The sequence below is a fragment of the Cajanus cajan genome, chromosome 5, assembly GCF_000230855.2.
Source record: "Cajanus cajan strain Asha chromosome 5, NIPB_CcT2T_4, whole genome shotgun sequence".
Classification (NCBI taxonomy): Eukaryota; Viridiplantae; Streptophyta; class Magnoliopsida; order Fabales; family Fabaceae; genus Cajanus; species Cajanus cajan.
In genome coordinates, this window is record NC_138521.1 from 4,298,573 (window position 1) to 4,370,661 (window position 72,089).

The 72,089-nt window shown below is 31.3% G+C and overlaps 4 protein-coding genes across 6 annotated transcripts; 1 reads left to right on the top strand and 3 right to left on the bottom strand.

Moving 5' to 3' along the window:
- Positions 1-12,332: 12,332 nt before the first annotated feature.
- On the top strand, positions 12,333-19,318 carry LOC109807691 (beta-galactosidase 1). The gene is made up of 19 exons (XM_020370274.3): positions 12,333-12,867; positions 12,950-13,045; positions 13,179-13,291; positions 13,398-13,464; positions 13,586-13,678; positions 13,834-13,977; positions 14,370-14,458; positions 14,568-14,673; positions 14,758-14,845; positions 15,154-15,272; positions 15,366-15,530; positions 15,875-16,053; positions 16,177-16,286; positions 16,835-16,944; positions 17,132-17,242; positions 17,329-17,439; positions 17,659-17,864; positions 17,937-18,273; positions 18,780-19,318. Exons 1-19 carry the CDS (start codon positions 12,688-12,690, stop codon positions 18,888-18,890), a joined length of 2,535 nt encoding a protein of 844 aa, XP_020225863.1. The 5' UTR covers positions 12,333-12,687; the 3' UTR covers positions 18,891-19,318.
- Positions 19,319-22,615: 3,297 nt separating this feature from the next.
- On the bottom strand, positions 22,616-35,351 carry LOC109806876 (uncharacterized). Of its 2 annotated transcripts, XM_083074768.1 has the most exons (6): positions 34,548-35,351; positions 32,290-33,015; positions 31,138-31,989; positions 29,514-30,218; positions 28,380-29,231; positions 22,616-22,872 (listed from the first exon to the last, which is right to left on the bottom strand). In XM_083074768.1, exons 1-6 carry the CDS (start codon positions 35,205-35,207, stop codon positions 22,837-22,839), a joined length of 3,831 nt encoding a protein of 1,276 aa, XP_082930894.1. In that variant the 5' UTR covers positions 35,208-35,351; the 3' UTR covers positions 22,616-22,836. The 2 variants fall into 2 exon arrangements, with proteins under 2 accessions (XP_082930894.1, XP_020224999.2); XM_020369410.3 differs by lacking the exon at positions 22,616-22,872 and having other exon boundaries at positions 28,402-28,570; positions 34,548-35,207.
- On the bottom strand, positions 35,213-46,147 carry LOC109807690 (uncharacterized). The gene is made up of 9 exons (XM_029273314.2): positions 45,680-46,147; positions 44,831-45,592; positions 43,367-44,095; positions 42,294-43,124; positions 41,780-41,893; positions 38,648-39,328; positions 37,524-38,375; positions 35,678-36,403; positions 35,213-35,398 (listed from the first exon to the last, which is right to left on the bottom strand). Exons 1-9 carry the CDS (start codon positions 45,995-45,997, stop codon positions 35,213-35,215), a joined length of 5,199 nt encoding a protein of 1,732 aa, XP_029129147.1. The 5' UTR covers positions 45,998-46,147.
- Positions 46,129-53,987, bottom strand: LOC109806874 (uncharacterized). 2 transcript variants are annotated; one of them, XM_083074767.1, is made up of 6 exons: positions 52,952-53,987; positions 50,320-52,416; positions 49,815-50,069; positions 48,437-49,138; positions 47,450-48,265; positions 46,129-46,359 (listed from the first exon to the last, which is right to left on the bottom strand). In XM_083074767.1, exons 2-6 carry the CDS (start codon positions 52,384-52,386, stop codon positions 46,129-46,131), a joined length of 4,071 nt encoding a protein of 1,356 aa, XP_082930893.1. In that variant the 5' UTR covers positions 52,387-52,416; positions 52,952-53,987. The 2 variants fall into 2 exon arrangements, with proteins under 2 accessions (XP_082930893.1, XP_082930892.1); XM_083074766.1 differs by having other exon boundaries at positions 50,320-53,987.
- Positions 53,988-72,089: the final 18,102 nt, after the last annotated feature.

The following is a 72,089-nucleotide window of genomic DNA, read 5'->3' on the forward strand; positions in this document are numbered from 1 at the left end:
TTTATTATACTTAAAAGCTTTATGTTACTTAAAAATTGAAATCAAATATAATTTATAAATATCATTTTACTTTAACTCCCAAAATATCTTATTAAAGATAAATCTGTGATGATCTAATAAATAACAAAATCGATAATATTTTAGATGTATCACTAATAATGCTATCGAACTTATGATCAAATAATATCATACTAATCTTAAAAAATAACCTTAATTTAATTTATGATGACTTTTTATATAATAAAAAAAAAGACACAAGATGACAGATATTTCAAAAGAGGGTGAATGTAATTTGAAAGGTTATCATCAGTCTACTTATGCTACTCCTGCTCCTTAATCCTTAGACACATATTTCAAAATTAAATATAGAAACTAATTATATATATATATATATATAAATTATTAAATTAGTTTTTATATAGTGTGTTTTTAATATAATCTCTATATTGTAACGACCTGTCGTGGTCCCTACACTTAATGGAATCGCACCAAAATTTGTAAACTAAAATAAATAAAATTGGATAACTCATAAATACAAAACATGGAAATATATATAAATAATTAAGTTTTTAATTAATAGTATTTACACAGTTATCCAAAACTACTATCTCCTAATGTTGGTCAAGCACAAAATTGTTACCCAAGATGGTAACTCTGACACTAGGAAACCAAAAATCCCACTTCTAGCAACAGACTCAGCCAACAGCTCCAACCTAGCTCTGATATGCTCCCATACACAGTATGATCATAGCAGTCCATCCACATGGAAACAGAAGGGTAAGCTAGAATTCAATAATCAACCATATGAGTATAGGGAAAAATACTATACTACACATTCATTCCATCATCATCACAAACAACCATACAATTCAACATAAAAACACAATTCATTCATACAACTTAGAAGCAACTTTAAACTTTAATACAATAACAACAACCACAACAATATACAACTTAATATTTAATGCGTCGTGATGCATGTATAACTGGGAGATCTCCAATAACTGAAGTTGAGCAGTCTAGGTGGCATAAACCCTACCGAATCCAACGTTTGACCTATCTCAACCAGGTCAGGTATAGTACAACGTTAGGAACTCCGAAGAGAACCAGGTATAGACAACAATAGGCGATTTCTCAGGTGTGCCACTTAGACTCGGAGGTCCAGTACTACTGTCAGGACAGAAGGGTTTGGGTATGAGCCTACCACGGCCTTGGCTAGCCTCACCAATCCACATGTGGAGTTAGCCCACCCACTGTCCTCCAAGTACCACGCACCCTCCAGTACCTAGTCAAAGACTACATCTCTAGCTAGATACCTTACTCAAATTGGTCATTCAACCATGACATGGATCGACTATTTCCATGTCGCCCACACAGTACTAAGGGATTCAACTTTAAAACAACTTTTCACTTATCACCTTAGTACTATGTATCTCAACATAGGACATATATCTTCACCATATGTCCCCAACTTTTCAACTTTACAACAATAGGCATATTAACAACTTCACAACGATAAACAACTTACAACTTTACAGCAATAGACGACTTATAACTTTAAGCAACTTACAACAATAGGCAACTCATACAACTTTAAACAACTTTTACAACAATACACAACTTCAACTTATACATCTCAACTTATTAATAATTCAACAATAAACAACATAGAAACAACTTAGTTTCACAACGTATAACAACTTTAACAACATATCACATATTATCAACACACAACATATGAACATCTTAAGCCAACAACTACTCAATCCACAAACAACAACTTAACCATTTTCAAATAAAACAATGCATGAAGCTTCTCTAACTCTCCTAAAATTAAACAATCTACATTCTAGCTTCCCTCACCTGAAGATTGGCTCAGACTAGCCAAAAACTGAACAGAAGTAGAATTTCCCTTCGAATCTCAACTCGAAACTTCAATCCACCTAAAACAAGCCTACTAATCTGTATTTCAAGAAATGACAGAAGGCATTAGTGGTCTAGAGGAGAAAAGGAATCATACAGAGAAATTTGAGAGAGAAAGGAGCTCACAGACCTAGAGACCTTCTCTCTAAAACTTCTCTATAAAAACTCACATTCTCCTCATGGCCCACAACCCCTATTTATAGGCATTCCGGAGTGGCCAGAACGGCCTGTACCGAATCCGGAACGGTCCGTTCTGTACTGCTTCTTCATGTGTAAAAATTACATGCAGAACGGTCCGTTCTAAAATCAGAACGGCCCGTTCTTGAACTCATCCAGAACGGCCCGTTCTTGAACTCATCCAGAACGGCCCGTTCTCCATCCAAAACGGCCCGTACTCCCTTCCAGAACGGTCTGTACTCCCTTCCAGAACGGTCCGTTCTCAACTACAAATTACAGGTCAATTTAATAGCTTGGAACGGTCCGTTCCAGATTGAGAACGGCCCATTCTGGGCTATTAAATCACCTACATTAGATTTTCTAAAACAACTTGCTACGTCACATATATAATGACTAAATAAAAAAAATGTGATATATGTTAAATATTTTAAATTTAAAATGTACAAGAGATTTAAAGATATAAAAGACTAAATTAATAATATTTATATATAAAAGAAATATTTAATAAATATTTTAATGTGCAAGGACTAAAGTGAGAATTTAAGGAATTAAAAAATTAATTAAATGGTGTAAGAAAAAATGAATTAAATAGTTAATATAAAAGAGAAGAGTTTATTCACATGTAGTCTTAAAAAAACGTGCCAAGGAATTAAAATAAAATAGTATTGAAACAGTTGTAGGTGTTAAAAAAAAAGTAAAAGAAGTTAAGAAATGCGAATATCAAAATCTGAAAAAGTTGCAGTGACTTATGACTGACTAAAAGGAAGGTGGTCGTGTTGTGGATATGCTTCACGCAGCCCTATGAATTTGTTATCTGCAAAACTTGTCCTCTTCAATTATGGCGGGAACTACCATCCTTTTAAATTTCATGTTTTTCTTTTTTAATCATAATAGTAATAAAAATATTTAAAAGTGAGCACCCATTTTTGTCGAAAATCGTAAATATATGTGAAGTAAATAGTTTATTTTATATTTAAAGTTAATTTTAGATAATTTAATTAAAAATATAAATTATTATTATTATTTTGGTCGAAATTTTTTTATTTATTTATATAAATTAAGGTTGGTTTTGGGGGCAGTACATTAAATTTATAAAAAAAATCTTGAAAATTTGAAGCTTATGATTATTTTTTAAATATTTTTTTTTCTCTTTTAAAACTAATTTACTACATACAAACTAATTTTTGGTTGTTTCTAGACAAAATTAAATATTCCAAACTTGCTTTTCATCAAATTTATCACGAATCATGATTATAATAGTTTATAACAATAATTGATTATACATATAATTAAATATTAAAATAATTTATTTTTTAAAACTTCTTTAAACACACTCTTAGTGTTTTTAATAATATTTATTTAATAATTTTCTCAATATGTTGGCAAGAAAAAGTGTGTTTTCTTTTTTTAATAATTTAAAATAAAAAACACAAACATTTTGGGCCTAACGTTTTATCTCGGTTAATATATTTTTTTATCTATTAGAATTAAACTTTATATTAAGAAATTTGCTAGTTTGCAGGTTGAACCAACTAAGTAAGTGTCCGGTTTTAGGTCAATTGATCTAAACCTTACAAATACCTTAAATTTATAAACATTTTTTTCTCTATGAATTTGAAGCTTATGGTTGATTTTAGTTCAATTAATCTAAACCTTTTAAATATGAATACAATTTAAAAATATTATCAATAATTTTAATAATAATAAATATATATAATAAAAAAATAATAATATTATAAGATAAATTAAACTAACAATTATTAAAGTTTAATAAAAACACGTCAAATACTACAAGGAAGGTGATTAATTTGGTAATGATAAACCTATTTTTGTTAGCGACCGACTTTTTCACTTGATGTGTAGAAATAAATATTAGTTCGATCGCTATAATTGTTTAGTGACTAGGTATTTTGTGATCAACTTAACTTGTTTTTCATTGTAACTTTGTGGTTGTTATGTTGTTTAGTGACCGATTTGCTAAATTTAGCGACTAAAAATAGGGGCTGCTAAATGATGTTTTTATAGTGATTATTGTTGTTGTTATTTATTTATTTATTTATTTATTTATTTATTTATTTATTATTATTATTATTATTATTATTATTATTATTATTATTATTATTATTATTATTATTGGTTATAGCTAGGAGTGACAATGAACCGAATAAACTAAAAAATAGTTAAAAATTTGATTCAATAATTAACTCGTTAAATTTAGTTTATAAATCAAATGAGTTGAACTTTAGTTAATGATTAAGTTTAATAAATAAATGAGTTAAATTTAAGTTGTGTATAAAGGTTAACAATAAATAAAAGAAATAAACACTTTACAATTTCATGGTTATCAATTAGTTTATATATATATATATAAGGTGAAATAGTTTTAATTTATAGACTTTAATTATAATTATGTTTTCTTTATTGTCGTACTTATAGGTGTTCGTGGTGTGGTTTGATTCAATTTTTACCTTAAAAGTCATCCAAACTAACTAGGAAAACCAAGTGCAGTTCGATTAAAATGAATTATGAAATTCAAACCAATCTTTTGTGGTTTGGTTTGATTTGATTTGTGTGATTTAAAAATTTTGTCATTTAAAAATCAACTATAAATATGTAATATTGTGTTAGTTGTGTTAAGATCACATGTCAAAAATAAAACTAATAGTATATGAATATTAAAATATTTTGATCACTTAATACATTTAACAATAATTCTTATCATATAATTTTAGTACAAATATTTCTTTAATACAATTTTAGTTATCATATTAAATATTTGTTTTCTCATGTATATAGTTTGTCACTTCAAATTTTTTTCAAACCTAAGAAATAATTCATAATTTTCTATTTTAAAATTCAATTAAGTAGTTTACAAATTTATAAAAATTTTAAAATATTATAATGTATATTTAAAGAGAACATCTTTTACTAGTTTACAATTTAAAAATACCTTTTTATGTTACATGTCAATTTTGTATACATGCATTATGCATTTTTAAAAAATTACAACTAAGTGTGGTTTGGTTCTATTTGGAACGGTTCCAATTTGAAAATCGAACCAAACTGTGTGGTTTTAGAAATTTAAAAATCAAACCAAATCACAAATTTGTGACTTTTCATCAATTTTGATTTTTTTTTATTTGCAATTTTTTGTTTTGGTTGATTTGATTGTGAACACCCCTAGTTGTACTTTATAATCTTACAAAATTAATAGAATAAGTTATGTTTGTCTTTTAAAAACATAAACAATAATTTTATCCAAAATCTATTATTAAATTGAAATTTTGAAATGTATAAGATGCAAAAAAAAAAAAAAATTGATTCTTGATTCATGCGATACAAGCTACCAAGTTAACAATTTGAATTGAATTGCATCGAGCTTAAATCAAGTAAATTTTGATATGGATAAAAGGTTCACATTAAACTCGGATCACATTGCAAGTTGAGTCAAATATTATCGAGTCGAGCTCAGTTCTACTCGATTAACTTCGAGCCCTAATTACAATCTTACACATACTTGCTACAACTTATTTGGGACATGTTTAGTAAAATTAACTTATAATATGACTAGAAACTTATAAGTTAATTAAAATATTATGTTATAAGTTAGGGCTAAAGAACTACAAGTTTATAAATGAATTAATTGAATTGAAAGTATTTTGTAAAATTAACCGATAAGTTAGCCAGTGAATATAAAATAATATATTTATTTACAATGAGAGTCAAAAAATAACATATGAGTAAAATGATTTTTAAATTAAAAAAAGATAAAAATGATTTAAAGTAAAATAATATGGATAAAAAAACTTATAAACTATTTCAATTAAATAAATTATCAATTTTTAAAATAAACTTATATACCAAATAAATTTATTTGCAATGAAATTAACTGAAAATTTTATTAAACGAATTTTAAAATTTGTCAAATACCTCCCGAAATAGATAGCATAAACATATAAGCTGATAATATAAACTTGTATCGCACAACATTCTCCATTAGATGTCTTTATTCGTTTGTCAAGCCACTAAACATGGGCCACTGAGGTAAAAGCTTGTTTTGAAGCACAAACTGACGTTTCTCACCAACTAGGCCAATGCCAACATATGCTTTGTTTGGGAGACCACAAAGAATTAAGAAGAATAAATAACAGAATATGTGAGTATTGATGTGATAAAAAATAAGTAAAATATAATGCAAAATTTATAATTATTTAATAAAATAAAATTAAGTTAAAAATAAAGAAAAAAAATATTTTAAAAATGTGGTTTATATAGTTAAATTTTTATATAAAAAGATATTCTTTAAATTATTATGTTTTTATTTTTTACTAACTAACTACTTAGACATTAGTGTTAGGATAATCTTATCAATGCATATTTTGGTGAAAAATTTCACATAAATTCATCATTAAGAGATTGAAATTAAATTCACACTATAATTTTCTCACATATTTATTTAAATCATTTCTTCTAAACATACATTTTTTTAATTCCTTAATAATCTTTCCCTATCTTCATCATTTTCTACTAAATCACCTTTTCAATAATAATCAAGGATCTTTCTTGTGACATATGTAAATATATAAACTCAGTAAAAATTTGCATGACATAGCAATGCATGCACCACAAGTCACAATTTATACAATAGTGAAGAAAAATGATTATTTTATTACACAATTACTCACAAAATATTTTAAGCATGTTAATTAACATATTAGCCTATGTTGAGTTAGCATTACAAGCTCCTCCAACCTAGATATGAAAGCCTTTTGCTTAGGTGCATTTAAAAGCTATGATGGGTTATTTGGCACTAAGAGAAGCAATTCCTTGCAAGATATGTATCCTTTGATCTCATCACTTTAATGAGTTGTTTGTACACGCTTTACTCACCTTTTGTTTATAATACAAATTATTTGATCAAATAGTTCCACAACTTCCGAATATATTTCATGTTGATCTACTTCCGAACAAAAGGAAGTTTCCCACACCATTTAAAATTATTTCAATAATTGCCAAGAATCAACTTTTTTGGATTTAGTCCACAAAGGTTATTTTGTATTCCTTCAAATGAAGCAAATCTTATCCACATAATTTATTTTTTTGCTTAATTTGTTTTATTATTGACAACTAATTATATTCTTAGCATTTCAATCTCAAGCTTTTTTGGGAAAACTTTCTTCCTTCCTCGGACTTTATTGGTGTAAGGTGTAGAACTATAATATTCCTTTAGAGCATTGTGATTGTGTATCACAAATACTTTCCTAAACATTTCAATATCACACAATGTGAAATATGCCTAGATGCGTGTTTGAATTCACTTTGATTCACCCAAAATTATATTGTGATAATTGCTAATTTGATTTTAAATAAATATTTAATTATATATTAGTTTAACATTGAATAATTCATTATGAGTTAAAACTTAAAAATTAATTTTAAGCTAAAGTAATTTGAGGCTATAAAAATGATTTATACCGACTTTTACCATTAGCTTTTAATATAAATCATATCACTTCAAAAATCAATTTTATAAAAGATGATGCAACCAAGCACTTAATAATTTACTTTTGGATCACTGAAGCAACCCTCAAGGTACTTTCCATCTTAATACAATAATAATCAATTGTTATTATATGTACATACTAACAGCTATTGTTTGTTTTGTGTATTTTGAAAATTTTCAAAAAGAAAAACCAATTGATTGGTGGAAGGTGGGAAGTCAAATTAAAGATACCCTTGATGTCAAAATCCTCACACATGCATCAAATTAATCACAACATGGATGGCTTTAACATAGGGAATTTATTTGATATATCCATTAATTAATTAGTCTATATAGAGTTGTTGAGGAACATGAAAAATGAAGGGAGGTGAGGTTGCCACTTGGCAGGTTGGTGTTGACAATCATGCATGGAGTAGTAGTGAGTGAGTGGGAGAAAAATGCATGCATAGTTCATATTCATATTCATAACCTTTTTATTTTTTATTTTTTAATTTTCTTTGGTTTGCTTTGTAAGTGGACATGGAAGTTATAACGGAAATCCAATAATCATATGATGCTTATAGTTCATAAAGCACCTCGGTTGTTGTTTCTTTTCCCTTTCCCTTCCTCCTTCCGGCAAGTAAACCATCAATCCCCTTATGATTTCCGAAAGAGAAAGGTTGCTTCTTGCTTTTCCTTATCGGACTAGGTTGTTACATTTTGATAATGGTGACAAATAGACACATCAATTTTGTTTACGTTTCTGGAAATTTTGAGCATACAAGAAGATTTTGAAATTTGGAAAACAGTGTCATCCACACCAAAAAGGATAAGTTTAAAACATCAATGTTCTGTCTTCCATATTTACATATCAAATCATTTTAATAATGAAAAATTTTGAGTTTAGTTTTTTTCAATAGAAAAAAATTGAATGATTTTGGTTCCTAACATGTGTCTCAACACTAAAAAAAACACTTACAAATATATTATTATTTATAGATTATTCTTTAACAAAATTCTCACATCAATGATAAAATCAAACTATGTTCTTTTAAAGTAGGCTAAAATATCTTTTTGTCTCTATTTATTTTTAAAATGTAATTTTGTCTCATTACTTTTATATTGTTCAATTTGATCTTTTAATTTTTTTAAAGGTGTTTTATGTTGTTCTTTCATCTAAATTAATGTAAATAATGTTAATTAAATTAGATAAAAAAAATAACATTAATCATTTTTTAAAAATTTAAAAATTAAATTAAATATTTTAAAAATAGTGAGACTGAAATGAATAATAATTACTAAAATAGGTAAAAAAAAATTAAATAGGTGAAAGAAAATTCAAATTTATCTAGACAAAAAATGCTAGATAAATTATTATTTAATTTGATCTCTATATTTTTTAATGTTTAATTTGATTTTACTAATTTTAAATTATTTTATTTAATTATTTAATTTTAAAAAAATATTTAATGTTGTCCATCTAGTTGATGTCAATTTGAATAAGAAAAAATATTGAATATTATTTTTAAAAATTAGAGAATTAAATTAAACCATTTAAAAATAATAAGATCAAATTAAATCTAAAAAAAATTAAAAATATAACTTAACCCTTAAAAATATGAATCTGAATCAACTTTGTTAATATTTTAGTTTAGTTATACGATGTGTTATTCATCATGTTATTAACTTATTGTTCATTTATATGTGCAATGAAATAGAAAAATACTTGAATAATGGTTGAAAATAAAAAAAAAGTTTTTTTTAATAGAAATTAACTACTTAATACTATTATGGTATTTATTTTAATACAATAATAACAATAATGTTAGATCAAAATTAAATAGAAAAACCACATTAGTTTTTATTTTCAATGTATTTTTATTGTGGTTTACAATAAATAATTATTTATTAAATATTTAACTATTACTCTTTAAAACGCTGGTCAGCAAAAACCTATCAAAATAACTATTGAATTGCATCGAAAAATTTGGACTATTTGTACATGTTATAAATGAAATTTGCTATTATTGAATATTGATGGTGGAATTTGAGTTTAAAAGTAAAAAGGAAAAAAAAAGGCAGCTGAATTTACCATCGCCAAGAGTTATGGACTCTAATAATTGGAAGAAAAAAAAAACAGTTAAGAAAAGAAAGCTATCTTGAAGAATAAAGATATATATTTTTTGGTATATTATGTAAAAGCACTTTTTATAAAATACTTTTTGTTACGGATTAAAAATATTAAAAATATTAACTATGTTTATAAGATCATGGAATGTTAATTCTTGAGTAAGATTTTCAATTCAAATATTGGCAATAAAGCAAAAACACCTAAATTTTTTTTATCTCATAATTGATATACTTGTCTCAACTAGACTTAATGTAGCTTTCACATGTTGAAAGTTTCAAATATTTTTTTAAAATATTAAAAATAAAAATTGCATTTCTTTTAATAGTGTAATAAGTATCCTTAATGCATTCATTAATAAAGTTAAAATTTGAATATGAACTATTAATATATTTTGATATACATTTGCTAAGTCCCAACCAAATAGTTGCTGCAAATTTGAAATGACATAAATATTTGAGGTTTGTCGTAGTCATTGAATTGAAAATACCGTAAGAACTCAAAAAGTGCAATGAATGAGCACCCTTTTAATTATTGCAAGTCTTCTATTCCCTTCCAACTCTTCCTTATGCCAAACAGAACAAACAAGAATAATTGGGTATATTTGCTTTGATTGATTTAACAAAAATTATTGAGAATTTCTTTTTCATGAAATTAGCTAATTTTAAATGAAAATTATATTCAATTAGTATTAGTCAAATTAACTTGTAACAAAATAAACAAAAAATAAACCAATAAATTTGTACCTTTTCAGTTAACCTCATTTGATGCACTTAGAATTAATTTAATTGAGTTTGAGATAGTTGGAATTGTCTAAAAAATAATTCATATTAACTTCTTTATTGGATAAAATAAATTTTGAAATTTTGTTTACTTAGATTTATTTTTTTATTCCTCATTGTCAATTGTCTCTATGAGAGATATTTAAATTTTTTACTGTTCCAAATTGTTCTATGATTTTTTTTCTTTCTTGTTTTAGTTTCTTTAATTTTATAAATTGTAGTTAGTAAATATTGAATTTTGGTTATTGAGAATTATTAAGATTTCATTAATATATTTTTATTGTCAAATTTCACTGATCATGCCGAAAGAATCTTATTATATGTTATTTTCATTACAAATATATTTATTTTTATTCAAACCAGTATTACAAATATATTAAAATTTTCTTTATTATTCTAAATAAAAGATGTTTATATGAAAATAATATATAGATTTGTGTACCTATTTTAATAATTATACATTTAAAATTAACTTTTGATAATAAGTTTTTAAATAAAATTTAATATAAGAATACATTTATTTAAAATAATTTTACAAATTCATAATAATTTAAAATTAATTACCCCCAACATACATCCAAACACACTTTTACTTATTAGCTTCTTCTCACGTGAATGGATTTTTTTTATAAAAAAAAAGCATAATTAATAAACAAGTTAATTTGTTGTGTTGTGTGATTCAGTTTCTACGGTGCGCGTGAAAGTGGAATTGGGCGGAAAATCTTTTCGTCGTTACTCGTTTCGTTAAAGATGCCACAGAAAACGCGTTTTCAGTGACGGCATGAATGCCAAACACACCTTCAACAAAATGGGGTTTTCCATTATTTTACCACTTCGGATAATTGGATTTAGATTTGCATGGTTAATATCAGGATATGATTTTATTAGATAAATAAAATTTTATTAAAATATAAAATTAGAAACATCACAAATAGCCATGATAGATTTTTTTTTTTACTTTTTTCCTCGTTAATATTATTAAATGATTCCAAAAAAATGTTTAAAGTGATAAATTAATTAAGTTTTTATCTAATAAATTTTATTACATGAAAACTTATATCATAAAAGTCATTATAAAATTTATTGAAATTAGTTAAGAAAGTTATTTTCATAAAATTTTTAAATACTTACAAAAATAAATTAGAAGTAGTTTACAAAGATCATCTACAACGTATTTCCGAAAATATTGTTTGATCACATAAAAACTCAATTATTTATTAGTAAATTATAAATATAAACATATTATGGTAAAAATAAATGAAATGAGCGTGATTAAACCCAGCAAGTAATTTATAGATACAGAAAAAAAAAACTATTAAAAAACCTGAAGGTGGTTGGTAGTTGGTAAAGATAGCACTCATATCTCTTACAAAACTGTTTGAATTTTTCTTGGAGGAATTAGTTAATAAATAACATATAAATTTTTTTAATTAGAGTTTAGGGTCTTTTAGTGATTCTGATTTTTTTTAACCCTACTTAATATTTGAAATTTAACTCAATTTCGCATGACTCTTTCTTGTTATATGGATTTTATTTAAAGGCAAAATGATAATTTTAGTAATGATGTCATGTTCAAGTTGAGAATTAAATTAGTTTTATTTATTTATGAATATGATTCATAAAATATCTTAAAAGGAATATCTAAAAATTAACATGTATTTGTAAGATGTGAATTCAAATTAAGTAAGGTGATGAATAAACATAATTTAAAAAGATTAATGATAGTTAAAAAAGAATTTGAGTGGATGAAGTATGAACAAGGAATGGGTCCCAAAGTTCCATGAAAAGTAGGTCCCAAACTCCTCAGTCCTCAGTGTTTATAAAAGCAGCTGCAAAGCACCACCCTTTGGCTCCAACACAGAACCTTCACACAAAGCATCTCAATCCCCCAAAAGGGTGAAAACAGAACAAAAGAGAAAATAGTATCACTGTCTCTCACACTTTCAACCTCCCATTTTTTTTTTCTTCCTTTCACATTTTCCTCTTCAATCATTCTGCAAAAAGGTTGAGACTAAGCACAGAACAAAAGTGGTGGACAAGACAACCACACTCTTCTTCTCCGCCTCTTGCATTTCTCTCTCCACACGTTGAAGCATAGAATAGAATAAAGTGTGCAAAGGCCACTGCTTTACCAAGCTGAGGAACAACACAACAAGGGTGTTGTTTTTTATTATTATTATCCATTGCTTGTTGTCATGGGCTTAAACAAGCTCATGGAGTGGAATGTACCACTATTGTTTGTGGTGGTGTTTGCATGTTCATTGATTGGTCATGCTTCAGCTTCTGTGTCCTATGACCATAAGGCTATCACCATCAATGGACAAAGAAGGATACTGCTTTCTGGCTCCATTCACTACCCCAGAAGCACCCCTGAGGTACTTAACTCAAATGTGTTTCAGGGTTGGTTCTATTTAGACCTTTTATCAAATGGGCACCTTAAAGTTTCTTCCTTTTCAGATGTGGCCAGATCTTATTCAGAAGGCAAAGGAAGGAGGTTTGGATGTCATTCAAACTTATGTTTTCTGGAATGGACACGAACCTTCACCTGGCAAAGTAATTAACAATGTTTGCTTGCAGTGTTTGAAAAATGCATTTATTGTTGTTATTATTTTTTTTAATGAGTTTAAGACCTTAGGTGTTGGGAATAATCAATAATCAATGTTTTTCTTTCTCTTGGTTACTGTAGTATTATTTTGGGGGAAACTATGATCTGGTGAGGTTCATAAAGCTGGTGCAGCAAGCAGGCCTCTATGTTAACCTCAGAATTGGTCCTTACGTTTGTGCTGAATGGAACTTCGGGTAATGAAAGAAATGAATTTCCTATTTAGTATTTGCATAGGCAAAAATCCTTGTTGATATAGGAACTAGGAAGTTTCATAACAGCTTAACCTTATTCATTTTTCAGCGGTTTCCCTGTTTGGCTCAAGTACATTCCAGGTATCAGCTTTAGAACAGACAATGGACCGTTTAAGGTGAGATAACACTCAATCTTATACCTTTTAAGTATCATAAAAAAAGATCTCTTATATATATATATATATATCCGTTTTATGTTACTAATATCCTTTTTTCCTTAATGATGCCGTGTTGAAGTTTCAAATGCAAAAATTTACCAAGAAGATTGTCGATATGATGAAAGCAGAAAGGTTATTCGAGTCTCAGGGTGGTCCAATAATTCTATCCCAGGTAGATTATATATGCAGTTACCCTTTTGCTCAATCCAATCACTTGTTTTATATTTTCTTGTAGCGTTTTCAATTTGAAAAGAATTATAACCTTGTTACTCATTGAATAAATGTGGAGATAAGCACTAACCTTTTTATACCATTGTTTTTGTACAGATTGAAAATGAATATGGGCCTATGGAGTATGAAATTGGTGCCCCTGGTAGAGCATATACTCAATGGGCAGCACATATGGCTGTAGAACTTGGCACTGGTGTTCCATGGATCATGTGCAAGCAAGATGATGCTCCTGATCCTGTGGTAAGTTCAGCTTATTTGTACCTTTTATAGACTTGTTCAGTAATCTTTATAGCTCTGTCCTTGGTGGGGATACTAGACAGTATGTTTTGTCCATATTGCTATTAGAGGAAATGAATACTTATTCTTCATTTGCCATCATTGAGATCTTTGTTCAGTCCTTCCAATACTATTCTCTTTGTGAAGTCTGGGCAGTCTGGCTATTGACTATTATAACCATAGTGAAATTACTATGATTACATGCGGTGAAAATTTAAAACTTGGCATTCTTGTCAATTTTCATTGTTAGTGATGGAGAGAGAAATATATTGTTCTTTATACTCGATAAATGTTCTATTGCATGAGTCTGGTCAGAGTCAAAGTCTGGCTCCTGAATCTAATATAAAATTTTGCAGATTAACGCTTGCAATGGCTTTTACTGTGATTATTTCTCTCCAAATAAGGCATACAAACCAAAGATGTGGACAGAAGCTTGGACTGGCTGGTATAATTAATTTGTAGCTTGTATTTAGTGCCTAAGTGCCTTATATTACTTCTTAGGATTTTAGGTTTTGCCTGAATGCTCATTGCCTGTGTTCCTCTTTTAATTGTAGGTTTACTGAGTTTGGAGGTGCAGTTCCTCACAGGCCTGCTGAGGACTTGGCATTTTCAATTGCAAGGTTTATACAGAAAGGGGGATCATTTGTTAATTATTATATGGTAACTTCAACATTTGTTGATTTTAATGTGTGGATTTGATTCACCCTTTTTACGTCAATTAAGCCCTTCTTTTGTTCATTCCAGTACCATGGGGGAACAAATTTTGGTCGAACTGCTGGTGGTCCCTTTATTGCTACCAGCTATGATTACGATGCTCCTCTTGATGAATATGGTATGCACCAAGGATTTTATAATCTATCTTGCTCCAAATATGGTACATGTAATACTGATTATCAGTAGCTGACTGCTGCCAATGGTGGCTTGAGGTTGCCGACTTTATAATTTGGATTGTGATATAAATATGGCAATTCTGAAAGTCTCATTCGTTGGATTTCTTGCCTTGACAATGCTACATTCATTTATTTTGTGTAAACAACTTAAACATAGTTCATATGTATTTAAATGTCTGAGTAAAAGCAAAGATCTTATATGTTTTTCATGCTTGATTTTAAGTTATATATTATTTCTTTCTCTGTGCAGGACTGCCCAGACAGCCAAAGTGGGGCCATTTGAAGGATTTACATAGAGCAATAAAACTCTGTGAACCTGCTTTAGTATCTGGAGATCCTACTGTACAGCGGCTTGGAAACTATGAAGAGGTATAACTTGATTCAGTTATCTGGAAATTATCAATCATAATCTAAAATCTTTGTAACTAGACTAAACTTTTGACATTCATAACTAATGTACAGGCTCATGTCTTCAAGTCAAAGTCTGGAGCTTGTGCCGCATTCCTTGCAAACTATAACCCACAATCTTATGCAACAGTGACATTTGGAAATCAGCATTACAACTTGCCTCCTTGGTCTATAAGCATTCTTCCTAACTGCAGGCACACTGTTTATAACACTGCAAGGGTAAGACAAAAATCAAACAAACTTTTATTTCAGATGACTGGAGCTGGGTTAGTTATATTATATCTTAAAATGGAGATTTTATTACTGTAAAGCTTGATCAAGTATATGCTATTTAGTTGGACTGAATAATTTTCTTTATCAATTAATTACACATAGTTTTGTGACTTCTCTATTTTGTGAAATTAGACATACAAAAGGGAAATAATATTGTTCTTTGGAGTCTTATTTACCTTGCTCTTGTTTGGTCAAAGTATTATTTACATTGAAGAGAACACTTTTTTTTTCTTCAATAATTCTTTAACAGAAGATTTCAGCAATAATGAGAATTCCATCTCTCTTTACAGGTTGGTTCCCAGAGCACACAGATGAAGATGACTCGTGTTCCTATTCATGGGGGTCTCTCTTGGAAAGCGTATAATGAAGAGACAACCACCACTGGTGACAGTTCCTTCACGGTGACTGGCCTGTTGGAGCAGATTAATGCAACCAGAGATTTATCTGACTACTTGTGGTACTCCACAGAGTGAGTGTGACCTATACATCTTTTAACTCTATTCTCCTACAATCATGGTTATAACCTTATTGATATGTCTACTCGTTTTCATTTCTCCATGTTGAATTCTTATCTTGTTCCTTTTCTTGCCAGTGTTGTGATCAATCCCAATGAAGGATTTTTGAGAAATGGAAAGAATCCTGTTCTTACAGTTTTGTCTGCTGGTCATGCTTTGCATGTTTTTATCAACAATCAGCTGTCAGGTGAGTAGTATTGTATAGTGCTGGTTTACACAATTTCAGTAATGCTAGTTATTTCAACTACAAAAGACCATTTTTTCTGGAGTATTACAGATATTCATTTTCTATAATTGTATTTTTGTTGGTTTGATCCGAGAGGAAGAAGGGGGAATCCTTATATTATTTCAATGGATTAGACGACTTTTCTTTATATATCATGACCTGATCAATTAATTTATCCAATACTTGGTGTCAAATACCATAAATAACGAGTTTTCACAAAGAGATGAGGAAACCAGAGAAAGGAAAGGAAAATAATGCTTTGTGCAGTGTTCATTGAATTATAGACAAAATGATCTTCTGCTCCTTTCCTAGTGTTTAAGCTAACCGCCTAAATAATTCTGTAACTTAACTACATTTGACCAACTCTAACTACTTTGTCTTGTTTCCTTTTTTTCTTCTGTCATGGATCCTATCGAGAACACTATTTTACTTTGGAAGCTAGTATTTGTCCAATAGCTTAAGCATAATCGTTCATACATTGAACCTACTGAATATTTTCTTGTGATCAGGAACTGTATATGGAAGCTTAGAGTCCCCCAAGCTAACCTTTAGTGAAAGTGTGAGGCTCAGAGCTGGTGTTAACAAAATCTCCCTTCTAAGCGTTGCAGTTGGGCTTCCGGTTTGTTCTCTCTTTCTCTCTCTCATGTGCACTGCATGCAGGCACTGACATGTCTAAATGATATTGTCAGATCAAATGCACCTTTGTACTTCCAAATTAATCTGATTTTTCATAATGATGATCTCTGAGTCTGACTTATACTAAAATGACTATATTTACTCATCTGTTGCCTGTTATTGACATGCAGAATGTTGGTCCACATTTTGAAAGATGGAATGCTGGTGTTCTTGGCCCAATTACATTAAGTGGTCTCAATGAGGGGAAAAGGGACTTGACTTGGCAGAAGTGGTCATACAAGGTTCTTTTCAAACATTCACTGTGCTATCTCTTTCTCACCATTGCTTCGGCTTGCTTGAGATTCATTTGAATGCATATTTCATTTAGGTTGGTCTTAAAGGTGAAGCCTTGAATCTTCATTCTCTTAGTGGAAGTTCCTCTGTTGAGTGGCTTCAGGGGTACTTAGTTTCCAGAAGGCAGCCATTGACCTGGTACAAAGTGAGTATTGTGATGCCTCTACAACCTTTAAATGTTACAGAATCATGTTTATGCCTGCTTTAACATTTGTATAAATTTTCCTATTCTTCTTAATACACTACTGGAAGACTGGGTTACCATACATGGATAAGTTGGTATAAATGCAAGAAAAGAGACCCTTTTATGCTGCACTTGTTGAAAGGAAGGACTTAATATAACAATCTTTTTATACTATTACAGACTACCTTTGATGCCCCAGCTGGAGTTGCACCACTGGCTTTAGACATGGCCAGTATGGGAAAAGGTCAAGTGTGGATAAATGGACAAAGTCTGGGCCGCTACTGGCCTGCTTACAAAGCATCTGGTTCTTGTGGTTACTGTAACTATGCAGGAACATATAACGAAAAGAAATGCGCAAGTAACTGTGGCGAGGCTTCTCAAAGATGGTGAGAAATATCTAGCTTGTTCAAAGTTTGTTAAAATTCTTGACATTACTAATTACTGGTTGATAATTCCAGGTATCATGTTCCTCACTCATGGCTAAAGCCAACTGGAAATTTATTGGTCCTGTTTGAGGAAGTGGGCGGTGATCCAAACGGGGTCTTTTTGGTGAGAAGGGATATAGATAGTGTATGTGCTGATATTTATGAGTGGCAGCCAAATCTTGTAAGTTATGAGATGCAATCTTCTGGCAAAGTCAGAAGTCCTGTGAGACCAAAAGCACATTTGTCATGTGGTCCTGGACAAAAAATCTCATCAATCAAGTTTGCTAGCTTTGGCACTCCTGTAGGCTCTTGTGGAAACTACCGTGAAGGAAGTTGTCATGCTCACAAGTCATATGATGCTTTCCAAAAGGTATTTTACTTGTCCTATGTTTTTTGAGCTTAAATATGTTTAGTCCCTCAAATATGCAGCAAATTTGTCTTTAGTTCTTCAAATTTAGTTATTCCCTGTACTCAAATGTCGTTGGTGAGTTTGTTACAGAAAATTCATCTATTAATGTTTTTGTTAATGAAAACATTACATTAAATCTAGCTAATGTTGCACAATTGATTCAATTTGTTATTGTAAGTGATGTTGCTGGTGGTTGAGGGGCTAGAACAAACTTTTTTTAAAATTATAAGGACTAAAAAAAGTTATATTTTAAATTTAAGAGATCAAAAGCATATTTACTTCAAATTTGAGGAGTTAAAAACATATTTAAAGCCTATCTTTCTGGGTGGGTAGGGTGCTTATATAAGGAACATTATTAATGTTTTTAGTGACAACTTAGAGTTAAATTCTGCAGGTCAAACAATCAGTTTCATGTTTATGGTCTTCTTTACTGAATACATTATTGAAGAATGACTTTGTTATTGCAGAATTGTGTTGGTCAGAGCTGGTGCACAGTGACAGTGTCACCTGAAATTTTTGGAGGAGATCCATGTCCAAATGTCATGAAGAAACTCTCAGTGGAGGCTATCTGCACCTGATCATTTTCAACCTCTGAAAATAAATGGAATAAGGGTTCCATAGTGATTTTTTCTGCAATTGAATACAGGGTTTCATATTGATTTGGCTTTACCGAGGTGAAGTTGCAGCTGAACACAACACACCATATGGTTGAAAGCCTGTGGAGACTGCTGGGGTGATTGTGGATTTGTGTGTATATATTGGTGTTGTGCTTGTTATAGTTATACTAAGGTGGAGAAAGGTGAAAAGTTACCTAATGCACATTGAGACGACATTGATTGAGTCCATGTGCAAATTGGTTTTTGTTTGTGTGGAAGTCTCTTGCTTCCTTTAATGTTATATTATTTCCATGTAGCTGTAAGGTGAAAGCAATTTAGTGCTTTCTTATAAGAAAACTATCCAATGTAATAAGGATCAGCCATATTAATTCAATCATGTTTCGCTTTTACTTGTTCTTATTTAGAGAAAGTATTGCCAATACATATTTCTACTTAGTTAAAATTTATTAAAAATTATAAAATGAGTAGGATTTAATTAGATCATAACAAATTTTTTAAAAGAATGTATTAGAGGACATGTAAGCTTTTTTGTGTGTATTTCATGCCTTGATTTCCTCCTCATCTAATTTCGGAGTTCTAAACACTAGACCAATGAAATTATCTACTCTTAAAATTTCTTATGGAAGAACAAGATATTTTTGACATGGTATTGAACAGAGTTTAAAACTAAGATCCATTTAGTTATAATTTGCCGTTGTTGGCTTAATTTGGAAAAGTCTTTCTTTTGTTAAACTATCCAACTAGATGGTTAATTAAGTTCTCATATCTCAATAATTTTGACAGTAGCAAAGTAGCTTCATGTGTAGAGCGATTTTGTTTTCTTTTTTATGTGATCATCCATGATTACAATACGAATGATTATATATATATATATATATATATATAATTTTTTTAATTGATTCATTTCAATATAGCAAGGCTTATTATACTTGTCTTACATCGATAATTTGATATACGACATAATGTGTTTTAAGCATATATACTTAAAAAATAATATCTATAAGATTATTAAAAATGATATTAAAGTTTGAATTTAGAATTTTATGCATATTATTTTAATCTTTTATCATCGATTTTAGTAATTAACACATTTGTATTTTTTTTATTAATATATGTATTATAAAATTGTATATTTATGCTTAATATCGTAAACTTACTTTAAAATCTTTCTTGTGATAAGTAAGCTAAAGATAAGTTAAAATACTTAATTGTATCAAAATTGTTGCGGTGAAAATTCTTCATGTTGTAGGAAGTGGACATAACTCATTAAATTAATAAAAAAAAACTCATATTAAAGATTTAATCAATATAAATTTATGTGTATATTGACTTTCTAGTTTTTACACTTTATTACATATTCTCCTTTGAAAACTGTTTTTGTTTAGCATTTAGCACTCTTTTTTGGATAAAAATATAAATATGTTGATGATATTTAATCCCAAATTAGGAAAATTTAAGTAAACATAAGAAGGTTAGAAGAATAGTAAAGATTCGATGAAAATTCTCTCTCATTTTGTAGAAATAATTGGAAATCAGCATTCTGCAACCATGGTTATGGATTTACAGCCATAGTCGCTAGAATCTAGAGTGTAATCAAGAACCAACATAGAGTTGCAATCATAGCCGTGGATTCACAGCTTGAGCCATGGGATATTGGAGGGACAAAAAAGGTTCCAGAGGGTTGCAGCCATGACTGTGGATTCACAGCTCAAGCCATGGGATACTGGAGAGAAAGAAAAGGGTCCAGAGAGTCACAACCATGGCTGTCAGTCTATAGTTGTAGCGCTAGACTTACTTCACCATGAAGGAACTTCCATAGCCATAGTTGTGGCCATGTAGATTACTTGACCATGAAGGACCTTTCATAGTCATGGCTGTGGATCACAATTGTAGCGGTGGGATTAAAAATTAGATTTTCCCCTATTTTGGAGGCCAATATAAAATGGGAATTAAGAGAGAGAATGGGGAGATATGAAGCCGCAGAGAAGAACAGAGGAACAAAGCAAAATAGAGCCAAAGAAGAGATCTTGAGGCTGGATTGCTTGGGAACAAGGATCAACTTCATTTCTTCTTCTTTTCCGTTGTAATTTCTTCTTCTCCTTTGATTTTGTAATGGCCCTCACCATGAGTGGCTAGATCTTTTTGGATTGACTTTGGTGTAATTACTGACTCTTCTTCTTCTTGATTATGTATGCATTTCACTTTCATTACTTGTGTCTGATTCTTCTCTTAATGCTTATTTTGGTTTGATCACCCATTTTATGATTTTTGGTTTAGGATTAATCACCTTAGGACTCAATTTTGAGGGACCTGGTTGAGTTAATTAATGGACGTAGAAGTAATGAAACTGAAATCATATTTCTTTAAGGAAGATCTAAGGGTTAGCAAGTACTCTTGAATCCAATCCACTCTTTATACAATTGTTCTTCTAAACTTTATATTGTTGTTCTACTTTACTTCATATTGAACCAACTTTCAACCATATCAATGTTTTTCTATAAATCATTAGAATAGAAATTACTAATATCACAAATTTTTGAGGACGATACTAAACTACTACAAGGAAACTTGGTCCGCTTGCTAAAGATAGTGAGAAAATCTTTCACCAAAAACCTTTCTATAAACACTATAATAAAAAAAAAATTGTTTGTGAAAGTTTTCAAATTATTTATTACACAATTCAATCTCTTTTTTGAGTTTTTATATATTTACTTTAATTCTATCTTAATTAATTATACAAACATCACATAAATATTTGTGAAATAAAATTTATTATATTTAAGTATAATCAATCACAATATTATGTCTCTTCTAATCGTAAGTCTATTAGATTTGTTAGAGTCATTGTGTCTGAGATATTGTAGGCTTTGATGTTTGTTGGACCTTTATGATTTTGTTTTTGAAAAGACGTTTTAGTAGGTTAAGGGAGGAGAGTGTTTATAAACTATGATTGGTCTTGACTCAAGCTTAAAAATATCACATCACTTAGGAATTGAGACCAAGGAGTTAAGGGTAATTTATAAATACTCTTCCCTAAACCACCGAGACACCTTTTAAGAACAAAACCTTGACAGTCAAGCGAGTGCCAAATAGACAATACTTGGAACGCAATGATCCTAACAATATTAATAAATTTACAATTGGATACATTAACCTTAGAAGGAGAGACTAGATCACTTTTATCCCTTAGCCTCGACCATGGGCTTGTTCCCGTATGTTTACTAGTCTCACATCGCTTAGAAATAGAGACAAGGGATAGTTTATAAATACTCTCTCTTCTTAATCCACCAAGGCACAACGAAAAATACCTCGAACATAGTAATCCTAACGAGTCTAACAGACTTAGACAAATGATAATTTATAAATACTCTTCTTTCTTAACCTGCTCAAGCATCTTTCAAGGATAAAACCGACAGCCTAATGAGTATTAAAATGGATAATATCTCGAACACAAAATTGTGACAATCCAACAAATTCAAAGCAAACAATACTTCAAATATAATGATCCTAACAATATCAGTAAACTTACAATCAGAACATGCATAATTCTTTACTTGATTTTTAGCAACTTAATATATTATTTAAATTAACTAAAAATTTATTTTATAAATCTAATAAAATCAACTTTATTCAGAGATCACCCTTCAATAACTTAAACAATTCAGTAAAAATGCAGGTTAAATGTATGAAACACAAACACCCTTTGTTATAATTTAAAAACCATTCGCACGTCTGCTCCTGTATAAATACATGATCACTTTATTCATAAAACACCCTACCCTTGTATATATAACTCAAGAACCACACATATTTCCTATAGGTATATAGGAAAACTTTATTCATGAACACCACACTACAACAGAAAAGAAAAGCCCTCCATTTGTTGTCAGGATGCTATCTCCTTCACCTATAATTGGATTCCGACTCCTCCTATTCCTTGAACCTTGATTTTTTTTCCAAAAGAAAAATAAAATACGTTAATTAGTAGCAGAAAGTATAATCTTCAAACATGGAAAATGAGTCCAATCTATTCATTAGTGATGAGTAAAGGATTCAGAGCTATTAAACCATATTGTATAAGGCGTGAGAAAACGTGACACTATCAAACTTGGGCATTTTTATAATTTTGTAGATGGGCCAGTTCTGACAACTGTGACCTCCTGTGCATTATTGAATCGAATCTATTATAATTTCTAACCTTTTTTTTTTCTTTCTCAATTTCTCAAAATAAACTTGTCATGTTATCTTTTGAATTTAAATATATTTTTAGTCCCTTAAGTTTAAGGTAAAATTTGTTTGTCCCTTAAACTTAAAATTGATCTTTTAGTCCCTATAATTTCAAAAAATATTGATTTAATCCTTTAAGATCATCAACAACATAATTGATACAATTATATAATATTAATTAAGTTTAATATGATATTTTCACTAATAAGAACACTAATAAATGAATTTTGTATGATAGATTCAACAATAGGTAAATTTTTCTTTTAATATTAACTATTCAAATATGATCTATATATTTATAATTTTTATTTTTCACAAGATTTCTCATTTGATATGGTCTTTATATATTTGTGCATGTGTGTCCCACTTATATTATTTGAATTTATATGTAATATCTTATCATCTTAAAAATTAGGTTTAAATATGTTTAGCCCCTTCAAAATGAACATGTTTTGATTTTTGATTCCTATAAAAAATTTTCTCTGTTTTTTATCCCTTTAAAATTCGAAACTATAATCTTAGTCCTTATATTATGTGACTATTTTTTTTAACTATTTATGTATTCATTAGAATATTATGAGACTATTACTATTTTGTACATCTCTCAATTTGCTTCTATCCCTCTATTAGTTAACATCTAGCTTAAGAAATGTCTTGAGGACCTTTTCCAATACATGATCTTTGTCAGTCAATGTCTCGACAATAATCATCTACATACAATTGGACAACTTCTACCATCTTATTAAAGACCTTTATAATCATTCTTTGGTTTGTCGGCTAAGCATTTTTTAGCCAAAGTGCATTATTTTATAGTAGTACACTCCATTATTCGTCAAGAAGGTTGTTTTGACATTGTCCTTCGCGTACAAGGGAATTTGGTAATAACCAAAATACGCATCTATGAAAAATAAGATCTTGTAGTTCGAGAAATCGTCAACTAACTCATTAATTGGGACAACATTCACCAACCACACGAAATATTGAGTTTCTAAGATGAAATCAGCCTTCAGCAACTTAGCAATCTATTCCTAAGAATCTTTTTAATTTTATAACCAAATGGCATACTTTATTGCTATGGTCCCATATGTATCTTCTTTTGTGCCACTAGATTGAAGGTCAAATTCACCAAAAGTTAGTTGCAGTAAAATTCTGAATCAATGCCTAACAAGTCTGTCGTTGTCTAGGCAAACAAATCTTTGCTTTTCATGATCGAGTCCTCAAATTCAGTACCCACGTTTGTAATTTTTCTTTTGATTCTTCAACTTGAAAAGGCTGAGAGTCATCTACTATTACTAGATGAGGATTCTACAGGTTAACTTCATTCGTGTCCATACTTGGATCTAAATCTGCCCAGAGAACTTCAAGTTGAACTGATTTATTAGGCCTTATCCTTTAAATCTGCCGAGAGAACTTCAAGTTGAACTGATTTATTAGGCCTTATTCTTTTTCAATGTTTGTATGTCCTTTATCTTTAAGCTGAGATTGTATTGAGCTACTTGTTGGTCCCCTCTCACAGTCAACACCTACCTGAGATCTTACTCTGAGGAACTTCATAGTAAGATGTTTAGTGGAGTAATCACGCATCGTACTTTCTTGGAAATCTAGCACCAAAAACATAGATGGCATAAATCTTTTTGCCACCTCATTTCCTACAACGAGCAATGTTTACCAGGTTGCTCTCATACGGCTCAAGTTTCTCAATTCCAATTCCAATACGACTGAACTCTTCATCTACAAACATTCTCCCCACATCAACATTTTCTGTGATGATATTCCCATAATTAGATTATGTCATCAATTACATCTTTCAAATGAATGCACTTATTGGTTGTATGACCATAATCATCATGAAAAACAAAATACTTCTTTATATTCTTATGCTTCCTCCTCAAGGACCTGCAATAAATTAGTGAAATAGACATTATCATACATCCAAGATTGATTCATCACCAAGGGAGCATAGTTGTAAAACTTTCGCTTTTAATTCCCTCCTGTCAGTGTCCATCATAAGGAACATTGTTCTTTTCCCGATTCTAAAATCTATCTTGGCCTCAACCCTTGGTTTGGCCATAATGATGTGTGAGAATTGTTTGAGGGACTACCATACTTCTTGTAGATGTTGCTCCTGACTGACATATCTTGCAGCCCAAACTCAGAATTCCTCTACACTTTTGTACTTCATTTTGCCAAAGATAACGCAAAAGATGTGTTTTTTCTAATTGACTCTACCACAATACGGAGTGATATGACCTAGGTCAAATTTGGCAACAACTTTGCCTCTATGTAGATCCTTTCGAAGACTTAGAGCTATTAGACGGCCCTAGTCAATGTGTGAGAATCTTTGAGAGTTTATATGTCTGATAAAATGTAGAGCGAAAGCTGTCGTGCAACTATGAATTGACCTTTGAGGAAGGAATCAGAATCAATTAAGAGATTCTCCCTTCAACTTCCAAGGGAAAGTTCTACAAACAATTGCATCTGGTACTCCAATGAACAACATCTCGTTCAAGAATGCATTCAGATGCTTACTCGGATCTTTTTCTCCAGTGTAAGGTTAAATGAGGAAAGGAACTCGTCACTAATTTTCTATCTAGACAATAGCCAAGTGATTTGCAAAAGGATGTTGGAAGGGAACAAATCATGACCTAGTCATACAAGTCTCATACGAAGCACATGTCAGGCGAGGTCCAACATTCTTCATGAAGCATTTAGGACAATGTATGATCTAACTGCCTTGTCTATCCCTTTTGATAATTGATTGTATTTTGTATCCTTTTTCCATTTTTTCTCCTTTGTGCCTTTGGTTTAGGTCTTTAAGGGTTTCCGATCATTATCCATAATTAAGGATTTTGTATGGTATATTTAAGGCATGCGTTTCTGGATTGGATGATGATTTACACTTAGTGTTGGAGGTACATTAGTCGAGAATTGAACATATCTATTTATTTATCTATCTATTTATAATATAAAAGTATAGTTAAGCTGTATTATGACAGTATGTCATTTTAAAATAAACTTTGGGCATTGCCATGTCAGCAAAAATGCACCATCCACTTTGGAAAACCTAACCTCTCCTGCACCTCTCAAACAGATTGATAGTCCCGCCATAGTTGCTGCCACACTCCACCTCTTTCTCAATGACTACCTCCTCCTCAATATGATGCTCCTATATATCCTCCTCTCCTCCACCTCCTTTAACATCAACCTCTCCGTGCCAAGATTGTGTTCGATGAAGATAAGAGGTCATCCATTTCTATTTTGTTTTCTTTTTCCTCTTTTAGCCAGATTGACAACCCTACTATTGTCGTTGTCACGCTCCACTTCTTCCTCAACAATTACCTCGTCCACAATATGATGCCCCTATCCTACTCTTCTCCACTGCCTTCACTTGGCCAAATACAATGCTAACATCAACCTCTTTGTGATAGAACTGTGCTCGATAAGGATAAGAAGTCATTCATTTTTATTCTATTATTTTCTTTCTCTTTTGATTTTGCAAATGACTTATTCTTAAATGTATTATTAACTTGTTATATGGATGAGACAATGTTGTGTATGAGATTCTTGTTGGATAATTCAATCCTACACTTGAGATCTCTATGGATGGGTTAACACTGCATAAATCTCTTATGGATCTAAATTGTGATTGTTGATGGATAAGGTAACACTACGAACCCTAATGAATGAGAAAATATCGCGCTGCAGGATCTCGCATAACATTAAACAATAGACTTTGGGAGAATTATGAAGCTAAACTTCAAACTTTGGGAGAATCATGGAATTGAACTTTTTCTTCATCTTTACAAATTTCCTCCATTATTTTAATTTGTATGTTTTTTGTTATTTAGAAGAGTTTTAGAATTACTTTTTGAAACTATATTTTTATATTTATTTAATTTTTTTTTAGAATCTTAAAAATTTTTGTTATATAATTTTAATTGAACAAAATAAAAATAATTTGAATTTCATTGCATTTTGTTGTAATTGTTGGAAGTATTCATTCCTACTCATATTTCATTAAGTCCTTGTAGTTGATATTTAAATTATTACCTCTTATTTTTCTTCATTCTAATTATAAATCATATTTGATTTTTTTTAGTCTTTATTTAATATCTATTGTCATTTTCTTTTTAAAATTCTTTTAAACTTCTTTTTTCTTTGAGAAAAAATGTGCAATGCTAAAGAGATCAGATGAGACATTGCAAAACATGATGATAAAGAATTATAAAAAATAAAATGTCAAGTTATCAATAAATGATGATAAAGAATTATAAAAATAAAATGTCAAGTTATCAATAAATAAAATAAGTTATTTTTCCCATTATTTGCTAAATTAAATTATAATCAATATCTCTTAATTACAAATTTATCATCAATAATAACTTTTGATTAATTATGATTTAAAATTATTTTATAAATTACAAATTGTAACATTTCATTATGATTATTAATTATGACATGATTGTTTAAATTACAAATTATAATTGTTATAATTAATTACAATTTAAAATTATTTATTATTAATTACAATTTTTTGATCATGACTATCAATTTTTTTATTACATGATTCTATAAATTAATATTGTAACTAAAATATTCAATAAAATTTTTAATTTATTTTCTTCAATATTTGATACCCTATACATATATTTAAATTAATTAATAAATTTAAAATATTATTTAAATTTATACTTCTAAAATATATTTAAATTTGAAAAAATCATGCATAATATATCATCATACTTCAATTTCAAATAATTCTTCATTCATTATATAACAACTCTAAATTATATCATATATATATATATATAAATATAATTAAAAAATAATTTGTATAATTAATATAATTTTGATTAATAACTATATTTTTACCAATAAATTTAAAATTTTTCTACAATTCGTTAATTTTAATATTTAACATAATGTTTATTTTTAATTTTTAAATATTTTTAATATTCTCAAATTATAACATATATATTTATTCATACACCCATACATCGTATGGCTCAATATCTAGTTTATAACTAAAGTCATGTAAAAATACAATAAAATGAAAAACCAAATGTGTCTAACAAGCTTATTTGTTGATATGATATAAATGATATTTAGAGAACAAATTAGTCACAAGTACTAATAGATTTAATGTTATAAAAAAATTGTTTAAGACATTAAATTCATGCAAGTCTAATAGCCTTCATCAGTTGATTTAAATGAAGTTCTTACCTCTTGTTGGAACATCTCTCTTATAGTGGCATTAAGATCTTCGTGGAAGAACAAATCATCATTTGGATTAAGCGACATTTGAACTCCTACAAAAGATTTTGCATCTATGCCTCCTTGGGAAAAATATTTCATTCTGGGGCATTGCCATATATGCACTTTTATCAAAGACGATAATTGCAGAGTATCACCACCTGAATAAAAACATATCAGACTCGGTAAAGAATCAAGAACAATGGTGTTGAGCCACTCAAACTTAATGGCTTCTGAAGTTGAATCTTCGGGTTTAGCTATTATTTCTTTCACTGATTCACATTCCTTGATTGTTATCTCCTCAAGGTTCATTAGCTTTTTTGCCATGAATGATGTAAATAAATATTGCAATTGGGGACAGTTGGATATAGACAATTTTTTCAGACAAGAGAAAGATATTGTAGCAGTAGAATGTACTAATGTTGACAAATCAGGACATTCACAAACATATAATTCGTGGAGCTTCTCACTGATTGTGTTCAACCATGATGAGTCCTGTGGTTTGATGGATTGGAGCTCATGTACTTTGTATAGTGTCAATATTCTTAACTGTCCAAGCATCCTGTCCTCACCAATTTTGGGGTTTTCAACAAGGAATATATCAGGACTACTGCGATATTTTATGCTCATTTCTGTTAAATTGGGTGCCTTTCGCAGTATTTCAATTGGCAAGATAGGCTTCTCATTCTCATCAGTGTTAAGGAACAGGGAAATTTTATTTAAATATTTGAGGCCTCCAGTAAATTGCTCTGACCTAAACCTTAAGCTTAATGCCAAAATGTGTTGCCAATCAAGTTTCAATTCCTTCAGGTTGGAAATGACCTAACAATTAAAGGCAAAACAAATCATTTAGAAGATTGTTAGAGAACAATTTTAAATCCTTCTACAAAATCTTGCTGATCTTCCTATTTGTTTTGAATGGTAAATATTAATTTATTTATTTTTATGTTTTCAAGATATTATACATTCATTTTTTTTCCATTTAAGAATTTCTTTATAAAGTTCTAGAAGATTCCTAAGAAGATAAGTAAGAAGACAAAACATTACAGGAAAATTAGAAGATGAAAAGAGAAGAAAGTTGAGTGCAGATTCTATCATGCTTACCTTTAAAAATGACATAGAAGGCAGTCTGTTAATTGAGGTACTACCTTCACGCTTACCCTTTGAGTGTGCACTTTCAAATAACTTCAATTTATTACAATCCAACACAGATAAGTTATTTAACGCAGGACATTCCATAGTGAATGTTTGAGGGTAAAAGTGAGCAAGTTGTGGCAACTCATAAAGGTTCAACATCTTTAAATGAGGGAACACAAACTTTTCTGTTACATTTGTTGCTGTGCCTTCTTCCTTTTCAACAATTTCATGCAACTTATCACAAGATTCTATTTCAAGTTTCTCAAGCTCCCTAAGATTTTTTGCCAGCAAAGCAGGAAATAAAGTTTGCAGAATTTTACAACCGCTAACAACGACCTGTTGCAGATTTTGAAAAATGAGAACTCCTTGACTATTATTTTCCCATACATGCTTCAGCTCCGATAGCCCTTTTAAAGTCAATATCTTCAGGCGGGATGCTGTCTCTATTATCTCAGTGTCATTCATTTCAAAAATTCCCTCTACTTCGTCAGAATCTTGCACTTCCAACTCTTCCAAGTTCTTTAAGAAAGGAAGAATACTAGATGGAATTGCATACTGTAGAGCACACTTGTCCAGCTTCAAAATTACCAAACTTTCAAACACATAATTTTGAAGATCAACATCAATATGTAACTCAGAAATATATACCCCATATCCGGCTTTTAAAATCTCCTGTAAATATTACAATACATTTATCATCAGATATATCAAATTCATTGCTTACTTTGCGCGACTCTGTCTGCCTATAAACAATGTTAGAAATTTACAATCCTTTTCGTTCTAGCATCTTCAAATTGGAAGGAAAAACTAGAGTGAGTAATTATATAAATTGCAAGAAAGTTTAATCCAGGTTGCAAATTCTGATTGTCATTCAATTGATCTTTTATTTAAAGAAATTGAGATCTATTACATGGTTTCAAGAACACATTTCAGAAAAATCCCACTTGAACATAGCTGCTGATTTTAAAATGTACTAATTTTAAAATATTAGACAACTTTCAAAGAACATCCTTTTTAAATTTGGTCAACAAAGAGTAGACCAAATTCTACATTTATAAACAGAAATCATAAAAAGTACTATTCTTTTATCCATAGGAATAGAACACAACTACTGAATAAACTGAACTATACCCCTTGATAGAAAATAAGTATTATATAAATATGAAATAGAGAGAATTATATCATCTTAATAAATTTGTAATTGATTATGAATAGTTTCATAACATATTTTATTTGAATTTTTGTATTACAATTTTTCTCTACAAATAGATATCATGTGAATAAAATTAGATTAAGCTTTGAGAAAAATATACCTCTACAAAACATACAAGTACAAAATAACCCTAACACTTCATATATAATTTTTCAAAGAAAAGCTACAAAATTAATTCATAAGTTACGTACACAAAAATAAAAAGTTGTTAACACGGAAGAACTCACTAATATGATATAAATGATATTTAGAGAATAAATTATCAGTAAATAATAAATGCTAATAGATTTAATATATTATAAAACATTGTTGAAGACATTAAAATCATGCAATGCTAATAGAGGAGACTTCATCAATTGATTGAAACGAAGTTCTTACCTGTCGTTGGAACATCTCTCTTATAGTGGAATTAAGGTCTTGGCGGAAGAACAAATCATCATTTGGATCCAATGACTTCTGAACTCCCTGAAAGGATTTTGCATCTATGGCTCCTTTGGAAAAATTCTTCAAATTGGGGCATTGCCATAAATGCACTTTTATCAAAGACGATAATTGGAGGGTATCATTGCCCGAATAAAAATCTGTAAGACTTGGTAAAGAATTGAGAACAATGGTGTTGAGCCGCTCAAATTTAATAGCTTCTGATGTTGAAACTCCCTGTTTAGCAATTATTTCTTTCACTGATTCACATTCCTTGACTGAGATCTCCTCAAGGTTCATTAGCTTTTTTGCAGCTAATGATGTAAACAAAAATTGCAAATGAGAACATTTGGATATAGACACTTTTTTTAGACAAGAGAAAGATACTGTAGCAGTAGAATGTACTAATGTTGTCAAATCTGGACATTCAAAAACATTTAATTCTTGGAGCTTCTCACAGATTGTGTTTAACCATGATGAGTCCTGTGACTCGATGGATTGGAGACCAAGTACTTCGTATAGTGTCAATATTCTCAACTGTCCAAGCAGCTTGCTCTCACCAATTTTGGGGTTTTTAGCAAGGAATATCTCAAGACTATTGCTATATTTTATGCTCATTTCTGTTAAATTGGGTGCTTTTTGGAGTATTTCAATGGGCAAGATAGGCTTCTCATTCTCATCAGTGTCAAGAAACAGGGAAAAATTATTTAAATATTTGAGGCCTTCGGCAAATTGCCCTGACCTGAACCTTAAGCTTAATGCTGAAATTTGCTGCCAATCAAGTTCCAATTCCTTCAGGTTGGAAATGACCTAACAATTAACAGAAGAAAAAAAATGAAAAACTGTGAATTAGAGAATAATTTAAAATTTTAAAATCCTCCTTCAAGATCTTACTAATCTTCCTATTTGTTTTGAATGGTAAATGTTGATTTTGTTAATTTTTTTTAATATATTTTCAAAATATTAAATATATTTGTTTTTCATTTAATACATTTTGTATACAGTTTCAAGAAGATTCCTAAGAAGATAAGTTAGAAGACATAACATCATTACAGTTGAAATCGAAGATGAATAGAGAAGAAAGTTGAGTGCAGATTCTATCATGCTTACCTTTAAAAATGAGGTAGGAGGCAGTCTGTTAATTGAGGTACTACCTTCATGCTCTCCCGTGGAATGTGCTCTTTGAAATAACTCCAATTTATTACAATACAACACAGATAAGTTATTTAAGGCAGGACATTCCAGACTGAATGTTTGAGGGCAAAAGTAAGTAAGCTGTGGCAAGTCATAAAGGAGCAACATCTTTAAATGAGGGAACACAAACTTTTCTGTTACATTTGTTGCTATGCCTTCTTCCTTTTCAACAATTTCTTGCAATTTATCACAAAATTCTATTTCAAGTTTCTCAAGTTCCTTAAGGTTTCTTGCCAAGGAAGCAGGAATTAAAGTTTGCAGGTTTTCACAATCACTAACAACAATCTGTTGCAAATTTTGAAAGATGGGAACTCCTGGACTATTCTTTTCCCAAACATGTGTCAGCTCCGATAGCCCTTCTAATGTCAATATCTTCAGCTGGGATGCTGTATCCATTATCTCAATGTCATTCACTTCAAAAATTCCCTTTACTTTGTCAGAATACCGTACTTCCAACTCTCTTAAGTTCTTTAAACAAGGAAGAATACCAGATGGAATTGCATATGGTAGAGTACACTTGTCCAGCTTCAAAATTAACACATTGCTCAACCATTTACTTTGTGAAACAACCTTACCATGCCAGTATGCTCCAAGCTCATGATCATCAGAAAAACACTCCTTGTCCACAGATTTAAAAAATTCCTGTAAATTTTACAAAAAAGTTTATCATCAGATATATAAACAACGTTACATATTTGCAATGTTTTTCATTTTAGCATCTTGAAATTGAGAGGAAAAACTACAGCACATTATAAAATGGATTAGAGTGGAATCTAACTTGCAAATCAAGATCATCTTACGATAATTTATCTTTCATTTCTTGTAACTGAGGTCAATTTAACTTGGTTTCAAGACATTTTTCAAAAATTTCTAGCTAAAAAATTGTTAGGTTCTTGACAAGGTCCGAAAGAGAAAGGGAATTATTCGTCCCTGAGTTTATTGAATCTTTTGAAAGAAAATGATTACACAAAGGAGGCTACTCCTTTCACACTGGAATCAGTCCAGTTGTTCACTTACAATAGTAATTCCTTACCCCCTCAGCCTAAACAACCAAACTATTTAAAGAAGACTGAAAAACTAACTAACAGTAACCGTGAACCTAACTAATAGGTCAAAGGGTCAAATAGATTTAATTAATTCCTATTTGTACCCTTCTTCCTATAATACACTCTTAACCCTCTATTTATCTCCTGTGGTTCCTGATGTCTAACAAAAATACATTTTAATTTTAAAATATTATCGAATCAAAATAGCTTTCCCTTTAAATTTAAAACTAACTAAATGTGCTATGCTTTTCCTTTTGTTGCGTAATTATTAAACTATTTGGGTGATATTTCTAAAATCTTGGAAGAAGCCCTATAAGCATTAATCAGTCATGCAAGAAACCAGAATTTTTTCTTATTTTTCTTATTAGACTTATGTCTCTGTGCTCTTAGCAGTGGATCCTATGCATATATCCTTTTAGACTTCAGTGCGGGATTTTAACCACAGGTCTTAAACATCTTTCTAGACTTTGGTTCTAATGATTTTTAACCACAGGTTTTATGCGTCTTGTTGACTTGAGTTCCTAACTTCCTATGCCTGTAGCTATGAAGACCCAATGCTGGCAAAAGCACTTGGCCTTCGCTTAGGTTAGTGTTTTGCAATGCATGGACCTGTAATTTTGCCATTTGGAAGTACAAGCAAACTTCCTGAGTACTGCATAGAAGGAGAAGACGACTTCAACTAATCACAGTGAGATTTGAAGAGTGTAGGAAACCCCTCCATGTAATCATCTACTGTATATTGACTCTAGTTCATAAAATGTCAATCATCATTCACAAAAAAGAAAAAAAAATCTTGTAATGATTGGCTAACTATCTATTCCTTTAACAGGAAGGTGAATAAATTTGATATATTGAGTGGCCTAATCTAATCCAATAGAAAAGTTCATGGTTAACTAGTTTTAATAATATCAAAATCAAAGATATTAGAAACAAATGTTGATATGAAAATATTGTAAAAGGAAAAATCGTATGTATTAAGCTAATTTTTAAGTATGATATAAAAGATATTTAGAGAGTAAATATTAGTAAATACTAATAAATTTAATATACAATGCAAAAAGCTGTTGAAGACATTCAATTCACGCAAGCCTACAAGACTTGTTCAATTGATTCAAATGAAGTTCTTACATGTTGTTGGAACATTTCTCTTATAGTGGCATTAAGATCTTTGTGGAAGAACAAATCATCACTTGTATCCAGCGACATCTGAACTCCCAAAAAGGATTTTGCATCTATGGCTCCTTGGGAAAAATACTTCAAATTGGGGCATTGCCATATATGCACTTTTATCAAAGATGGTAATTGCAGAGTATCACTGTCTGAATAAAAACATATAAGACTTGGTAAAGAATCGACAACAATGGTGTTGAGCCGCTCAAATTTAATGGCTTCTGAAGTTGAATCTCCCTGTTTAGCAACTATTTCTTTCACTGATTCACATTCCTTGATTGTTATCTCCTCAAGGTTCATTAGCTTTTTTGCCATGAATGATGTAAATAAATATTGCAGTTGGGGACAGTTGGATATAGACACTCTTTTCAGACAAGAGAAAGATATTGTAGCAGTAGAATGTACTAATGCTGACAAATCCGGACATTCGAAAACATTTAATTCTTGGAGCTTCTCACTGATTGTGTTCAACCATGATGATTCCCGTGACTTGATGGATTGGAGCTCTCGTACTTTGTATAGTGTCAATATTCTCAACTGTCCAAGCATCCTGTTCTCACCAATTTTGGGGTTTTCTGCAAGGAATATATCAAGACTATTGCGATATTTTATGCTCATTTCTGTTAAAATAGGTGCCTTTTGGAGTATTTCAATGGGAAAGAATGCTTCTCATTCTCATCCGTGTCAAGGAACAGGGAAATTTTATTTAGATATTTGAGGCCTTCAGTAAATTGCCCTGACCTAAACCTTAAGCTTAAGGCCAAAATGTGTTGCCAATCAAGTTTCAATTCCTTCAGGTTGGAAATGACCTAACAATTAAAAGAAAAACAAATCATATACAAGATTGTGAATTAGAGAACAATTTTAAATCCTTCTACAACATAACTTACTAATCTTCCTATTGGTTTTGAAAAGTAAATATTTTTTTTTTTTTTTTCTTTTTCTGTTTTCAAGATATTAAATACATTTTTGTCATTTAATACTTTTTGTATAAAATTTCAAGAAGACTCCTATGAAGATAAGAACATTACAGGTGAATCAGAAGATGAAAAGAGAAGAAAGTTGAGTGCAGATTCTATCATGCTTACCTTTAAACATGAGGTAGGAGGCAATTTGTTAAGTGAGGTACTACCTTCACGCTCTCCCTTGGAGTGTGAACTTTGAAATAACTCCAACTTATCACAATCCAACACAGACAAGTTATTTAAGGAAGGACATTCCAGACTGAATATTTGAGGGTAAAAGTGAGCAAGTTGTGGCAACTGACAAAGGTGCAACATCTTTAAATGAGGGAACACACACTTTTCTGTTTCGTGTGTTGCTATGCTTTCTTCCATTTCAACAATCTTTTGCAATTTATCACAAGATTCTATTTCAAGTTTCTCAAGCTCCTTAAGATTTTTTGCCAACAAAGTAGGAAATAAAGTTTGCAGGTTTTTACAACTGCTTACAACGACTTGTTGCAGATTCTGAAAGATGAGAACTCCTTGACTATTCTTTTCCCATACATGCATCAGCTCCGATAGCCCTTTTAAAGTCAATATCTTCAGTCTGGATGCTGTCTCCAATATCTCTGTGTCATTCATTTCAAAAATTCCCTCTACTTTGGTAGTATCCCGTACCTCCAACTCTTCTAAGTTCTTTAAACAAGGAAGAATACTGGATGGAATTGCATAAGGTTGAGTACACTTGTCCAGTTTCAAAGTTACCAAATTGCTCAACCATTTGTTTTGCGAACCAACATCACGATGCCCCCATGCTAGTAACTCAATATCATCAGAAAAATAGTGCATGCCGTCGACTTCAAAAAAATTCTGTATATATTACAGATTTACAATAAGTTTATCATCAGATATGTAAACAATGTTACAAATTTACAATGCTTTTTCATTTTAGCATCTTTAAATTGAAATGAAAAATAAAAAATTGCAGCAAGTAACAAGATGGATTAAAGTGGAATCTAACATGCAAATCATGGAATCTAACAAAATGTATTAAAGTGGAATCTATTATGAATGTTCTATTATATCTTAAAATATTTTCAATCAAGTTTAAAATAAAGTAAAAATAAAATAGATTTAAATTAACGTTATACTTTCATTATGTTAATTAATGTAATTAATGTAATGTATTTATAAAAATATACAGAAATATAATGTTAAAAATAATAATATAAAAAGGTGAAAATAATAAAATCCTACTTTATGAGTGGAAGAAGAGAAACAAAAAAATTCAATAAAATCCTACATTAAATAAAAAATAATAGGAATAAATTTAATACATATGTTAAGGACAAAAGGGGAATAAAATATAAGAAGTTAGAAGCACGTGTTTAAACAAAAAATGTTACTTGAAATTTCAAATAGTGCCTCAAAAAATGATATAAGCTACTAAAAAAAAATATTTATCAAATACTACTAAAGATCAAACAAGTTTTTCAGCTAGTAAAAAAAAAGCTAAAAACTAGCTGAAATGATATGACAAACATAGAGTATGGTTGGATAGAAGTTTAGAACAACTTTTAAGAACTTCTCTATTAAAAAATATTCTTCATTTTTAGTAAAAAAACTCTCAAGAGTCCTTTAAGATTGTATCCAAATAGACCCAGTCATATTAAATTGCCTTATTTAGTCTAGTAAAGAGGTTAATGGTTAATAAATATTTTTAATAATACATATTTAATATAAATAATGATATTAAAATTGTTAACATTAAAATATAGTGAAAAAAATACATTCAACTAACAAGCTAATTTGCTAATATGAGATAAATGATATTTAATTTTTTCTTTTGACATAGAAAATGATATTTAATTTATAAAACAAAAAAGTTTTAAATACTTACAAATTTGATATATTATAAATACATTGTTGAAGATATTAAATTCACGCAAAGCTAATAGACTTCATCACTTGATTCAAATGAAGTTCTTACCTGCCGTTGGAACATCTCTCTTATAGAGGCATTAAGATCTTGGTTTAAGAGCAAATCATCATTTGGATCCAGCGACAGTTGAACTCCCAGAAAGGATTTTGCATCTATGGTTCCTTGGGAAAAATACTTCATTCTGGGGCATTGCCATGTGTGCACTTTTATCAAAGACAATAATTGGAGAGTATCACTGCCCGAATAAAAACATATCAGACTTGGTAAAGAATGTAGAATGATGGTGTTGAGCTGCTCAAATTTAATGGCTTCTAAAGTTGAATCTCCCTGTTTAGCCACTATTTCTTTCATCGATTCACAATATTTAACAGTGATCTCCTCAAGGTTCATTAACTTTTTTGCCATTGATGATGTAAATAAATGTTGCAAGTGAAAACAGTAGGATATAGACACTTTTTTTAGACAAGAGAAAGATACTATAGAAGTATGATGTACTAATGTTGTCAAATGATCACAATGAAGAACATTTAATTCATAGAGCTTCTCACTGATTGTGTTTATCCATGATGATTCTTCCGACTCAATGGACTGGAGCTCAGATACTCTTTGTAGTGTCAATATTTTCAACTGTCCATGCATCCCCTCTTCTCTAAATTTGGGGTTTTGAGTAAGGAACATGCCAGGACTATTGCAATCTGTTACAGTCATTTCCATTAAGTTGGGTGCCTTTTGGAATATTTCAACTGGCAAGATAGGCTTCTCATTCTTACCAACGTTAAAGCACAGGGACATTTTATTTAAATATTTGAGTTCTTCCGTGAATTGCACTGAGCTAAAACTTAAGCTTAATGCCGAAATGTGTTTCCAATCAAGTTTCAACTCCTCCATATTGGAAAAGACCTAACAATTTAAAGCAAAGAAAATTAGAAAGGTTTATGAATCAGAAAATAATTCTAAAACCCTTAAAGATCCTCCTATTACTCCGCCCTTACGTGTTTTGTATAGTAAGTATTGCATTTTTTTTAATGTTTTTAAGGCATTAAATGCAATTGTTATTTCATTTAATACTTTATTTACAAGCTTTAGAGAGATTTTGTATGAGGATATAACATTACTGGTGAATTGAAAGATGAAACGAGAAGAAAGTCGAGTGCAGATTCTATCATGCTTACCTTTAAATACAAGATAGGAGGCAGTCTGTTAATTGAAGCACTACTTTCACCCTCTCCATTGGAATGTACACTTTGAAATAACTCCAATTTATCACAATTCAACACAGATAAGTTATTTAAGGCGGGACATTCCAAAGTGAATGTTTGAGGGTAAAAGTGAGCAAGCTGTGGCAACTGAAAAAGGTGCAACATCTTTAAATGAGGGAACACAAACTTTTCAGTTATGTTTGTTGCTGTGCCTTCTTCCTTTTCAACAATATTTTGCAATTTGAGACAAGATAATATTTCAAGTTTCTCAAGCTCCTTGAGATTTTTTTCCAGGGAAGCAGGAAATAATGTTTGCAGGTTTTCACAGCTACTGACAACGACCTGTTGCAGACTTTGAAAGAGAACTCTTGGACTATTCTTTTCCCAAACATGCGTCAGTTTCGGTAGCATTGTTAAAGTCAATATTTGCAGTTGGGATGTTGTTTCCATTATCTTGGTGTCATTCATATCAAAAATTACCTCTACTTTGTTGCAATCCAGCACTTCCAATTTTTTTAAGTTTTTTAAATGAGGGAGAATACCAGATGGAATTGCATATGGTAGAACACACTTATAGAGCTGCAAATTTATCAAACCGCTCAACCATTTGTTTTGCGAACCAACTTTACCATGCAATGCTGCTTTCTGGGACTCCTGTAAATGTTAAAACAGGTTTATTTATCATCAGATATATCATATCAATGCTTGCTCTGCGTGACTGTGTCTGCCAATAAACAAAACTACAGATTTACAATGTTTTTCGCTTTTGCTTCTTTTAATTGAAAGGAAAAACTAGAACACGTAATAATAATCTGTAAATCATTATTGTCATTCATTTATCTTTCATTAAACTGGGGTCTACCTCTCGGTTTTCAGAAGACACTATTAAAAAAAAATGCATAATTTTTAAGTTTAAAATATAAAATCATCAAATATTTACGGCTTAAATTTAAAACTTCCTTTTTAACTTTAAATTAAACACTAAAAAATCCGACCAAACGGTACCTTATGAACTGAAATAAGTAAAGCAAATATTATATAATCGTAATAAATATGTTTTGCTTTTCGTAATGGAGATTCAAATCGTGGTTTGTCATGCGGAGAATTAGTCCTTTTATTAAATCAAATTGCAATTGGTTTAATAAATATGTAATTTCTATAAATAAGTTTCTGCATATTTCTTCAAACAAAAGCTACAAAATTAATTCGTTAGTTACTTATGAACTAATGAATAATAAAATTTACAAGCTCGGGATTTTTTTTTTATAGAAGTTACAATAATAAAGACAACAAGTTTAAACTTAAGATTTTGTGTTCGGAATTATGATATAAAATTATGATTTAAATATATTTTTAGTTCTTCACATTTAACATAAATTCTTTTTTGAAAATTAAAAAAATGTTTTTTTAGTCTCTAAAATTCTAGAAAAGGGTTGTTTTGGTCCCGTTGACCACTTGCAACATTACTGACAGAAATAGATCAAGTTAGTTGTACAATAATAATTGAATAAGATGATTTTATTAACAAGAATACTAGGAAGTGGATTACATGTGACAACGACATTTGGACAAAAAGAAAAATAAATTATCTAAGTAAATACTCAATTTAGTTCCCGAAAGATAGTAGAGGTGGGAGATAAATTCCTAGAAGTTTTTCTTGTGTCATCTGAATCCTTAAATTATTGAATTTAAAGTTTAGCAAAATAAGTAATCATTATGAAAGATCTCAAGCGAAGAAGTAACAATCAAATATGAGTGCTTCTATTATGTTTAATGAATTGCAAAATTTCTCTCATAGACGTGAGACAAAGCTTAGCAATAATAGGAGTGAGTGGAAGAAATAAGTCATTCAAACGTCATATTTGTTCTTTTTAAATTAAATTAAAAATTCTTACTTTGTCACGTGTTTGAATAAGAATATGTCAACGTGACAATTAATTATTGATTGGTCATGAGACTAACAGAATTAGAAATTGATTATAATGGAAGAATTAATTTGTATAACAAAATTAAAATTTAAGGACTCAGATGTCACAAAAAAATTTTCAAGAACATATTTGTCACCTCTATCATCTTTCATGAATCAAATTAAATATTTAATACAAATTATTTTTGAAAATTATAAACACTAAAAATATATTTAAATTTTAAATTTTGGAATAAAAAAAAATAAGCTAATGCCAAATTTGAGTAGTAAAGACATATTTAAACCTAAGGTTATTAACACACTTTAAGTTACTACTAAGTGGATCCTATATATTAAAATTAACAAAGAATTATGCTTTTATTTTTTTTTTACTGTGTAATTTTTGAATTATTTTGGTTATATTTTGTAAATTCTCAATATCGCTTATATAATTAATTAAAGGGTGATACTTTGTAAGTTTGAGCCAGTATTGATGCTTAGGAAAGAATATATATATATATATATATATATATATATATATATATATATATATATATATATATATATATATATATATTAATGGAAACATGTTAGTGGTTAACACAAATTCGTTGCCTATTGATACTAAGGAAAATAAAATGTAGCCACAGAATGAAAAAAAAAATAAAAAATTCAGTCCTCTCTATATATACATTAGAAGTCATTTTGAAGGAGAGTACTCTTATGAGTTTTGTTTTTAACAAAAAATGTTTTTAATTTTTTTTTTCTTATCTCCTGATTTCTTTCAATCTATTATTTTCATTTTTAATTCTAAATTTATTTTTTTAGTTATTTTTTTTAAATTATCAATAATTAAAAAATTTATCAATATATAAATTACTACTCATTAATCTAAAATATAATTTACAAGTTCAAAAATATCTATTACAACCAAAAAGAAATATTTATCACAATTAACTATTATATAATTTATATTCAAAAATATATTTATTATAAACTACTTACATAAAATAAACATTTATCTTATATTTTATAAAGACTAAAATTTTAAAAAAGGAGAAAGTGAATGTCGTCCAGGAAAAAAAATACTAACCAAAAACAAGTCTATAAAAAAGGAAAAAAAATCACTTTTTTCAAAGAAAGCCAAGACTTGTGGATGCTATTTCGAACATCTCAGTATGATTCATATAAGAAAATACCTCTGCTTTGTAGCTATGCCGTCCTTCAAATCCTATTAAGTTCTTGAAGGGAGGAAGAAGACCGTATTGAAAAGGTGTAAAAATATAGCTCTCGTGCAAGGCTTCCAAAAACTCCTGTAAATATTGCAATAGGTTTATCATTAGATATATCATACCCATTGCTTGCTCTCTGCGTGACGGCGTCACAAATTTACAATGTTTTTCGTTTTAGTATCTCTTTAAATTTTAAGTAAAAGCTTAGTGCTAGCAATAAAATGGATTAGAGTTGAATCAAATTAAATTGCAAATTCATGATTTCATTTCATCAAAAAAAATTTACAAATCATGATTGTCACTTTGTCAGTCTTTTATGTCATTCCATAAAAACTGTGGTCTTTAATTACATGAGTTTTTGAGATAAATATATTGAAGTCTACATTTAGCAACAGTCATGAATTGATATTTGGTGCCAAATTTCATGCTTACACAACCAACATTATATTAGTCCACAAGAAACTGGACTCGAATTTCTTACCTGGCATTGGATCATGTCTCTAATAGCGGCATTAAGATCTTGGTTTAAGAGCAAATCATCATTTGGATCCAGCGACATCTGAACTCCCTGAAAGGATTTTGCATCTATGGCTCCTTGGGAGAAATACTTCATTTTGGGGCATTGCCATATTTGCACTTTTATCAAATAAGATAATTGCAGAGTATCACTGCCTGAATAAAAACACATTAGACTCGGTAAAGAATTGAGAACAATGGTGTTGAGCCGCTCAAATTTAATGGCTTCTGGTGCTGAATCTCCTTGTTGAGCCACTATTTCTTTCATCGATTTGCATTCATTAACTGTGATCTCCTCAAGGTTCATTAGCTTTTTTGCCACTGATGATGTAAATAAATATTGCAATTGGGAACAGTTAGATATAGACACTCTTTTCAGACAAGAGAAAGATACTGTAGCAGTAAAATGTATTAAAGATGTCAAATCAGGACATTCAAAAACATTTAATTCGTGGAGCTTCTCAATGATCTGTGACTTGATGGATTGGAGCTCAAATACTTTGTTTAGTGTCAATATTCTTAACTGTCCAAGCATCCCATCCTCAACTATTTTGTGGTTTTCATCAAAGAATATCTCAAGACTATTGCAATATTCTATACTCACTTCGGTTAAATTTGGTGCCTTTTGGAGTATTTCAACAGGCAAAATAGTCTTCACATGCTCATCAGTATCAAGGAACATGTAAATTTTATTTAAATGTTTGAGATCTTCAGTAAATTGCCTTGACCTAAACATTAAACTTAATGTCGAAATGTGTTTCCAATCAAGCTTCAATTCCTTCAGGTTGGAGACGACCTAGCAATTAAAAGCAAAACAAATTATATGGATGGACTGTGAATTAGAGAATGATTTTAAATCGGCCAAGTAATCTTTCTACTTGTTTTGAATGGTAAATATTAAATGTTTTCAAGACATTAATGGCATTTTTTTATATTCAATACTTCTTTCATAAAATTTCAAGATTATTGTAGGACATAATTACTAGTGAATTAGAAGATGAAAAGAGAAGTTGAGAGTGCACATTCCATCATGCTTACCTTCAAATATGAGATAGGAGGCAGTTTGTTAATTGAAGTACCATTACCTTCATCCACTCTCTTGGAATATGCACTTTGAAATAACTCCAGTTTATCACAATCCAACACAGATAAGTTATTTAAGGACGGACATTCCAGACTGAATGTTTGAGGGTAAAAGTATGTGACCTGTGGCAAGTGATAAAGGTTCAACATCTTTAAATGAGGGAACACAAACTTCTCTATTACATTTGTTGTTGCGCTTTCTTCCTTTTCAACAATTTCTTGCAATTTACGACAAGATACTATTTCAAGTTTCTCAAGCTCCTTAAGATTTTTTGCCAAGGAGGCAGGAAATAAAGTTTTCAAGTTTTCACAACCATTAACTACGACCTGTTGCAAATTTTGAAAGAAGGGAACTCCTTGACTATTATTTGCCCAAACATGTGTTAGCTCCGATAGCCCCATTAATGTCAATATCTTCAGCCGGGAGTCTGTATCCAATATCTCAATGTCATTCACTTCAAAAATTCCCTTTACTTTGTCAGAATCCCGTACTTCCAACTCTCTTAAGTTCTTCAAACAAGTAAGAATACTAGATGGAATTGCATATGGTAGAGTACACTTGTCCAGCTTCAAAATTAACACATTGCACAACCATTTACTTTGCGAAACAACTTCACCATCCCAGCATGCTCCTAGCTCATGATAATCAGAAAAACACTCCTTGTCTATGGCTTTAAAAAGTTCCTATAAACAATAATTTTATCGTCAGATATATCATATCCATTGCTTGCTCCGCGTGACCATGTGTGCCTTTAAACAAAGTTACAAATTTACATTGCTTTTCAATATTTTAGCATCTTTAAATTGAGAGGAAAATCTAGAGGAAGTAACAAAAGGTAATAGAGTGGAATTTATGTTGCAAATAATTTGGGTGTTTTTGTTATGTGTATTTTTGCCTTTTTTTTACCTTTTCTTCTGTTGACGGGTAGTGTCCTGTTTTTGTATTAATATAATTGTTTTTCTGTGCCTTCGGGATATAGTGCAAAACTTTAAGCCGGACTTTAATATATATGCATTGTATAAAAAGGTTTTACATAATTACATTGACGATGCATATAAATTAAATTCTTATGAGACTTGGTTTATTTGCTTAGTTTAATTGTGATGCATTGTCAACATAAATTTTTTTAATGTAAAATCAGAAAACATTTTTAACGAGAAAATAGTCTAAGCACTTGTTATCCAATCACAAACCATTATGTATAGCAAGTTTGTCAACTTTTATAATTATTATCTTGAAAATGATTTTAACAGTGATTTTTTTATTAGTTAATGGTATAAAAAAATTCACACTATTGAACTTGTTTTTTAATTTTACTTATTTAAAAATATACTTAAAATACAAGAACAAAATTTTAATTAAAATCATTAACTTCACAAAATAACTTGAGTGATAATCAATTGATTCAAAGTTCTTACTTGCTGTTGGAACATCTGCTCCACAGTGGAGTTAAGATCTTGGTGGAAGATCAATTTTTCCTTTGTATCTAATGAGCCCTGAATTCCCAGAAAGGATTCTGCATGTATGTCTCCTCGGGAGAAAGTCTTCATGTTGGGGCATTTCCAAATGAGCACTCTTATCAGAGTTGATAATAGCAGAGTGCTACTGCCTGAATAAAAACATAACAAGCTTGATAAAGAATCTAGAATTATTGTGCTGAGTCGCTCAAATTTTATTGCTCCTGAAGTAGTTTCCTCTTGCTCTTCTGCCAATATTTCTTCCATTGATTCACATTGCACTATGTACATCTCTTCAAGGTGCACTAACTTTCTTGCAGCCGAGGATGTAAATAAATGCTTCAATCCATGGCAATCTTTTACAGAAAGTTGTTTTAGATTGCAGAATGACACTGCTGAATGTACTAATGTTGTCAAATGATGACACGAGGAAACACATAATTTATGCAGCTCTTTACAGACAAAGAAGAAAGTTTTCAAGTGTTCATGCATTCTGATTTCACCTTGTTCTGGTTGAGAGGCTCTACATTGGCTTATTTGAAGATATTCTAAATTAGATGCCTTCTCATGTAACTCAACAGGAAGATTGGATACCTGATTCACATCAATAAAATCCAGCTCAAGTTCGACCAATTTATGAAGCATGTCTTCCAGAAATTTTCCATTACATAGCATCCTAGCGTTTTTCCAATCAAGCTTCAATGACTCCAAAATGAAAATAGCCTAGTACGGGCAGAGCAAAAGGTGACAATTAGATGATAAATAGAAAAGATACACAAAAGGGTAAAAAAGGCAAATTACATTACAAACCTTTCCTTCAGAGAAAATGGGTTGTCGATTGACTGATGTAGAACTTTGAGCCTCTTGCTGACTTTGAAATGTCTCCAAGTTAGCACAAAACACCACCTCTAAATGATTTAAGTTGGGGCATTCCAGGCTAAAACTTCCAGGATAAAAGCAAGTGAGTTGTGGTAACATACGCAGATTCAGCGAGGTCAAATGAGGAAATGAAAATTCTTCTACTGTTGCTTCTATTGCTGCATTATCCTGTTCAACAATTTTTAGAAACTTTTCACAGTGGCTTATTTCAAGCTTCTCAAGCTTCTCAACTTTTTTAGCCAGCTCCATAGGAAACAGAGTTTCCAGATTTCTACAATTAGTAACAATTACTTCCTGCAGATTTTTAAAGCTGAGAATTCCTTTGCAATCCTTATCCCATACATGTTTCAAATCCGGAAGCTCACACAAAGTCAATTTCTTCAGTGGAAATTAAAGCTATATCCCTTCATCTCAGTCCCCAATATACCAAATATTACCTTTACATTGGTGCTACGTACTTCCAATTCTTCTAAGTTCTTTAAACTAGGAAAAACAACAGTTGGAATTGCTTGTTGTTCAAGCTGACAATTCACCAGCTTCAAAGTCTTCAATTGAGTGCTCTCGAGTGTTTCGTAAGGATGGGAAGCTGCCATTTTGTCTGGATCAAGAGCCTGTAAATAGGTTTAAAGTCAGAAATATCCTAAATACCTGTTGAAGTCTTAATACTTCATTAAAATGCTTTTAATGTAGGCTATGGGCGAATACATCTAGGAAGAGAGAGAGAGAAAAAAAAAAAAGAGAGATAAAAATAGGTTAAAAAAAAGGTAAAAATATTGGATAGACATATAAATGCCTTTGATATTAAAAATATCTCATTTTCCTAAATGATTCCCAAATATGCCACAAAATTATATCCTCTAAAGTGAATAAATGTGTTAAAAAAAAGTAAAATACATTTATCATTCATTTGAATTAAAATAACTCATAATCTTAAGTTAACAATTTAATACATATTTTTTCATTTTGTACATTTACTTATTTTAGAAGAATTAAAAATTCAACCAATTCAAATAGATAAATCAAATAAAAGGCACGAATTGTGATTAATTCATGTGTGCAAATTGAAATTTCAGAAGTTATTTATGATGGCTAAATAATACCTGACAAGGCTAGAGCATACATGTATCATAGAGTTGATTAGACACAAATAACATCACATCTCAATTCAGAAAACCCTTCTTTAAGACGAAAAATCATGTGAAAAGCTCTAAACAAATTCTTTTGCCTAAGCTTTACTTAAAATATTGGTTTTCATTAATGTATGCCAAGGATACTTATTAAAAAAATTAAATATTTTTAAAATGAAAATTAAAATACTTAATATATAACATTCTTAATTAACAAATTAAGAACCTACTGATAAAATAAAAAATTAAAAACTTAAGAATTTAAGATGATTTAATGAAAGGCAAAAAAATATCTTCTTAACGTCTATCAAGATAATCAAACTTGAAATTTTAAATAAACATGAAACTCAAATAAATTCCTGTAGAAAAAAAAAAAGAGAAGATAATGCTGTCAACTGAAGAGTATTAGTATATTATTAACACATTTCACTGTAATTTTTAATTCAATTCCATCGTAATTTTAGTAAAAAAAATTATCTATGAATTCTTTAATCAAAGTTTTTAATAGGATCTCTCAAAAAAAAATCAAGAAAAATAAAGAGTTAGTCAATAATTGTGAATAATGGATACGTACCCAAATCTTGTGCATGTGTCGTATCGTAACATTTAAATCACCTTTCCAATATTTTTTTTCCTCCTTTCCATGTCTAACACATATTTGTTGTAACATTGGTGTCGTGTTGATTCGTTCAGAGAACGTGAAGGTTTTCATATTGCCGCACGTGCTCACTACGAATTTTTCCAACAATGGAAACGCAAAGGCACAACGATAGGAACTACAGAAACTTTCAAGTTTATGCAGAGCTACAAGTTCCATTTCTTTCAATTGTCTGAAAGTAATCTGTTCATCACTTTCATGCCATGAAACAATGGTCTCCATCAATTCACATTGGATTACCTTCATGGTGGTGAGTTGAACCAAGCTTTTTGCAGTTGATGGTGTGATCAAATAGCTTAATTTACTACAATTACTGACTTCCAAATTTGTTAAGTAAGTGAAAGATACAGAGGAAGGCGCTATGGTGTTCAGACATGGACATTCCTTTAAAATCAAGCACTCTAAACTTTGAAAAAGTAATGTGTCTTCTTCAAAGTCTATCATCTTAAGTGAAGGTAAGTTTATTAACTTCAAGCTTCTGAGCTTTGGAACAACCCCCGAACTTTCTCCAATAAGGCTTCTCGAAGGCACTAACTGCTCAAAGAAACAATTACTCAACAATAGACTTCTTAGATTAGGATTTCTGTGGAGGAAAAAATAAAGAATCTCAGTGTCAACTAGTCTAGATAATTGAAACTCTTCTAATTTCTGCATTCTGTAAATGCCCATATATCTCCTTAAGGAAATTGCTTCACGTGGCTCTATTTGCATGGACTTCAAGCTGTAGATTACCTAAGATATGATGGATGAAATAAATAAAGGTAAGTTAATGTAAAAAGATAATATATGAAAATGCATCTTCCATGAAATTCAGAAATTCGTATTTGTTTTCTCCTTTTATCATTCTCAATCTATATCTATGAATAAAAAATAATGCACAAGACCTAAAAGGCCGATTAATACCTTTTCAGGCAAGAAGACTGACTTAATTTCTGGATTTGCAATTTCCATTTTGAAAAGTTTGAGCTTATGACAAAGTTCCACATATAAGTTCTTCAGTGCTGAACAACATAATTCATGTGTTCCCCTATAGAAACACTCAAGGTTTGGTAGATTTGAGAATCTGGTGGTGATTAGTCTAGGAAACTCAAACGAAATGCTACTCTCATTGATTCTTTCCCCCCTGCAAACAATTTCCTTCAATTGGCCACAATTCCAGACCTCAAGGTATTCAAGTTTTTTAAGACCCAGGGCTATAGAAACAGGAAATATATGCTTTAAGTTGAGACATTCTTGAATCCGAATCTTTTTCAAATTTTTGAAGTTAAGAATTCCTTCTGGGTCTTTGTTCCATACATGCTCCAAAACTGGCAGTGCTCCTACATGAACATTTTGCAAATTGGTCATATCCTCAGCATCTCGTTTTTCACAATCTTGGAGGTTAAATATCTCTTTCATTGACTTGCAATTAATAACCCTCAAGTTGCATAGACTACGAAATCTTCCAACCATATAAGAAGGGAAAACATTTTCAAGCTTATCACATCCCTCAATGATCAACGCATCCAGTTTGCTAAAGGAATGTAGAGAAAATTTGGTCCATATCTTTTTCAATCTCTTTATGCTTTTCAAGTTGATACTCTTCAACTTTGGAAAAATGTTTTCCTGCTTGGTTCATAATTGCCATAAATTTAATTAAATCAACAACTACAATAGATTGACTAAACAAACCAATAAAGAAAGAGGAAAAATAACTTGCATTATACAACAAAGTTTAATTTGTGGTTTGAGTAGCTAATGGCTATATTTGTTTATTGTCATCGCCAATAGGTATATATTCTGTTTTCATGAATTATGACACAGACAAAACCATGAAGTTGCATGCTGCAAGATAACAATGATTAATATTATTATTAATTTGGTTAGAAAAATTTAAAAGAAAGGATCAAAGAGATTCCCCATTCTATAAAACAAACCTTAATGATAAATTACATAATGGTATATACAAATGGCCTACTGGTTAAGGATGACATAAGAAATGCAATTTAAAATACTGACTGTAGGAATTTAGAGGTACACAAAATCAAATGATTTTTGGTAGTACTATGACCCCTATGACTATGGTATCTTAAATTTCACAAACTGAAAGAATTTGACATGAAAATATCAGGCATGAAATACTTGCACATCACATTAGGTATCGGTATAAGCTTTTCCTTATCATCATATATAACAAACACAAATTTTAAATTATCTAATATCTAAGATATGGATATCAGCTACATATCAATATAAAGGTATACTAAAAGATCTCAAATATGTGGTAATCCCATCAACATACCTCAATTTCGATCATACTATCTTCTGTTTCGATAAATATGCTCTCCATCATCCCACATTCGCTTATGAAAAGGCTTTGGAGATTCATCAAACTTTTCGACATTGAAAGGGACAGTAAGTATCGCAAATTCCAACAATCATTCACATCCAAATGTAACAAATTTTGAAAGTAAGATCTTGTTGAAGGTTGGTCACTCCATATTTTTTGTATTTTGATTGAGGACAACTCCATTCTCTCTAATTTGGGAACTACAACCTGCATCATCACACAAATATAACTAATGTCACAAAAATTAAAGAAATTATTTTGATTTTCTCAAGTTAATATTTATGATATGGGGACAAAAAAAAAAGAATGGTTTCATAGAGTAGAATAAATAGGCAACCAAAAATTTATTTTTTAAATTATTCATAAACTCTTCCTTCTTGATCTTAACAAACATGATATCTAATTTTTGAAAGTTCATATAAAACAAACCAAATGAACATGAAAATTTTGAGCACACCTTTCCATCAAAGAGTCCATCGGGCTTCCTGTTTGGCACCTGTTCTGTTGATGAACCAAAGGTATAAAATCCAATAAATTCAGACAAAGATTGTAGGGTTAAGGAGCGCAATTCAGGAAAGTTAATTTCATCTTCAATGCTTTGCATTTCCAAGGTAACAACCTCCTTCAAAGAGTTACACTCATAAACTTCAATTGTTTCAAGTGCAGAAAGATGTTTGATCATAGAAAAGAAGACATTCTTTAATTGACCACAGATTTTGAGCTTGATAGATTTCAATTTGCAGAACGAATCATTTGTAAGTTCACTGTGGCATATATACTCCATGTTGTTGACTTCATAGAGAAACAATGACTCTAATTTGGGAAATGCTTGCTCAAGATGTTTTTGGTTCTTTGAGTTGATGATGGACTTCACTTTTGAGTTATTTACAATGGACAAATATTTTAGATATGGAAATCCTTCATAATTCAATTCATAGAAAATATCTTCGACATCATTTAGTTGTCCCAATAACAAATTTTCAACTCTTCCGAATAGTAATTTGATCCCCTTTTGATAATGAATGTTAAAGCCTTTTTCTAGCTGAAGGGCCAAATATCTTGATGATTCACACATCTCTAGCATCTTGAAATCCCACACTGGATATGCATTGAAATCTCTAATGACGATCCTGTAACTATCCAACTTGTCAAAGAACAAGTTCTTAGGCAAATGGGTAATTTTTGGGATCTGCATGTCTAGTGTTGTTAACTGATTAAGTTGCTTTAGTTCAGAAAGACTTGCATTTCCAATGTGATTTACCAGTCCATCTTTCCATTGAATCGGGCTATTTCTCAAATACAACTCTTCCAAACATGTCAAACTTGACATTACATCAGCAGGAACAACTTCAAGTTTAAAGCAATTACTTATGTCAAAAATTTGTAGCTTAGCTAACTGCCTCAATTCAACAGGTAAGCGATCAATATCAGATCCTGCTAAACTAAGAACTCTTAATTTTTCCAGCTCTCCTATTATATATAAATGCTGACCTAGCTTGCATCGCTCCAAACAAAGCATTTTGAGTTTTGTTAAGCTTTTAATTGATGAAGGTAAGGTTGAAAAATGAATGCCAATCAATATCAACACCCGGAGTTCTTTCATTTCATTAAAAATCTTGTCTGGTAATCTCAGAAGTGGATCCTTATTGTCAAGATGGAAGACTCTAAGTCTAAAACAATTTACTTTTCTAGGAAACTCCTCGATGATGTCAGTCACATCACAATGCTGTAAGGAAATAGAAGTGTACCTTTTAAGCTTAGCTGTGCCACCCATTTGATTTGCTGATTCATAAAGTTTGGAAAGTGAAAAGGCTTTCATTATAGTAGTAGGTTGGAACATTCGTATTAACATTTGGATATCATGCTTTAATCCTCCCAGAAAACAGCTAAGAATATAATCTGCTGCTAAATCCAATTGATTAATTATGGCATCAAATTCTTCATGATATATGGTAACAGTAGAATGTTGCCTCAGATTCATCAATTCAACCATGGGATCTTCAAAAATTCTTCCAAATCTATCTTTTAACAATTTAACATATGCAGTCCAAGTTGGCCAATTATCGTTTTTTATAGATTTTGAAAAAGCATGATGCCATTGCATAGCCTTGCCTTCAAAATGCACAACTGCTAACCGCACCTTGAATTCCTCAGGAGTTAGGTCAATTGCAAAATACATTTCACATTGATAAATCCATTGATTCACATTTTCACCATTGAATTTAGGGAAATCAATTCTAGCCAACCTAGTGCCACAAGCGTAAGGAGCCCGATAATGAGAATGATGATTACCAGAACCAGAATCATGATCGCCCTCTAAATTTTGATGCCTGGGTCTCGATCCACAATTATCATGACTTTCTTGCAACAATTCCATTAATGTCCTTTTCAATGAATCGTGTAATGTCTTCTGCATCGCACCCGCAAGTTCCACCATCTTCACTTCAATTTTCTCCGAAATGCGAGTTTCCAATCTTTCTTCTAACTCATGCAAAGTTGCTTGTGATCGCGTAGATTCTGCCATGGTTGTAAGAAATGTGCCACAGGAACAAGACTGCTGATACCAGTTGTTACGGTAACTAATAGAACACAAGATACTAGGAACGAAGAATCTCAATTTGCAAAAAGCTCTATAAAAGAAAGAACCTCAAGACTTTATTACTTGAGAGAATACAGGGAGAAAGAATTACGATTGTTATCCAAGATTCAGAAATTTCTTTCTTTATGTCTCAGTTAGCTGTCATCCGCTAACTAATTCAATTATAAAATTGACTATTACAAACAGCTATCTAACATAGTTCTAGTTTCTGCCATCAGTAATATGACAATACAGGTGCCTGAAAAGGTACAATCATTGAAAATAATGTTTACTTTCTAGAATATTGACTATTGAGAGACCAAACGGTGTGTTTGGTTCCGCATTCAGAATTAGAACCATCATGAGTTAGAAAGAGAAAATCGATTTCCTCTTTTTGACCTCATAGAAACAGATGAATTTCACTAGGATCATTCACAAGATAACAAAAATTTCCAATACTCATGATCAATTAAGCAAGCATACTGAAAAGTCAAATAAGATTAGCAGTTACCAGGTTGATTATTTTGGATTGAAAAATGCATGCAAGTGGTTGTTCGTCTCCTTCACTTGAACAAACTATTGGGCTGCAGAAACAAAAAAATTGCACCTCGTCAAATACAAAACCATTTTTATTTTAAATTTTAAACTCAACCCGCCACCACCGGCTTCTGTCAATACATTATGCGTAATTGTCTTGTATTTCGTAATTTTATTCTTTTAATTATTATAATTCAACTATTTTAATCTCTTATTAAAAGTTCAATAATTTTAAAATTACACACACGTATATATATAATATTTTTAAATTATATAATTATTCACTTATTTAACATAAATTATAATTTTTATTAATATATAAATTTATTTATTTATTATTAAATAAATAAAATTTATATATATTATTAGTACTTGTGATAAAAAAAAAGGATATTTCGTATTTTTATGAATTTTTTTAGTATTGTTCATAAATTCTAACATGTTTTAACCTTCCGTGCACAAATGATGAATTCAAACACAGTATTATATAAACTTTGAGAAACAAGCCAAATTTTTCTAATAATGTATACATAAAATCATATTAGTAGTTTTTTTAATAATTTACTCTATTTTTTTTTAGAAATATTTTCTAATAATTGATGTGACACCCTAAATCTAGACTTGTACGTGATCAGTATTTAAAGTTGATTTTTTTTTCATGTGATTGCTTCGTTTTCTTTAATGAATCATGCAAGTTGAGAAAATATAAGCTTAAATTTAAAATAAATAATTAAAAGAAAACATTAATTAGTTCTAATGTTAACACCTGTTAGTAAATGAAATGTTCCATTTTAAAATTTCAAAAAGGAAAGTATAGTATTATCTTGTTTTCAAGCATTTGTTCAAAAAGAGATTAATATAAGATAAATGCAATATTTTTATTACAACACTTATAAATACTCAAAAAATAAGAAGTATCATAGCATAACTATTTTTCCTATGCAACCCCAAGTATAAAAAAAAAAATATATAGTAAAAAGAAAGATGATTTCATATACATATGCCAAAAAAATTTAAGCTAAGGTCTACCTAGGTCAAACACATAGAAGAAAATGGTCCTAAACTTGGAGCAATCATTGCTAAACCAATTTCTAGATGTGAAACTAAACCTATGAAGAAAATAAATAAATACAAGGGTGACAAAAGTGAATAAGAAATATATCTACAATGTCCCTTGGTACTACCATCTCGTCCTAAAAATTAAATGTAAAGGTGAATCTCCTTGCTTTGTTAAGCAAACAACGACTTTAATCAAAGTCTCACACACAAGCTAACAATCTACTCGATACATTTTGAATTCCCCCTCATTTTTCATTACAAAACTTCTTAATTATTTTCTATTGGTCAATTGTCATTAGAACTTTGAAAACTCAGTGGTCTTACATTATTTAGTTTGGATGACTTTTCGGAATACACTCCTAACCACAATATAATGGCAAGCTCTCACCAGTTGATGATTGCTCATACTCAGTTGAAATTGCCAAGTCGACTACATGAAAACTGTTGTCACAACCCAGTGCCTACATCTCCAAGGATGATCATGTCGTACACATCAATCTTTCTAGGTACCAATGGTGATCATCTGCAATTTGAGGATTGACTCCTCAACACACTCCTCACCAGTTGATTTACACATTCGTCAATGTAGGGTTCCATGGAATAAGGTACCAGACAACAATGAACTAACATACAAGCATTGAGACCTTGTCAAACACTCCCCAAATATAACATTTTGATGACCTTGTCTTCCACACCCCACTTGATGTACATGCCATTTTGCCCCCATAGAAAGTTATCCAATTAGACACTCTACATGATTTTTAGACACCCCACTTCTTTTTATTTGGTCTTTTCTTACAACATCCCGCTATTGTTAAGTCTCATTTATACTGATTTTTAGATAGGAATTATTGAACAATTCCACTCACCTCATGCGCTCTTGCAATAGAATTGTTTTCTTTTGATTCAATTTTGTGCAGATATAGCTAACCCAAAATTCATCTGACAATACCCTGATACACCTCATTTTTTGTGCAGGTATTGAGTTGAAGAGTTGAGGATGGAGACCCATTGGATTGGAACTTAAAAGAGCTAAGGAGTAGGAGAAGTGATATCACGCTGGGCTTAATAGTACCCACGTCGGGCTTGTGCAAGATAGAGAACAACACAATCTGCATCTCAGCATTGTGTCGGGTGCAAGAGCATCCGTGTCGGGCGTGCTTCAAGACAGAGAGCATTTAAACTCTCTGGAAGACATTGCGCCGGGTGCAGGAGTATTCGCGTCGGGCGTGACTCGAGATAGAGAGTAATTACCTTTCTAGAAGACCCTGCGCTGGGTGTGAAGTATAACACGCCGGGCGTGTAAACCTTATCCTGGCTCACCCAGCTCGTACTTGATCAAACCTTCGAGGCTTTCTTCCTCATTCACACATAGGGCGACTTCTAGGAGCTGTGGAAGGGATTCCCGGTGCTTGGGACCGTGTTGTGTGTGGGTCTTTCCTTCGGTTCTTCCATCTCTATTTTTGTTTACCTTCATTGTTTTGAGCGGTTCTACCCATTATTTTATGGGATTAGATGTAACCAACTAAAATCGTTTGTAATCTTTAACTTATCAATGATATATGTTTATTTCATTCATTGTTGTGTTGTGTTTCTATTATTAATGCTTGCTTTGGATTGATTCTCCTTTGCTTGATATAGAGTCCATTGGGTATTGGAAAATAGCCTTTGAATCTAGCTCTGAAACAAAATACCTAGTGGGAAATGTATCTAGGAATGAAGCTTGGCCCATTAGTAGTCTTAAACCCTAACCCGTATTACAGGTATATATATTGGATACTTAAGGAATTGATATTCAATATATGCACCTAGGCTCTTGCTCTAAGGGATTAGGTTTGAGTAGACTTATGGGTTGACTAGGCAATGAATGCAATAAGAGAACAATGATTCATTAGAAGGAAGTTTGGTGATATCTGACCTCACAATCTCACAAATTCACAATACCATTTTCTATCCCTTCCACACACACAATTAGTTTTATAGGTTTAAAATTCCAACAAGTCATAACCTTTATTTCAATTGCATGACAATCTATGAAAAATTTGGAATTATTCTTTAGTCACAAATAGTCATTAAATGCTTCTTTTACCTAACTAGTCCTTGTGGATACGATTTGAATTTACTACTTGTACGACCGATATACTTGTTGTGTTTGAGTCCGTTGTTAGAATTAAAATGATTTATAATAGAAACAAAAGTTCATTTCAACATAAATCTCTACAACTATCTCTATTATGACTGTACTAAGGTAAGTTGGGTAAGTTGCGAGGGTGTCTAGCCAAAGGTTCAGTTGACCTTGAGAGGGGAAGTTATATAAGGTTCTATTTTGAGTTAAGCTTCAAAAGTTCATAATTTTTAGACCTTAAAGAAAGAATTTATAGAGAGAACCATTTCTTATTTTCTTCTTCCTGTCCCTTTGGTGCATGACGAATGTTGTTGGACAGTGGATTCAAAGCATTTGAAAGTTGAGAATCTGAGTTGGGTGGTGCAGAGCTAGTGGAGATCAAAAGCTCGAAGCCTCTTTTCTTCTTCTTCCTATCCTTCTTTTTCAAAAAGCTCAAAATCGAGGTAAAGGAAGTTAGGATGAATGGTTGATTCAATTGTTGTGTTGTATGTGAGTGAGATTATCAATTGTTTCATGAATTAGAGGATTTGTAGATTTAAAGGTTATTTTGGTGGGGTTTGGTTGTTCTTGAGGTGGTTGAGATGATTTTGATGATCTTGACATCTTTTGTAGTTTCATGTGGTGGTTTTGGGGAAAAATGAGTTGTTGAGAAGGTATATGTATGAATGATTGAGTAGCATGCATGAATTAATGTATGGGCTAGGTGGATTTTTGGATGATTGAAGTGTTTTGCTGGGTTGATGTTCTTAAGCTTTGAATCTACATATTTTTTGGGTTTGGTCGCTTAAAGCGCCCATGGGGGTCGCTCTAAGCAAGTCTTGGTGGTTTCTCAAAGATGATATCTCTCATTTGGGTCGCTTAGAGTGAGTTTTCGAATGCTTTGAGCGAATTGTGATTGCTTAGTGTGAGCTATTAGTCACTCTAAGCGAGTTGACCTCGCTTAAGTAAAATATTGACTTGTTTAAACAAGTAGATGGACGAATTTGCTTTTGTGGTCTTCATAAAAATTGTAGCATTGGATGTTAGCTTTCCAATTACTTTTAAATCACTTAAAAAGAAGGTCTAAAACTCTAATTATGACTTTTTTTAGTGAGTAAAGATCAAGTTGTCAACATTTAGGCAAACTGTTACGATTTTTGTGATTTTTAGTATAGTAAATGATGGAGTTAGAATTTGAAGTCTTCAAAAGAGTTGTAGAGAACCTTTTTATCTTTCATGTGAGATAAATATGTGTTTGATTAGGGTAGTAAAACTCCCTATGCATTGTTTTATGTGAAGGTTTCCATTATAAGATAGTTGTTTCTAATAATTAAGTTGTATGTTGATACATGTTGTATGATGAACATGAATATATGTTTTGAGTTCTATTTCATGTTTTATGGTGTATGATGATGGTTCTACATATTTTTGATTAGATATGACATATGTAGATATTTTTATGGTGTTGGATGATGATGAGTATATGTATGTACATAGGTATGATGTATGATTTTGGAAAGCATTGATATATCCTATATGGATGATGTTGTTGTTGATCTCTATATATATTGACCAGATGTGATGCATATAGATGATGAATGATGAGGTGTGGATGCTGAGAATGCGATATGACATTAAAACATGTTGGCTAACTTAGGACTTGAGGAAAGAAAATTATTTATAAAAAAAAAAAAAAAAAAGATCCCGCATAGGGTATGTTGGAGTGGTGCTCGAGTAGGCTACTATTGAAAAACCCTCCTTAAGCATGTGTGTCTCTTAGAATGGGTTTTTGAGGTGTGTTGAGAATACGTATCCTCTAGGTGCTTAATTAGTGGTTGAATAAGGTAGAAAGTTGAGGACTACAACTCTTAACCAAGTACTCGGAAAGATTATGTGGTTCCTTGAGGATGACCAGTAGGCTAACTCCACATGTGACTTGGTAATGCATGTCAAGGTCGTGATACACCTATACCCAATTGTATCACTCCTAATGATGAAATCAGACTTTCTTAGTGTAAGTGAACCAAGAAACCAGAAGAGGGATTGGTATCCCATATTGTTGTAATCAAATCGACGCTTCGGGTGTGAAAATGATTGGATTGGTTCGATTGGATGAAAATCACTTAGACTGTTTATGTTGTTAGGAGATCTTCTTAGGTGAATGCATGACAACGCATTAATAAAGGTGTTTTCATATATTGTATGTTGTGGTTCATTCATATGCATTGTTGGATGTCTTGTGTGCAATTGCTTGAATAAGATACATGTTTGCTTGGAGTGTTGTATTTTTCATGTATAGTTATGGTGTGATGTTGTATATCATAGGATTATTTTCTATATGTGTGTGTGTGTGTATTTCATGTTCCTTCCCTTAATCTTGAATGTTCTAGTAGGCTAGTTTTTGTTACTAATAGTAGGGATTCCAGGAGTGTAGTGGCCATGACAAGTCATGACATCTATTTCACGAGCTTTAACATTTTCTCTATAATAGTCTAAACACACCGTAATGAGAGGATTCTAGAAATTTGTACAAGTGTGAGATTATACAGTTAAGGATGACTTAAAAGAATTAATTTGTACTACCAACAAGATGCATCTACTTTTCGGTAGTTCATCACATAAGAACTCTACAGTTAAGCATGTTTGGCGTGGAACAATTTAGGGATGGGTGACCTTCTAGAAAGTTTCACAAAAAGTTTGCAAGTGAGAATAATGCATGTTGAAAAGTCTTATCTTGGTTCATAAGGTCAATCATTGATCCTAAAAGCGGACAAACATTTTAGAAAGGGCTACCTATGAAGGGTTATGACCGGTGAAAAGATTTGACCAACAAGGAGTTGTGTGAAGTGTCACCATATGAAATGTTGTAGAGTGGAACCGTTGAGACGTCAAATATAAGGGGTGTTACAAATGGTATCAGAATTAGTTCCCTCTCCTAGTATGGTGTGGTTTGGGGATGAACTAGACGGAAGCTGGTGAGCTTGTAACAGCCTCAAAATACTGGAATGAGAAGGATCCAAAGATTTGTATAAGAATGAGATTATATATTTGATTATGGCTTAAAGGAATTAATTTATATTACATATACCAACAAGATGCATATACTTTTCGGTAGCTCATCACATATAAGAACTTTACAGTTAAGTGTGTTTGGCTTGAAAAAATTTAGGAATGGATGACCTTTTGGGAAATTTTCCAGAAAGTGTACGAGTGAGGACAAAATACACTAAAAAGTCTTGTGTTAGTTTATGAGGTCAATTATTAATCTTAAAAGCGGACATACATCTCAAAAAAGACTACTTATAAAGAGTTTTGACTTATGAAGGATTCTGACTAATAATAAGTTATGTGACTCTTTTTATTTTGTACTTGTAACATCCTACTATGCACTCATGTTTCCATACATGCATTTCAAGTTAGGTCCTCTTACTATTACTAGAATGAGGCTCTAGTCATTCCAAGTACTCATAATTGAGTCCATGAGAAACTGCCACCAATTCAATTATACAACAAAAGAAAAATTCTATTCCAACTACTCATAATTGAGTCCATGTGAAACTACCATCAATTCAACTATACAAAAATAAAAAAATAAAAAAATCTCATTAGGGTTGAAAATCAACCGTATCACACAAACAACCACACGTGCATACATTTCAAATGCTTGAGGTTCATAACCCTCTCGATCTCCAATACAGTCTCACTTCAAAATAAATGCATTGCATGCATCAATTAACATTTGCTTGGAATTCACACTTCCCAAGTCTTTTAATTAATTTAAAAGAGCAAATAAATACAACAAATAAAAGATCACAATACATTCATGTTAACGATTTTAGCAAGTTATACATTTAGCCATCACCACATTTGATCATGAATGATACTATCTAGCATACCACAACTATTGTACTAGTAAAAAGTCCAGGAAACATGCTTCTAAGGAGATTAGTAAAACATTTTTCATCTAAATACTTTTATACATAGATCAAGTTGATTAATCTAGTTTTCCAAAATGGTGTCCCCCTTATTAAACAAAAATAGACAAAATTTCACAGAAATTCATGGTAAAATGGAATCTAGATTTGACATGGTTCAAAGATTTTCAATTTTCTCCCTCTTCCCAAACTCAAATTGCACGAGACTTGTTACACATTAAAGCCAACACATTTATCTTTCTAGAAAGGTCAAGTTTGTGAAAAAAATAATAATAAACATGTATGCAAGATCTCCTCAATAGATTTCATCAAACCGAATTTCTAGCAAGAGATTTCAACACATGCATGATACATACTATGAAAGAAAACACATGCAATGAAGAGAACCAACATTCCCATGACTGAACTCTCCATAAACACAAGAGAGAACACCCTTTACCTCAACAACCAAGCTTCACAAAATGTTCAAGAGAGGGAGATGAAGACTTTGATGGAGAGGAAGACAGGAGCATTGGTGGGGTGGAAAGAGTTACATGCAACCAAGGAGCACTCCTTTTCCTCCCTCCAAAGCTCACGACCAGAATCTCCAAATAAAAAGGAGAGCTTGTCTCTAACTCTCTCCAAGTCTCGATTGCTAGCTAGTGTCATATATGCAGCAGGCAAAAATGCTTAGGTGTGTCATGTTGTTTTGTGATTGAAGAACATAATATTTGAAAAAAATTTATTGTTCATTATTCGATGTCAACGTATTTATCTATAACAATAGAGAATATATTTGGTGCAGTAAGAATGAAAAATATATTGGCACATGCTAAACAGCCTGTTAATTGCGACAAAATGCGTTGAAGTCCACTTTTGCAATAATTTGCACATTTTCTTATCATATTGAAAAGGATTATTGGTTTATAATAAATCAATTTGTGGCTTAAATTACTAAACATCAGTTTGATCTATCACCCATGTGTTGACTTTTAGTTCAATGTTCAAACGATTTTTGAAGTCATTTTAGAAAATACATAGGAGTAGCTGTAATTCAAGATCCACATATCCAACCCAATATCGATCCAGCAATATAGTAATCAAACGTGGCTACCAACAATTAAAAATAAAATAAAATTAGGCAAATGCTAACTAGTGGTCTGTTTCAAGAATTAAAAGTAATATTTTATATTAAAAAAAACATGAATACACTCTTTATGATTTCTAATGTACATTTTCAGTATGATTTTCAAGAAAAAAATAATTATTTATTGATTTCCTAACAAATAGCCTTAAGATATACTGATTAACAAGATGTATAAAAAATACTGATTAACAAAATAACAAAATCCAAAATGTTATCACCCAACGATTTGTAACAAAAGTAGCTGATGACAAAAGTTTATATTAACATAAATACCATGTATTCTCTATTATCCAGAGAAAAAACATATATGTTTGGAACTTTTATGAGTGTATTGGATTAAAATTATTTTAAAAAGTTAAATAAAAGTTATTATTATTATTATTTTGGTATTTAATTATTTTTTTTTCCTCTCTCCTCGATCTTTTATCGCTTTTCTCCATTCTTTCTCTTCTTTTTTTTTTCTTTTTCATCTCTCTCACTTTCTCTGACCTTTCCTATATTTATTATATTGACATAAAATTAATCAATATTTATATTTTAAAATTATTAAATATTTAAAATACTTGAATTAACAAATATTATTTATTGTTATTTTTTTAATTATTAAATATTTAAATTTGACCGATGTTTATTTTTATAAAATTTAATATTAAAATTTCAATTTTTAAACATATATTAAAAAATGATTTTTTCATGAAGTAAAAATTAAGTTGTCGTATCTAAATTAAGTATTTAAATACAATAAATTTAAATTAAATCATTCAATAAAAGTAATTATAAAATAAAGAAAATTAGAATTAGAATAATTAAAATTTTAAGCATTTCAAATTTTAAAATTTCTTATCTAAACACAACTTAAGATAAGTTTTTTTAGGTTATTTATAAAATTAATATATAAAATGTATTCTAAAAATAACAAAAAAAATATTTAAAATATATAATTATATATATATAAGGAGGGTTCCGTTTACTCCAAGAGTAAGTCTATCTAAACTTATTCTATTCAATAACTCATGTTTTACATCAAATCTTAACGATCCAATTGTTAAAATTAAAGTTCTTAATGCATAGATCAAATCTATAAATTTAAAAAAAAATTGAAGATCATTTAATATTTTGTTTCATTAATTTAAATCAATGTATAAAATATTTTATAATTATTCATCAATTTGAATTAATAAAATGAAGTATCAAATGTTCTTTAAATTTTTAAAAAAATTTGCAGACTTAATCTATGCATTAAGAACTTTAAATTTAACAGTTGGATCATTAAAATTTGATATAGAACATGGGTTATTGAACGGAATAAATTTAAGTAAACTTACTCCTGAAATAAACGGAATCATCCTCTATATATATATATATATATATATATATATATATATATATAAGTTTCACTATTTAAGTACACATGAAATCATCCACCCTTATTGTTGAGTTATAACATTAGACCAATGAAATCATCCACTCTTATTTTCTTTTTATGTGATTATGCATGTATACAACATGATGATGACTAATTTATTGGATCAATTCATTTTAATATAATAAGGACATAATACTTTTATCTTACAATGATACTGAAATTAGTTTAATGATGTAAGATTAAAAAAAATATAAAATTTTAAGTTTAAATCTTATTATTGTTATTGTAATTATGATAGATTAAAAATATTATGTAATATATCTTTTTCCATCTAATACAATAGAATGACAATTTGTGACCTAACTCCATTTTTTCTTGGTAACGTATGTTGTTAACTATTATATAATATTGTTATATTTATATTTATATAAAGAACCTTAAATTGTTAACTATTTTTAAAGTTTTATCTTTTATGTACAATGGAAAAGGAAAAAAAAAACCAATAATAAAAATATTTTCTTTGTCGCTAAAATTCTAATACTCACTCTTAAAATATATTTTTATTTTTTATGTTAAAAATATATATCCTCCTTCTAAAAATGGTTCTAGCTTAAATATATTTTTGATTGTTCAAGTATCTTAATCATGCAATTTTAGTCATTTAAGTATCACAATTATGTAATTTAGATTAGTGACGGATCCATAAATTTTAGGTAGTGGAGACAATACTTACTCATATATTTGTAGTATTAAAAATTTTACATATAACTTTTAAAAGTATAAATATATATCATAATTATTTTTACAAATTTTTTATATCTATAATTATGATTAATGATGGAAATAAATCGGGTAAGACTAGATTATATTATAATTTAATAGATTTGAACCTAACTTTCTTTAAAATTACATGTCTTTAATATGACTTATTTATCTGTCATAGATATTTTTTAAATATTTGGTTAGAACTACAATCTTAAATACCTACTTTATAATAATTTAACACTAATAAAATCATAAAAATAAATATGTTAAATTTTATATAAAAAAAACAAGTTTAATTTATTTATGATATAAAATATTTTTAATATTTGATATAAATTTTTAGATGATAATTTATTTTAAAATATATTTTATAATACAAATTTAAAATAGAATATAAATATTCCAACCTTTCCTATTTTGATTTTTTTAATCAACATATACAATCTTACAATCTTTACTATTTTGATCTTTTTAATCAACGTATACAATAAATAAAAAGTATAAAAGATAAACATCCAAATTTTATTTTATCAAAAATTAATTTTTTAACATATTACTTTATATAATTGAACATTAATATATATATATATATATATATATATAATATAATTAAACTTTTTTAAAAAAACTAATTCATTATTAATGGGTATTCTTTATCACATATGAGAACTAATCTCCTTAAAAAATTTAAAAAATATTAAATAAATGAATACCTCCTTCAAATTTATATTTTATACATATGATAATTTAGCCAGATGTCCCGGTGGTGGATCTAGGGAAAACGAGAAAGGAGGAATATGCAGATGAGCATGCAACAATTAAAACCAGATTTACGCGGCGGTAGTCCGCACAATACTGGGTATCAAGGGCACACCTGACGAGTCAGGCTTACGAATCCCAGGTTTTCACAAAGTTTTATGATGCAAGAAATAAAAGTAGAAGAAAGAGTAATACAAAATTGTTGTATTGATTGAACAAGAAGATACAAAGGCAAGAGAGAAGGAGGAGGTTCTCACTCTAGACTCTCTTTTCGCTAACCGGTGCCTCTCTTCTAGGCAGGATACAAATTTATAGAAAACTTAAAGTTACTATTACAACAGTGATTACTATTACAACAGTAAAATGAGTTTTCCGCTACAGTGAACAGTACACTTCCGCAAAGCAAAATGAGCAGTAATTGTTGACCCTGGGTTGTTGACTTCTTTCGTCAGGATGACGTCAAGATGTCGTCAATATTCAGAGCCGGAATAGTGCTTTAACAGCGATTGGAGGAACTCAGTCTTCTTCAGATGCTTCATCAAGGTTGATTCCGAAGCAATCATCTTCATTCTGGAAATATGACCCGGATGAAGAGGATGGAGAAGAGACTTCCTTCTTGGCTTTTCCTTTCGACGAACTGGACTCCGAGTCTGTCTGCAGGAGTTCAAGAATTTGATGAAGATTTGTCGCTAAAGCTTCATCATTTGTGGATGCTGCAAGGGCTGCTGCGATCTTAGCCTTTCGATTAAGAAACTGGCAAGTTTCTGGATCAGCGACCTTGAGGCTCTTTGGATTCTTTTGGAACCAAAGCGCTACTCCTTGTGTATTGGCTCGGGATGCATCAAACTGATCCCACCATTTGACAGAGGCTTGCTTGCCTAAGATTGGAAGAAGCTTGGAGGTCTTCTTGAACTGGTGTTGCCAGGCAAAGATCCAAGCTAAAGAGAACTTTGAGAAGAAATGAAGAGATGTATGGAACTGGCTGGTCCCCTCTTCAAACCTTGATTTGAACTGATTATATCCTTCTCTGATGTCTGGGGGAAGGATACTCAGGATAGGTCCAAAATACTCCCACCACTCGGCGAACCATTGTGGAAAGAAATACCGAATATTTTGTTTAAAATAAATAAGCCAGGAGTGCCTGTGGTGTTTGTTTTGAAACCAAAAAACATTTGTCCAGGCATTAAGATAATCCCAGTAATTGTACCCAATTGGGTCAAATGGCTGAGAAAATTTTCTGACTTGATTGGGTTTATTGTCAAAATCTTTGAAAGTCAAAATTTTGAGGATTTGAATTGTTGAGTGCGTGATAAGCTGGTTATCATTTTTGTCAAAATTGTGTTTAATTGAAACAGATTTGGAATCCACCAGTATGAATTCGTAAAATCTCCTTGTCTTGATAAGACTAAGGGGTTTGAAAAGAAAACCTGGTGGAAGGATTTTTTCGCAAATCTTGTTTGGATTTGGATCCCAAAATTCGGGTTCCATTTGGATTGTAGGATAAAACCTTCCTTCTTTTGGTAGATAGGAAGATGGTTGTTTTTGGGCAACTGGCTGAGGCTGCTCAACCAAGTCTTCTGATTTGGAAATTTTTGAAATAATTGATTTCAGATATGGGTCAGGTTCTTCTGCAAGAATCTGTTTCCAGGCCTTGGGAGGTTGTTTTTGGGTGATTGGTTGAGGCTGCTCGACCAATTCTTTTGGATGTAAAGTTACCTTTGATTTGGAAATTTCTGAAATAATTGATTTCAGGTTTTGATCCCAGAAGAGGTCATTAGGTTCTTCTGAAAAAATTTGTTTCCAGGATTTGGAAGGGAGGTTGGTTAACCCACAATCCTGAAGGGCTAGAAGGGTTGGAAGTGCCATGGCATAGTCCGATGGCTTGGTTTGATGGGTAGATGACCCTGCTTTGGTTTGCTGAGTAGATGACCCAGCGATTGGTTTGTTTTGCTGAGATGACCCAGCTCGGGTTAATGACCCTTTGTCTGAGGTTTCTGAGGAAACCTTGATTGATTTGTCATCCTCAATTGAGGATGCTGATTTTGCTGGGCGATTTGGTTTGCCCAGAACGATTCCCTTTCCCCTTCCCCTAGAAGAGGATGATCGCGGCCTTAATTTAGGCGTCATTGCATTCTGTCTTTCCCTGTAGAAATTCACGGGTAAGATAGTCAGGTAAAGTGTTTGAGGTGCCTTTGATATATTCAATGTCAAAATCAAAAACACTTAAAATTGCTTGCCAGCGGGCAAAGATTTGTTTTGATGCTAAATTTTTAACATCTTTTTGCAAAATATCTTTGGCTGATTTACAATCAACACGGACTAAAAATTTTTGATTCAACAAATCAGATTGAAATTTTGAAATACATAGTACAATGGCCAAAACTTCTTTTTTCACAGTAGAATAATTTTGTTGGGCCTTGTTCCAATGTTTTGATGTGAAAGCAATGCAATTTTCAGAATCATGCATGGCTTGTTTGAGAACACCTCCATAACCAATATCAGAGGCATCAGTTTCGACAATCTTTGGGAGATTGGGGTTGGGTAGGTATAGACAGGGTAAAACTTTAACCTGCTGTTTGATCTGTCTGACCACATTGGTATGGACAGTAGTCCATGGAGGGGGAGATTTCTTGAGCCTTTCATGAAGAGGTTTAATTATGTTACTGAGTTGGGGAAAAAAATCAGAAACATAGTTTAAACAACCAAGAAATCTTTGAAGTTGTGTCTTCTCAAGAATCTGATTGGGAAACTTATCAGCAAACTCTATGACTCTACATATTGGTCGGATAGTTCCCTAAAAGATTTCATGACCAAGAAACTTGATCTTTGTCTGAAAAAGACAGATTTTGGTTTTAGAAACAGCAAGGCCATTTCGTTTAATTACCTTGAAAAATATTTCAAGATGTTTGAAGTGCTGATCAATGGATGAGGAGAAGATAAGAACATCATCAATATAGACAATGCAGAAATTTGAGTATGGATTGAAAATATCATTCATGATATTTTGGAACTCCGAAGGGGCATTCTTAAGACCAAAGGGCATCACGTTCCATTCGTATTGCCCAAACGGGACAGTGAAGGCTGTCTTGTAGCGATCACTGGGATTGATTTGGATTTGCCAAAATCCAGATTTCATGTCGAATTTAGAAAAGATCTTTGCCGAATATAATCGGGAAAGAAGATCTTTCTTGTTAGGAATTGGATATCTAATCCATTGAAGGGCTTGATTAAGTGGTTTATAGTTGATGACCAACCTAGGAGCACCACGCTCGATTTCAGAAGCCTTGTTGACATAAAAGGCTGCACAAGACCAGGGACTCTTGCTTTTCCGGATTAAACCTTTGGAAATAAGATCGTTGATCTCCTTTTGACAGTGGATGACAAGTTCATGACTCATCTGGATTGGCCTGGCTTTGGTTGGGATCTGCCTATCAGTAAAATCCTTTTCATAAGGAAGGCTGACCATATGTTTCTTTCTATCCCAAAAAGCATTAGGAAGATCGGAACAAACATGACATTGAAATCGATCATGAAGACTCATAATCTTTTGTTTGATATGGGATTGAGAAAGCTGACTTTCGATATGTTTGAAAGAGATTTCCTCCTTAAGGAAATTGATTTGATTAAGCTTTCTATCAACCTGATTGATGTTACGAAAGAGGGGTTTATTCAGAAATTTGAACATGATTGTTTTTCCTAGATATTGGGTAGATATACCTTCATCAGATATCTTAATAGGGAAAATGGATTTAATGAATGGTGTTCCAAGGATTACATCATTCTTAAGATTTTTTACCAGGAGAAATGGAGTTTCAACCTGGAGATTATCATTTTGAATGATTGCAGAAGGGAGCTTATACTGGATTTCTAGTCGAGAACCACTAGCAGTCCTAAGTTTCTCGGAGGTTTTGTGGAAGTATTTGGTTGGAATGAGTCCTTCCAGAATACAATTAGAATCAGCTCCAGTGTCAAACAGAGCGATTGTTTTTAAGACAAAATCTTCGACTGAAATAGTAACATCAATATAGAATTTTTGAATGCTACAATGATTGATCAGAGCGTTGAAGAGGGTATCATCATCAGTGGAGACATGGTCAGATTCATGGTCATCACTGGGATTGTCATGGTCATGCCGAACCACGTTATCGGAAAAAGCTTCAGTTATTTGAGATATGAAAGTTTCATGTAACTGTTGCTTCTTTTTGAGGTCACGAACCTCAGATTTAAGAGAACTGATTTCAATCTGTAGGTCTTGAATTGTAACTGGCTTAGCTGCAGTTTTTTCAAGGCGTTTGAGGGTTTGAGTAAGAGCAAACTTATTGTTAACAAACCTATTATCAAGCTGTGACTTGTTAGGTTTATGGAGGATTGTCTTGAGCTTTTCAAGATAATCATCTCTTTCATGGGGATCTTGAATGGACTTTAAGACATCAAGAAGAAGATTTTGCTCATCATTGTGGATAACATTGATGAGAGGAGAGTCAGAGCTTTCGTCACTAGAGGAGGAAAGGTCATCATCAGCTTGAATATCTTCGGAGGAAGACATAGGTGTATCAACATCTTCATTGCTACTATCAGAGGAGTTGATTAGAAGGTTGTTAAGCTGATCCTGGATGGTAGAATCAAGATTAAGTTCTCTAACTTTAGAGGAGATTCTGCAGAATTTTGCTAAGTGACCTTTACGGCCACATTTGAAACAAGTCCTAGTTTCCCTAGGGTTTGTGGTAGGATTGAAGCCCCGAGGGGTGGGTTTAACCACAGGAGGCCTACTGGTTGTGTTAGTGATTTGTCTAGACTTAAATCTAGGGGTTCTTTTACCAGGCTTGTGAGAATTACTCAATTGGAGCCTAGAGGATTTTCTGCGTTTGGTGGGTTTACCAGAATCCTTAGAACAAGGAAGACCAAACTGCTGGCAAAAATTTCCCAAATCTTTGCGGTTTTGGGCCTTCTCTTTGGCCAATTGTTTCTGGATTTTGTCATCTTGACAGATTTTGAGGGCTACCTTTTGGACGTAAGCTATGAGGTTGCCATAACTTAACTGGCCGTAAGGGATGTCACCATTAAACTGGGATCTGATCTTCTCCCTAACTTTATCTCCTAAAGATTTTGGGAGACCAGCTAAGAATTTTTCTTTCCAGAATGGTTGATTACTATCATCCCGGGTGTAGACTCTTGTAAGGAAGGTATCCTTATACCACCTAAAGTCTCCTAAGGTTCTACACTTAAGATTGGACAGGAGTTCACCAGATCGGTCCTTCCAAATACTGGGATCTCCGATAAAATGTTTGATAATGGCCATGATAAGGGTATTTACAGCATCGGGGATAGAATCACCCTTAACTGTGGTAATGATGTTACCCTCGGCATCAGTTTTGACGGCAGTGAGAATTTCATGCTTTTCTTCTTCAGAAACATAGTTATCCCACCATCCTTTGAGTTGTCCAGAAAAACCAGACGTCAGGATTTCAACAATAGCATCATCAGTACTATCAAGAGCAGTTTGATATGCTGTAGAAACCATTGTCATATGTTGGAGAGTACTGAGGATATTATACTCGGTTAAACCATCTATATTCCATTCATAGATGTTTGTGGCACTGAATGATCGAAAACTTTGATCATTCCTTTCCTCTAGAAGGAGATCAGGGGCAGTGGCCCGATTATAGTAAAGTTTGGATGGCTGCTTCCAGTTCACAGCCTTAGTGATTACAGGATTAACCTGGAGAACAGGCTTATTACTGGGTTCAGTAACTTCAGAATCAGATCCTATAGAAGAGGTTCCTAGCTTGTTAATCCTAAGGGATTGGTCTTTTTGGGAGGTACTCCTAGTGACGGGTCCTGTCTTGATAGATCCGACCTGAGACGAACTAGGGGTATCAGGGATAATAATAGAGCTATTTTTGGCTTCTTTAGTTTCTTCTAAAGACTTAGTCCAGTTAAGATGGATGGCTCTAAATTTGTTTTTAGTCTGACTGTTAAGACTAAAAGGTTTGAACAAAGGTTTGATAACCGAATCATCATCCTTAGTCCCAGAGGATGAAGGTTTTCTAACAAGATTTTCTCCTAGAACTTGGAGGTACTTGTTGGTGTAGTTGTTTTGTTCCATAAGGGCTTTAATATCCTGAGCTCCTATGGTTTCATCAGATTTATACTTAAAGGGCGAAGCTAGGTATTTGTCCTCTAAGTTTGGGATAAAATAACTACTGTTAGGCGGAAGGTCAGATTTGACCAATTTCCCGTCCTTACGGTGCCAAACAGTAAGTGTATTGACAGAAAGGTCTTCTGTGATGGTAATAACCCAAGGTGGGTGGATATTATTCCTTCGAAGGTAAACATTTAACCAATCGAAGAAACAAACATGGGTTTGGACATTATTGAGGAAGGTATAGAATAAATCTATGATATCAGACCTACGGTCACCCTTAAAATTACTAAGGAACCACTTCCTCTGAGTTGTCCAAACATCAGAGTAAAATTCCTTATGAAGGGATGGTTTATCTATGGTGTAACTATTCATAGATGACCATATTGCATTTCAGATTGAGTAGGGGAATGGATTTCAGTTGTGGTTTCTTCTTCAGCCCTACTATAGATTGATCTAGGGATAGACGAAGAATTGTCTAAACCCTGAAGGTTGGTTTCAGGAATGATGATCCTAGGATTCCTAAAAGATTGGGATGCTACAGAAAAAGATCTTCTAGCACTATTGTACTCAGATCTAGTAGCTTCAGATCTAGTGGAAAAAGAATTTCTCCGATCAAAAATGATCTCTACCTTACCAGCCTCAGATTGCCTAATCTCTTGGAATTCAGGGGCTTGTCTGGGCAAGGTTGGGGTTGCTTTATCGATTTGCCAGGATGTGGGTAATTCAACTTCATCCCATTTTATAAGTTTGGGAACAGCCACGTTGGCCTTTGCCATGTCAGTGACAAACAAAGTGGTTTCCCGATCGGTTGTTTTAAGGAGAACCCTTGAGTTGCAAGTGTTCATAACCTTGTATTGGATCCTAAACAGGAGTGCTGCATGGATAGAACCTTCTTTCATGTTTAACCCATGCAATCTGATATTTAAAAATAATGAATCTAAGACGTTTCTGTCTAAGAGACTCACAGTTTTGTTTGGAAAACAATTGAAGTAAACAGGACCATGTCCTAAACTTGTTTCTACGGTTCCTATAAGGGAATCATGGAAATCATTGTGCCTAATATCTCTAAGACACATGAGGATTGAAGCGTTAAGCCCTTCTCGGACGAGGGGTTTAACAGCTACCTGGACACAACCTATATGAAGGTACTTGTACTTCCTAGAGTGTTCGGTAAGAGATTGCTTTGAGAGAAGGTGAAATTCTTCACCAGCTTGAGGATCCAAAGGGATATTATTTTCAGCAGTCTTGATAATATAATCAGAACTGCGGACATGTTTGTTTTCATTAGGGATGTAAAGCTCATCTTGAGGGATTTTGGGGATTTCCCAGTTGTCGATTGCTTGATTAATATCTTCAAAACAAACTTCTTCTTCAAAGATATTGTTTTTAGGAGGAATTTCCTCCATAGATTGGTTTTGCTCAGTGAGTAGATTTTTGGAAGATGAAGAAGAGGAGGAGGATGCTTTGACAGTAAGACGGCGAGAGAGAGAACGAAGGAAGCTACTCATGATAAAAATAAATCCAGTATCATCACCCTCATACGGTTCCATAAAAAGTTATAGGTAGACCTAAGTTGATTTTAATACAAAATCATCATATAAAGTTACTGATGAGTAAAGGATCATGAACTTGTTTTACCCAGAAAAACTTTTTTTTTTTTTTTAGTTCGTGGCGTTGTTGGTGACCCAGTAACGAGTCTCTCTGGGGGTGTTCAAGAGACACTCTTCTGAACCAGAAGATCCAGAGTTTTCCAGCCAATAAACCATTTCAAGGAAATCTTTACAAAGGTTTTCAGATCTGATAATCATTCATGGTGATCTACGGTCAGCGCATAAACTCCTTGACTTACTGCT

Bases quoted from the DNA above. Each gene is read 5' to 3' on its own strand.
- LOC109807690 (XM_029273314.2), bottom strand. From the start codon at position 45,997: ATGGAGCTGGCTAAAAAAGTTGAGAAGCTTGAGAAGCTTGAAATAAGC. The intron at 41,894-42,293 runs GTAAGAAATTCG...CAATATTTACAG, and splicing joins GAGACATGATCCAATGCCAG to GAGTTTTTGGAAGCCTTGCA. The intron at 39,329-41,779 runs GTATTTTCTTAT...TAACATTTACAG, and splicing joins GGCATAGCTACAAAGCAGAG to GAGTCCCAGAAAGCAGCATT.
- LOC109806874 (XM_083074767.1), bottom strand. From the start codon at position 52,386: ATGGCAGAATCTACGCGATCACAAGCAACTTTGCATGAGTTAGAAGAA. The intron at 50,070-50,319 runs GTGTGCTCAAAA...GTGATGATGCAG, and splicing joins ATGGACTCTTTGATGGAAAG to GTTGTAGTTCCCAAATTAGA. The intron at 49,139-49,814 runs GTATGTTGATGG...TGAACCAAGCAG, and splicing joins ATAGTATGATCGAAATTGAG to GAAAACATTTTTCCAAAGTT.
- LOC109806876 (XM_083074768.1), bottom strand. From the start codon at position 35,207: ATGAGCATAAAATATCGCAATAGTCTTGATATATTCCTTGCAGAAAAC. The intron at 29,232-29,513 runs GTAAGCATGATA...TTTAATTGTTAG, and splicing joins CTTCTATGTCATTTTTAAAG to GTCATTTCCAACCTGAAGGA. The intron at 22,873-28,379 runs GTAAGAACTTCA...AAAAAAATCAAG, and splicing joins GAGAGATGTTCCAACAAGAG to GTTCAAGGAATAGGAGGAGT.
- LOC109807691 (XM_020370274.3), top strand. From the start codon at position 12,688: ATGGGCTTAAACAAGCTCATGGAGTGGAATGTACCACTATTGTTTGTG. The intron at 14,846-15,153 runs GTATGCACCAAG...TTCTCTGTGCAG, and splicing joins TGCTCCTCTTGATGAATATG to GACTGCCCAGACAGCCAAAG. The intron at 16,287-16,834 runs GTGAGTAGTATT...TCTTGTGATCAG, and splicing joins TATCAACAATCAGCTGTCAG to GAACTGTATATGGAAGCTTA.